Raw genomic sequence first — 72089 nt, forward strand, 5'->3', positions numbered from 1 at the left:
AAAAAGATCTTTAGCTGATCTAGCCGAAAAGAAATGTATAACAGTCCACTAATTTGATTAAGGAAAAAACTCTGTCAACATCATTAACCATAGCTATCCAGATGAATTGCCCAAATATAAAAAATATATATATATAGACTCGATAACACTATAATCTCCCCACCCACCCACCACAATAATATAATAATATGTAATAAAATAATAATATAATGCAGAGGCTCACAATCTAATGTACATTCCATATGAGAATAACCCTGTGAATACTGAATACTAGATAATAATAAAAATTAGACAAGAATTAATACATTACTAAAGTCAATATAATAAATCAGAAAAATATATAATAATTCTCTGTATAAAAAATTAAATTAAAATATAAAGTTTATAACCTCAAATTTCCCAAATCTATGTGAATATATATATATATATATATATATATATATATATATATAATAGCAGTCTAGTATTAGAAATTAATAACCTATATAATAATCCTCAAAAACAAATATGGTGACAATTGATAAAAAATACTAATGTAATAAGAATTGATACGGCAAAAAATGTAAGGTGAATACATATGTTATTTTTTAATCAGACTATTGGACTTGTTCGGCAGAGGGAGGGTAATATCGGACAATCTTATTGATCTTTCCAAAAGGAATTTTCATGTTCCTTTGTATATAGTTCCTACTATATTACACTAGAAGGCGCCCTTCTCTTTTGTGTATTCCCACAGATCTGTATCACCATTATATCGGTTTGGGAAGGAGCAGCCGTCACTGGAGGACAAGAAAGAACTGGTTGCAGGTCCAAGAAAGGACAGCATTAACAGCGACTGATCATCCATATGACTAATTGAATACACTGCGTTCCTCTGGATCTCACTAATATACTACCTTCTTAACTTACTCAATTAAAACGTTATCCCCTCAAAAAACGTTCAAATCACTAAAATTGGAAAAGAGCATTTATAGAGTAGCGCCCCAACTATACTCAGGGCTGAAGGTTAAATAAAAGCACATTTAAGTAAAACATATATAAATTCAGTTATAATTTATTTTATCTAAAATAAAAAAGACCGAAATTCCCAAATGATAAATTCTTATTTCAAACCTCTGTATATACAAAATATTTATTGAAGCATGATATGTATCACCTAAAAAATTTAAAAATCAATCCTAAACAAATAATCCTAAACAAACAATTTATCTAATAACAACAGTTGTGGCCACAACTTTATATTTATATGATAAAATCGAGTGATTTTGTTTCCAAACTCTGATCCTTTATAGGCAGTAAGAGGACTCTTATAAATGTCCTGATTAGCTCACAGTGTGCAATTCTCCTTTTGGAATTTATAAAGATACTATGTTCTCAATATTAGTATTAGTGTTGTTAAATAGTTTCAGTTGAGTATATACACACCGGGTAGCGTCACTCTAGCCGTTAGGTTTTCACAGTCAGTTTTAGATCACAGAACCAATCAGCTATTGGTATTTAGAGAACTCCCTTATTTGAATTTCCAATGCCGGTTAGTAACTTTGCAAAGTTATGACAATTGTAACAATAATTCTCAGTGTTTGTGCAAGAAATTAAGTGTTCTCCTTTGTATCCAAACAGTCTCTTTTTACCATTCACTTTCTAACCGCTTTAACTTGTAGAAGAGAAAACGCTCTTACCTCGTCTGTGTCTCCTATTTTTCTTAGGCGGCTTCTTAATTCAAGCCTTACCTGGACACTTTTGAGCGATTCTCTGCAGTTATTGGGTATCGTGGAAAGCTGTATAAGTAAATTGTAGTCCTGACAGCTGCAGCTTGTCTTTGCGATATGCTCCTAGTTCAATTTCTTCCGATGTTGTAATAGTCAATTCAAAGAGCAGAGTTGTAATCCTTCCTTCACTTCTACGCGTTTCAGCATCCCATAGATGCCTTTATCAAGATGAAAGGAAGTTGGCTCTGATCCGTCTTTTATTTCCGCTCATTAAAGGGATAGGTTTCCTAGTTCTTAAAGGGATAATCATTTCTAAAACAATTGCATTCGTTGTTTTTAGAATGCATATATTCTCTTACTGCCATATTTTATTTTAAGAGTATGATACACTCCAAGTTATTATAAAAAACTTAATAGTCTAAGTATTCATTATTAAAAAATGTAGAATAAAATAGGTGTTACAATTAATAAAAATAATAATCCAAAAGTTTCATACAATCAATAAAAAATTTTTTTCATACAATCAATAAGAAAGAACTCATTGGTATCTGAGCTAGATAGTGAATTATAATTATATTAACTTAACGAATATTATAAGGTAAATTCTATGTCATATTTACATTATAGAGGAATCATAGGGCGGAATATTTTTAAAATTGTATTTAAAATTAATTCATTCTTATTATTTATAAATTATCTAAAAATACTTCATCACACTGGATTTCAACACTATTACACTAATTTATCAAATATTTTAACAAATACTATACATAAAATTCTATATCATATTTTCATTATAGAGGAATCATAGGGTGGTTTATTTTTAACTGTATTTAAAAATAATTCATGCATATTATTTGTAAGTTATCTAAAAATGCTTCATCAAAATTGATTTCAACGTTGTTATAAAAATCACTTATTCAAACTATAAAATTATTGTAATGTCTAAAATATCTAAAACATTTTATTATCTCTGTTAGTTAAAATATCTAAAATATCTAAAATGTCCAGGTAATCTATAAATATATCTATCTAAAATAATGGTTATATTCATCAAATAAATGGGTTTAAATCCAATTCAGCATTTAGGCCATTTGGAGTTAGGGTATTAAAATTAAAGATCAATTCAGCTTCAGTAAGGAGGAGGGTATTTGTTATATCACCCCCTCTATGTAGATTTACTTTTTTTAGGCCCCAATATTTTAACCCTTTAGTACTCTGATTATGACAGTCCTTAAAGTGTTTGGATAGCAAGTGATCCTCAAAACCCCATTCAATATTAAGTAGGTGTTGTCTTATCCTGTCCCTTAATGGGCGACTAGTTTGACCTATATATTGTTTTTCGCATGGACATTGGATTATGTACACCATATTGTTGTCAGTGCATCTTAGAATCTCTTTAATATTAAATTTAAAATTGGAGTGGCTAGCTTGTACACTCTTAGTTTTCTTGCTAAACTTGCAGGCCTTACAGCTCAAGCAAGGGAAAAAACCTTCTAGTTTTTGACCTGTTAGAGTGATATCCCTCTTATTCCCTTTCTTTTGGCAAAATTCACTTGGGGACAGTAAGTTTTTTAAAGATTTCACTTTTTTATATATTATTTGTGGTTTTTCGCTAATTTGGTCACAGAGTAAACGATCTTTCTTAACTAGGTACCAATGCTTATTTAAAATTTTCTTAATTAACTTATGGTCAGAGCTAAAACTAGTGATAAAAGCTGTGTCTTTGATGGAGATTTCTTGACCCTTATTCCTATTAGACTTAGTTTTGGGTTTTAAGAGTTGTTTCCTATCTTTTTGTTCTACCTCTAACATTGCTGTTTATATATTTATTTCGTCATATCCCCGTTCAATAAATTTTTCTTTCAGAACTTTAGCTTGTTCTTTATATATTGCTATATCTGTGCAGTTTTTTCTTAGTCGCAAGAATTGGCCCTTAGGGATATTCATTTTCCATAAATCCAGATGACAACTTTGGAAGTGGATATAGTTATTAGCATCCACTTCCTTGAAAAAAGTTTTTGTTAAGATTTGGTTTTGTTCTATATAAATATGGATGTCTAAAAAGTTAATTTTGTTATTACTTAATTCATGTGTGAAAGTTAAACCCCATGTGTTTTTATTTAAATCTTGTATAAATAAATCGAGAAGTTCTTCGCCTCCTTTCCATATAATAAAAATGTCATCTATGTATCTTTTAAACATGATTAGATTATTGTTCCAATGCGATTGCAAGATATTCTCCAGTTCAAAAAGGCCCATAAAAATATTCGCATAACTTGGTGCGAATTTAGTACCCATTGCTGTGCCTTTTGTTTGGATAAAAAATTCCCCATTAAAATTAAAATAATTATTATTCAAGATAAAATCAATACATTGTAATATAAAATCCGCCTGTACTGTTGGAATATCCTCATCATTATGTAAAAAATGTTTAACTGCTCCTAAACTATGGATTATGTTTGTGTACAAGGAGTTTACGTCGCAAGTTGCGAGGATATATTCCTCCTTCCACACTATTTCACCTAATAAATTTAGGAAATGTGTCGAGTCTTTAATATGAGAGGGTAATGTAACTACATATTTTTGCAGGAAACTATCTACATATGCTGACATATTAGAGGTTAGTGAGTTAATACCCGATACTATCGGCCTACCTGGTGGATCTGAAAGTGACTTGTGAATTTTTGGCAAATAATAAAAGATTGGAGTTTTTGGATATAAATTATTTAAAAAACTAAATTCCTTATCATTGAGTATTTTTTCTTTTTTTGCAAATTGTAATATTTCTAATTTTCTCATTTGATTATTCACAGGGTTAGATTTCAATCTTTTATAAGTGCTTGTATCATTAAGTAGTCTGTAGGCCTCTTTCACATAGTCTTCTGTATTTAAAATTACTAACCCTCCACCCTTATCTGCTGGCTTCAATATAATATCTGGGTTGTTTTTCAAATCTCTTATTATTATCCTTACTGAAGCTGAATTGATCTTTAATTTTAATACCCTAACTCCAAATGGCCTAAATGCTGAATTGGATTTAAACCCATTTATTTGATGAATATAACCATTATTTTAGATAGATATATTTATAGATTACCTGGACGTTTTAGATATTTTAGATATTTTAACTAACGGAGATAATAAAATGTTTTAGATATTTTAGACATTACAATAATTTTATAGTTTGAATAAGTGATTTTTATAACAACGTTGAAATCAATTTTGATGAAGCATTTTTAGATAACTTACAAATAATATGCATGAATTATTTTTAAATACATTTAAAAATAAACCACCCTATGATTCCTCTATAATGAAAATATGATATAGAATTTTATGTATAGTATTTGTTAAAATATTTGATAAATTAGTGTAATAGTGTTGAAATCCAGTGTGATGAAGTATTTTTAGATAATTTATCAATAATAAGAATGAATTAATTTTAAATACAATTTTAAAAATATTCCGCCCTATGATTCCTCTATAATGTAAATATGACATAGAATTTACCTTATAATATTCGTTAAGTTAATATAATTATAATTCACTATCTAGCTCAGATACCAATGAGTTCTTTCTTATTGATTGTATGAAAAAAATTTTTTATTGATTGTATGAAACTTTTGGATTATTATTTTTATTAATTGTAACACCTATTTTATTCTACATTTTTTAATAATGAATACTTAGACTATTAAGTTTTTTATAATAACTTGGAGTGTATCATACTCTTAAAATAAAATATGGCAGTAAGAGAATATATGCATTCTAAAAACAACGAATGCAATTGTTTTAGAAATGATTATCCCTTTAAGAACTAGGAAACCTATCCCTTTAATGAGCGGAAATAAAAGACGGATCAGAGCCAACTTCCTTTCATCTTGATAAAGGCATCTATGGGATGCTGAAACGCGTAGAAGTGAAGGAAGGATTACAACTCTGCTCTTTGAATTGACTATTACAACATCGGAAGAAATTGAACTAGGAGCATATCGCAAAGACAAGCTGCAGCTGTCAGGACTACAATTTACTTATACAGCTTTCCACGATACCCAATAACTGCAGAGAATCGCTCAAAAGTGTCCAGGTAAGGCTTGAATTAAGAAGCCGCCTAAGAAAAATAGGAGACACAGACGAGGTAAGAGCGTTTTCTCTTCTACAAGTTAAAGCGGTTAGAAAGTGAATGGTAAAAAGAGACTGTTTGGATACAAAGGAGAACACTTAATTTCTTGCACAAACACTGAGAATTATTGTTACAATTGTCATAACTTTGCAAAGTTACTAACCGGCATTGGAAATTCAAATAAGGGAGTTGTCCAAATACCAATAGCTGATTGGTTCTGTGATCTAAAACTGACTGTGAAAACCTAACGGCTAGAGTGACGCTATCCGGTGTGTATATACTCAACTGAAACTATTTAACAACACTAATACTAATATTGAGAACATAGTATCTTTATAAATTCCAAAAGGAGAATTGCACACTGTGAGCTAATCAGGACATTTATAAGAGTCCTCTTACTGCCTATAAAGGATCAGAGTTTGGAAACAAAATCACTCGATTTTATCATATAAATATAAAGTTGTGGCCACAACTGTTGTTATTAGATAAATTGTTTGTTTAGGATTATTTGTTTAGGATTGATTTTTAGATCATCCATATGACTGATAAGTTAAAGAGTCTTGTTTGTGTCATAACAATTGTCCTCCCACATTTGGTATATTCCAAGCCTTACTATTTTTATTTTCTATTGTTCATTCGTATTTTATATCTTATATTTAGTTTGGCTAATTTTGTTTTATTGTGCCCCCTTGAGTGGTGACGAGTATTTGTCACCAGGTTATTTTTTTTTATTTTTTTTTTATCTTTCTAAAAGGCTGCCAAATCAATATTCATATTGAGACCCAAGGGAGAAAGGATTTTCAATTTGTGTATCCAATATGTCTCCCTCTGTCGGAGTCTCATAAACCTTTTATATAGATAAGATGGAGGTATGTGTTCAACAGGAGTAATGGCATAGCAATCAGGATTCCCATTGTGTTTATTATGGCAATGTTTGATGACACTATGTGATTTTTTGTTTTTGAATATACTGCGCGAGTGTTCAGACCAATGTATTTAACCCCACAAATGCAGGTTAACATATAAATCACATAGTGTGACACACATGTCAAGACACCCCTAATGGGGTAACTTTTACCAGTCACAAAAGACTTAAAGTTATTCTGTTTATGGCCTATATAATGGCACATTTTACAGTTTTTAATATTACATTTAAAAGCTCCCCTTTTGGGCTTATTGCCGGGTATCACTCGAGGAATACTAGAGACCAGAATCTGGTTTTGTTTCTGGGCCTTATTATTTCCGATTGGATTTGTATTCTTGACTTCTTTAACAATTCTACTTGGTGCTAGAATGTTTTTTAGGTTAGGTGCTCTTTTAAACATTTTGGTAGCCTTCTCCCCTATTCGTTCGTTTAGAATGTGGTTCCTTTTGAGTATCCTCCAATGTTTGTCAAGAATTTGGCGAATTAATAAATGGTTATAATTATATTGGGTAATCTTAATGTTGGTTTATTAGGGAGTACATCTTCTTTCTTTTTTGGTTTTGAAGTATTCGTCTCTATTCTCTGCCCTTGCTCGTAAGTAGCCCCTCTCAATAATGTTTTTCCTCAAATCTTTGTTTTAAGATAAGACTTTGTTTGTCAAATTGATTTAAAGAACTGCAGTTACGTCTTATTCTTTTAAACTGACCGTATGGAACATTTTGTTTCCAGGGGAGATAGTGGTTGCTTGAATATTCCAAATAACTATTGCAATCAACTGCCTTGAAGTGCGTAGCACTATCAATACCCCCCTGGTCATTAAAGCTTAGATGTAAATCCAAAAAAAAACATTTCTTGTTCATGGATTGAACTAGTAAAGGTGATACCCCTATCGTTCTTATTTAAATGGTCAATAAATTCACAAGCCAGTTCTCTAGAGCCGTCCCAAATAAAAATAAGGTTGTCAATGAACCTACCATAGAATACCAGGTTTGCCCCAAATCTAGATTGATATATGTAATCGAGGCGCCACATAGAGCAGTAAAATCTTAAACAGAGGTGGCAAAGGGAGACCCAAAGTCTCTAATGAATAGCCTCTCACCAGATGTTGCGACACAACCGGAGTGCCAGACCAGACGGCACGGGACCTTCACAGTCGCCCGTAGGACAGAGTGGCAACGTCAAGGCACGTCTTCCATCCCCTCTGTGTATCTGATGTATGTAATGTTGTTCAAAGTGTCCCATAAAGAGATTCGCGAAAGTAGGGGCGAACCTAGTACCCATGGCAGTTCCCTTGACTTGTAATTTTTTTTTATCTTGAAATAAAAAGTAGTTATGTTTTAAAATAAATGAAATTAATTGTAAAATAAACTGCTTTTGAAGGGGGGAATATACCAAAATCTGGGATACAGCGTCTATCCCCAGATGATGGAGGATATTGGAATACAAGGATTTAACATCACAGGTAATCCACAATGGACTACCTGTAATTACCATGTTATCCAATTTCTTAAGAAGATTCGAGGAATCTCTAATGTAAGACTCTAATCCTACCATATATTTTTGTAGGTAAAAGTCAATATGAGCAGAAATATTGTCTGTCAAACTGCCTATGTCCGCTATTATCGGCCTACCAGGTGGATTCAACAAGTCCTTATGGATCTTGGGTAGGTGATAATAGAAGGCACATTCAGGATCCCTTGGAATTAAAAGTTCTCTCTCCTGTTTAGATACTATTCCTTCATGAAATGCAAAATTTATAAGTCCTGTTAGGGTTTTAAGATATTCGGCAGTGGGATCACCCCCCAGGAGTACATAATAAGATTGATCACTCAAGATCTTTGTAGCTTCTTTAAGGTAATCACCATAATCATGTAGGACGATTCCACCCCCTTTATCCGCCTGGCGTATAACCAGTTGAGCGTCTTATTTCATTGGGGAATAGATTTCTGTGTTTATTATTTTTAGGGATAGATTCAAATTCTTCAATCACCAGTTCTTTAAAAATCTCAATATATGTATTATTAGAGATAATGGGATTGAAGTTTGATCTATTTCTAAATTTACTTTGCACGAAACCATTACTTAGATGTTCAATCAGACCATCTGTTTCATAACTAATTAGATTAGGGTTAAAATAGCGCAATAAGAAGTTTCCTTTAATTTCTTTTCAGCAAAATATTTTTGCATGGTAAGTTTTTGCGTGAAACGGTTAATATCAACAAACAGATTAAAAAGATTGTGTGAATTTGATGGACTAAAAGATAGACCCTTCCCTAATACTCTTACCTCATCGTCTGCCAAATAATGTGACGATAAGTTATAGATTCCTTGGTTTAATCTTTGGAGTCTTGCCTCTTTGGAGGCGGTACCCCTCCCTCTGCTCCGCCGTCGACGTATGGTCTTTTCTCTTTTGATGACTGGTTTGGTATAGTGAGTGGTTCTAAATAACTTGCTATTTTGCGTTGTGTCCAGGACTGTTGCCTGGGTCTTTGTTCTAAAAAAAGATTATCATCATGGGTATTTTGCTGATTAGGGTAACTAAAGGTAGAATGGTCAGCTAACACATTTGGGCTATGGGAACAATAATTATAATTGCCCAAAATTTCATAATGATTGGTTAATTTCACATCCTCATTAATAGATCGATCTGGGTAGTGAGCCATCAGTGACTGGCGGTGATCACGATCCCCAAAGTGGTGATTAGTGTTCGTGTTTATTTTAGGGGCCCAAGCAGGTCTATTGAAAGTAGGTCTGAAAATGAAGCAAATTAGATAATAGAAGTAAATTGGAAAGTTGTTTAAAATTGTATTCTCTAACTGAATCATGAAATATTTTTGGGGGGGTTTAATGTCCCTTTAAGCATTCTCCTCCCATCAGCGTGGCCATTACCCCTTGTTCTTCCTTTCCATATGCCCAAAGCCGTGACCTCCCGCCGCAAGGGGGTAAACTTGTCTCTCCACCCAAGAAGCTTCATAACCACCAAGCCGTTCAAACCAGCTATTCATGAAAGCAGGTTATAAACTTAAAGCCATGGACTTAGAAAGATCAACTAACCCTATCTCCGCTATGAGAGGCAGAACACTCAAGCCACCTTCCAACAATCCAGGGAGACAGGGTTTGCAAACTATACAGCTTCACCATTGAAGAGGCCTTATAATTTCAATATTGTTGCATCATCTAGCTTCTCCATTTTCTCCTATATCAATCCCTCCCAGCCTTAACCCTTAGGATGCTAAAGGCCCATTAAGGGCTTTTTTTTACTATCACAAGGGATTAAAGGCTTATTGACGTCACTACCAGTTGAAGAGATACCTCAGTTAACGTATACCCTCCATTTTAATAACTCACACATAGCCATATTTGGGATAAATAAGACCATCGGTGGTCGCCTTTATTTATAAAACAATAATTTAACTATAAACCGTCAAGTAAACTAGAATGGTGGTAATTGAGATGCTAACTTCCCAGAACCACAAGAGGTAATCGGTGCCACCAGATCTGCAGCAGAGTTTAACTCTGCTCACGGAGAGGATACTAATTGTTTCAAAGCTGTTCTGGCCTACCTTCATTGGGGAGGGACATTTCAGGCACCACCTAAAGCTTTCTGATGCACCCTTGAGCCTGGCCAGCACTGTCTCTGTTCCTCCTCTCCATACACCTAAGGCTGCCACCTAATGCCCCAAAAGTGAATGACACTCTTTTATATAATGTTAGGTCTTGCATCAACTTCCTCTGATCCCCTTTGTGTGGAATATTCAATATTTCTTGCTGCATTGGGTATATAGCTATTGGATTTTTCTTTAATCTGTTTTCTGAATTGGTTCTCTCTTCCAGCTACTTGTAATTATGAGCTGTTTAATTGTTCAGCCACCTTCTGCCTACAATTTTTTTTTTAAGTGAGCTCGACCCATGCATTCATCCATTCCACACCCGCGACTCACAACCTTCTTGAGCGATCCAACCCCTTCTTTTATGTTTACCCCCTATCTCCCCAACATAAACAGACAAACACCTTGGTTGTTGGTTGTATGAATAAGAAATATATAAAAAGTTAACCTCAAATTTAACTTTTAAATATTTCTCTTACCTGACACACCTAGATTTCTTACCATAGCCCCTAATACATTATTTATATTCTTTCTGCTGGCATTTAACCTAGATTCTTACTAAGTTTTGCACCACTACAACTGTGTGGTGATACAAGACCACACACTTTTTAATTTTTGGGAACAAATACACAATCTTGGCCAAATGCATGCCAACTCCTTCTGGGGTATAAAACAAAGGTTATTTCCCCTTATGTGTACCAATAAATTGGAAAAAGGAATCTCCCAGCATAAACTAAAGCTATTAAGAATACCTCTTCCCAAAGAAGGCACCTGACTCCAAACCATCTCCACTACACTTCTTTGAGATCAAAATAGAAGAAAAATAGATATACAAACCTATAATAAGGGGGAATAATATAAAATACCATTCAATATATGTGCAGATATAAATTATAGCATAAAAAATATAAAAAGCAATTGAATAATAATAAATGTAAAAACAGTATTAAAAAATAGTGGCAAAGTCCAACAGTGCACAATGAGTCTCTGGATGCATCAAAGTGATTCTCTGATCTTGTGGTTGTTTCCAAGAATAGGCTTAGCAACTTCCAAATTCTAAAAAACAACAGCTAACTGAATTCTGGTCACAGTGGCATTTATTCTGAACAATGGAAGTACACAAAAGGATAAAAAAAACAGCATGAATTCACACAGGAGCTCAGTGTACAAAATTATTTAAAAGCAATGTTTCTCGTCTTGAACAAATGTAGTTTGACTCACACACTTGGCACTCTTCACTCATACCAATAAATAACACAACTACAATGAAGTGGGGTGAAAAGGCCGCAGCCCACATTTATTAACTTAAACAGGTAGTTAACAAACATCAAATTACTTAACCATTGCGGTTATAACCCAGGGTGCCGCCTACTAACTAGCCACACGTGCCTTCCACTGGCTACTGCCAGGCACGCCCCCAATATTTAAACTCTCCCTCATCTTCTGATGAGGTACCACTTCTTCTCCAACTTGCCTCATAAGGCCAGCACCCGCCACCGCCTGACCTGCCGTCGGGCACCGCCCACCCGGGCTAAGGCCTTTTGTACCCCCTCCTTCAAATTAAAATTAAACAGGTGAAGCCAACATTTATTTAAATGTACATCATCCTTAAGGAAAAAACACCTCCCTGACTCCCCTTCGAACTCCACATGGCGAATGCCAAAACCCCCCAACTGTGCTACAAAACTTGAAATCGTCCTATTAACTTTTTTTCTAGAGGCATCAAGCCTCCTGACATCCAAGCAGAACAGTATTAACAAATAGTTGCAAAGTCCACTAGTGCACAATGAGTCTCTGAATGCATCAAAGTGATTCTCTGATCTTGTGGTTGTTCCCAAGAATAGGCTTAGCAACTTCCAAACTCTAAAAAACAACAGCTAACTGAATTCTGGTCACAGTCGCATTTATTCTGAACAATGGAAGTACACAAAAGGAACCAAAAAACAGCATGAATTCACACAGGAGCTCAGTGTACAAATTTATTTAAAAGCAACGTTTCTAGTCTTGAACAAATGCAGTTTTATCAGGCTTAAATAACAATAAAATCACCTGCTCCTGTTAAATATCCTCCCAGATAGAAAAGCAATAATAATCATTCAATAACAGAAAACTTTTGAAGAAGACTGCACCCTTTCTGGTGAACACTGCTTGTGCAATGCCGCCCCCTGCAGATTTGCGGTCAATCGGCCACTAGCAGGAGGTGTCAATCAACCCGATCGTATAGGATCGGGTGGATTGATGTCCGCAGCATCAGAGGCAGCGAACCAGTTAAGGATCCAGCGGTCTTAAGACCGCTGCTTTATAACTGCTGGTTGCAGCGAGCCTGAAGGTTCGCGAGGAAACAGGGGCATCAGGGGCCCCTATGTATGTGATAAACATATAGGAGGCATATGTGATCTAAAAGGATTTTCAGGTGGAGAGATAGGGGCCAGCAGTCTCTTTAGAGGCTAGTTCTTTAGAATATATACACGCATAATACTGGAGGTAGTAGAAAAATTCAACATTAAACTAAAATACTTTATAACACAATGATGAAGCACTGGATTTAAAAAAAAAAAATAGATGAACAAAAGTGTGTAGATTGTGAGGTTTTTCAAAAGCATTTCTTTCTTGAGCTTCTATGACCATTGTCCCTTCTCTTTCTTTTAGATGAGGCTGTTGCTTCCCTTGTCTCAGTCTCTTCTGCCACTTGAGATTAACCTTGCACTGTTTCATATTCTGAGGCCTTAGATTCAGAGGGTGGAAGGGGCGTAGGAGCCACTGCCAAATTGCAGTGTTGACACTGTGAACAGCGGTGACTGCCCCTGAATTAGTTGTGAGCGAGCAGTGGTAATGACTTGCCCATTGACTGTGTGTCCTGTCTGATTTCCCGTATAATTTTTTTTCAAGGACTCCATCTTTTCATGGTTAAGGTCATCGTGCTATATGCGTTTAAAGCAGAACTCAGATACATCCTCGTAGTACTTATGGTCCCCCATAAGGATGTGGCTGGCAGTCCTTATCCCCTGGTTTTTCGGGTCTTCCTTCCTCAGGTTCCGCCTCAACCTCCTCCAAATCAGAAACGGTGTCCTCAGCCTGAACCTGAGGAGCCTGGAACAACAAAGGGGAAGAGGACACACCACCAGATGGAGATGGGACAGGCAGATCATCAAATGGATCCGCTGGTGCAGCCTCTGGAGCAGCTACACTCTCAGTACCAGAGGTGGTCTGAGATACCGAGGGGACTTCACCCACATCCAATGACACTGTACAAAGAAACAAAACAAAAACAAAAAATAATTAGTACATATAACTCAATGACATGTTCACATATTTAATATTTGTGCTAAAGGGATATTAAATGTATTTAAAGCTAACTGCCAACTTCTATAGTAGTTTGTCTCTTTACATCATCTGTGAGATATAGGTAAATAGAATGCTAGCTAACATTTCTTCATACATTTAAACAATCATTTTTATTATTTTCACCAATAGATGCACATATATGAACATCAGTTATAATTCTAAGACCATGTTTTCTTTCTGCATCATGCAAGTTTTTTTTTTACTTTCCTACCTCTTTAAAAACTAACCATGAATTTAGAGTAAACAAAAAAAAATGCATACTGGTTGAAATGTTTTGGTTAGTAACAGTGATAATGCTGTTCTGCAAACAAAATATTACATTACTAGAAACAATAATGCACATGTCATAGTAACTAAAATGTTTAAATCCAACATATAATAAAAACATGCCTTAAATTTAATACGGAATAGGCCATAGGAGTCGATGACCACCCACCCCCGGTTTTCCGACGGTCAACCACCTCTCGAGCCATCTTTGCCTTGACCTTGATCTTCAGGTACGAGTAGCACTTCTTACAGAGGGTCGCTGAGCGGCAACTCACACCCACAGAAGATACAGACTCTGCTTTTCTCTCCAAGCGGTCACTTTAAGCTTGGGGTGAGGTTCTAGCTGTCATAGAGCTGGTCGTAGCACTGCTCTATCTTATTCGCAAGGTCAGTGTGCTCCTCCACTGAGAATGGAACATCCCTTCCACCCTCTCCCTCATCAGTGCCAGGTCTGACAGAACATTCAGCCTATAACATATTAAAATTAAAATAAACTTTATCACAATTTAATGTCAGGCCATTTTAAAAACTCAGGTAAATTAGACCTATAATGTGTTTAATAGTTACTGTTTTTCAGGAGCACACACACATGCTATGAGGGCCGTGCACCAGTATTCAAACACCATGCATGCATAACAAGTTACCTTTAAGGTTAATCACATAATCCAAAGAAATGCAATTCAAAATAGAGGGTCAAAACAACTCAGACAGATACAATATTAATCCAAATACTCAGAGTAATATAGAAAGGAAAACCCAGTCAAGTCAAGAGTGAAAATACAAACCAAATTATCAGTGTAGGGGAATATTTCTAGGAAAACAAGAGATAGAAATGCAAAATACAAATTATCAGGGTCGGGAAATATCTTAAGTAAACATACTCAATCCAAGAGACATACAAATATAAATTGTTAAATGGAAAATGTCTGAGTACCTAGAATATTAAAGCATAAAAATTCCAAAAAGCCTCAAAACACAGCACAGAACAAAGACTCAGAAAATATAATGCATACTCCAGTATACAAACAGAACACACAAGAACAGAATACACCCCAACTGCATATTAAGGATATATATACTGTATAGTGATTACTGCAGTTCAGGCAGATAGACAGGCATCCTTAAAGGCATATTACACCTAATCCAGCAGACACAGCACAATACAAGAAGCACAGTACACACTATTAGTAAATTTACAATTGAAAAATACACTGTGTCCGATTTATCATTGTTTGTCTGACATGATACACTGTAGCGTATCATGTTCGACAGACATCGCTAAATGCCGACAGCATATGCTGTTGCCATTTAACATTGCAAAAACAGTTCTGGTGAACTGCTTATGCAATGCTGCCTCTGCAGATTTGCGGCCAATCGGCTGCTAGCAGGGGATGTTAATCAACCGGATAGGATTGGGCGGATTGCAGACCTCAGCCCTTTCTTAAAGGGATTGTCTTGTCCAAAATAGACTTGCATGATTCAGATAGCGAATGTCATTTTAAAAATGTTCCAATTTACTTTTATCACTGATTTTGCTTTGTACATTTGATATTCTTATTTGAAAGCTAAACCTAGGAGGTTCATATGCTAATTTCTAAGCCCTTGAAGGCATCTTCTCTCAGGGCATTTTGACAATTTTTCACCACTAGAGGGTGTTAGTTCATGTGTGTCATATAGATAACACTGTGTTCATGCATGTGGAGTTCCAGTGAGCCAGCTCTGATTGGCTAAATTGGATGCCTGTCAAAAGAACTGAAATAAAGGGGCAGTTTGCAGAGGCTTAGATACAAGGTAATCACAGAGGTAAAACATGTATTTATATAACTGTGTTGGTTGTGCAAAACTAGGGAATGGGTAATAAAGGGATTATCTATCTTATTAAACAATGACAATTCTGGTGTAGACTGTCCCTTTAAGACCGCTGCTTCATAACTGCTGTTTCCGGTGAGCCTGAAGTCTCGCACGGAAACAGGGGCATCAGGGGCCATTCGGCCCTTGATAAATCGTCTCCTATGTATCCAATCATAACAGTGCTTATATGTCCTCCACAACGTCCATATTTGTGAAAATTGTTGAGTAGCCCTGTAATTCCATGGACAGCAAAATGAATGGGATGAAGACACACACACATCATCAGTTTTTAAATCTTCTCTTGGCTTTTTCTAGTAATTAGGAATCCCTTGATGCTAGTGTCAACTAGACAATTTTGTTATTTGCATTGATGTTGACCTTTTGCATGGCTTGCATTTCTCATGCGTGGATAGCCTGCCATAGATTCCTATGGAACAAGTTATTCTCCTTCAGCTTTGCTTGAATAGATTTTGGAGAGGTACTTGAAAAACAGAGGGCTTTTTGCTTCAAAAGTAAAAGATGATAATAATTGCCTTTCATTGCAAGCAGCTTTATTTTTATTTGTCTCCTGTTTCAATTGTAATAAAATCATTCATCTGAAGGAAATCAAAATTTTCTTCCAGATTTTCCTTCTTGTCTACTTATCCTTAGTTTTTTCAAAGAATACCCCTCCTTTGACTGATATAGTCTTTTCCCTACAGAAATCTATGTTGCCATAATATGGTAGCATGTCCTGGAACTGTTCCAAGAAAGTGTTTCTTTTGGAAATAATTTCACCACATATTCCTTTTCACGTAAAACTCTAATGAGCAAACAGCCAGACTATGCTTTTAATAGTATTCGATTTTGCTTTACTATTAGATCTACTAGACCTTCCATAGTCTTTGATATAAGGTCTTTTCCTTGATGTTTTGGCACATGGTATGTGTTTATCTTTCCCTGCTTTAGGAAATGCACAATGTCATCTACAGGAAGACAGTGTACTGAAAACTGTGTAGTATCAGGATTTAATTTTCTGGTGTTTTGTTCTGCTAACAGGTGGTAATTTCTAATGCCACACAATCCCCATAAACTTTATTTTAGGTAATATGTTTGAAGGAAATAAAAAGCCAAAACCATTTCATCCATGCTCGTTTTCTTATCACTACATAGTCTCATGAGAACAGCAATCATACTTTGGCACATTTTATTTCTCAGCTTCTGTTAAAAATAATTGAGGAAGCCATCACTCGTTTATCTTTTTAATTTCTGCAGCAATTTCAGGAACTCTTCTTTCACAATCCAGAAGCTGTAGAATATTATTTATGTATACTTGCCAATCATCTTTCCCTCCTCTATGTGCTAAGACCCAGAATTCTACATCTTTTATAATATGGTTCCAGCAAAGCACATGTGTGCAGACAGGAATAGCTTGTGCAGTGGCTGCTTCTCTGTCTAAGACTATCACTGTGAAATCGTTTTCTTATATTTAAAAAAAAAACAAAAAAAAACTCATGCACCTTTGCTATACTCTTATCTTGGATCAATCAGTATGGCCAAATTAATTGCTGAGTTCTATTTAACGAAAGCATATTGGAAAATTAAAGGTGCCACATAGAAGTCTCCAAGCTGAAAAGTTGTGTTATAAGACAGAAGTGAATTTGGCTTCAGAATTGTAACCTCCTCACATATACTAACAATTTCAGACTTACAGTAGCATCAAGGACTAGAGTGTATTGACAGAAATACCCTTCTAATGCATAGTGAGGCTCATACACAGCATATAAATAATAACGGTTGATTCTATTTTTCATACTTATTTTTTGTTTATTGTGTATCTTTAGGCAGCATTAGTTTTATGGTTGAAGCTACTGTTGTTACTATTTTATGCTGGTAAACGTTGCATGGACCAAAGGCTTTTTGCTCCAGAGATTCTGACAACACAGATGGCATTGTATTTACATGAGATCTCATGGGATATTTGTTCACAGTTCCATGAGGCACTGATGATTCTCTTGGCCTGTCCAAGGTAATGGACAACTATTCTGCTTACACGTCTATCAAGCATTTCATAAGGATATCTGTGAAACACTTACTCATCAATTATTAATAAAAAATATATATCTTGTACAAGAGGACCCCGAAAAAGAAAGGGTATGTGAGAGCTCTCTTTAAGTAATCAGACTTTAGCTCAAATCCCAAAAAACACACTGCTCCCCACATGTGAAGTGAATCAATATAGTATAGAATGCGGGAATAAGCACTCAAGATAGACCTGTCTGATGAGTGCACAGATAAATAGATATACTAAGGTATAAATGGTATTTATTAATGGACAATTTTTCCTAAAAACTGTATGATAGTATAAAACAAATGCAGGATGCCGGCATCTAAATACATAAAGTATGGTTCATACAGGGAGTGCAGAATTATTAGGCAAATGAGTATTTTGACCACATCATCCTCTTTATGCATGTTGTCTTACTCCAAGCTGTATAGGCTCGAAAGCCTACTACCAATTAAGCATATTAGGTGATGTGCATCTCTGTAATGAGAAGGGGTGTGGTCTAATGACATCAACACCCTATATCAGGTGTGCATAATTATTAGGCAACTTCCTTTCCTTTGGCAAAATGGGTCAAAAGAAGGACTTGACAGGCTCAGAAAAGTCAAAAATAGTGAGATATCTTGCAGAGGGATGCAGCACTCTTAAAATTGCAAAGCTTCTGAAGCGTGATCATCGAACAATCAAGCGTTTCATTCAAAATAGTCAACAGGGTCGCAAGAAGCAAGGCGCAAAATAACTGCCCATGAACTGAGAAAAGTCAAGCGTGCAGCTGCCAAGATGCCACTTGCCACCAGTTTGGCCATATTTCAGAGCTGCAACATCACTGGAGTGCCCAAAAGCACAAGGTGTGCAATACTCAGAGACATGGCCAAGGTAAGAAAGGCTGAAAGACGACCACCACTGAACAAGACACACAAGCTGAAACATCAAGACTGGGCCAAGAAATATCTCAAGACTGATTTTTCTAAGGTTTTATGGACTGAAGATATGAGAGTGAGTCTTGATGGGCCCGTGGCTGGATTGGTAAAGGGCAGAGAGCTCCAGTCCGACTCAGACGCCAGCAAGGTGGAGGTGGAGTACTGGTTTGGGCTGGTATCATCAAAGATGAGCTTGTGGGGCCTTTTCGGGTTGAGGATGGAGTCAAGCTCAACTCCCAGTCCTACTGCCAGTTTCTGGAAGACACCTTCTTCAAGCAGTGGTACAGGAAGAAGTCTGCATCCTTCAAGAAAAACATGATTTTCATGCAGGACAATGCTCCATCACACGCGTCCAAGTACTCCACAGCGTGGCTGGCAAGAAAGGGTATAAAAGAAGAAAATCTAATGACATGGCCTCCTTGTTCACCTGATCTGAACCCCATTGAGAACCTGTGGTCCATCATCAAATGTGAGATTTACAAGGAGGGAAAACAGTACACCTCTCTGAACAGTGTCTGGGAGGCTGTGGTTGCTGCTGCACGCAATGTTGATGGTGAACAGATCAAAACACTGACAGAATCCATGGATGGCAGGCTTTTGAGTGTCCTTGCAAAGAAAGGTGGCTATATTGGTCACTGATTTGTTTTTGTTTTGTTTTTGAATGTCAGAAATGTATATTTGTGAATGTTGAGATGTTATATTGGTTTCACTGGTAAAAATAAATAATTGAAATGGGTATATATTTGTTTTTTGTTAAGTTGCCTAATAATTATGCACAGTAATAGTCACCTGCACACACAGATATCCCCCTAAAATAGCTAAAACTAAAAACAAACTAAAAACTACTTCCAAAAATATTCAGCTTTGATATTAATGAGTTTTTTGGGTTCATTGACAACATGGTTGTTGTTCAATAATAAAATTAATCCTCAAAAATACAACTTGCCTAATAATTCTGCACTCCCTGTACAATAAGGTAAAAATGTAGTTCATGATAAATACAGAAGTGAAATATCCATTATAAAAGTTCTTACTAGGGAACGATATGCTGATATGTTCCTAATATGTGTGAGTATAAAAGTATCGGTAGAAAAAAGCCTGTGTATGGCTAGTATAGAGGTGCTTTATCCAGCCGCAATTGTGTTGGCTAGCTGTGGAAGAATTCTCAGGTGAATAACCTCCTTTAGATTTTTCTTTGGTCATATGACCTATGCACTCCAATGGGGACACCTCAAGTCCAGAGCATTCCGCTTATTAGTGATTTAAAAAAGCCGAAGTGGCCGGTAGTACTCCAGTGGAGACAAATTAAAGCAATCAATGCTGGAAATTAAATTCCTCAATGGATGAAATAGTTGCAACTGTGAATGTTACAACTGCGAATGTTAGGCAATATTTAATACTTTGTGAGCGCCTCAGCGTTTACATGTATTAGACTACTCGTTATATAACACAAAGTGGTCTGTACATCCGTTCTGCCCATTGTATCATTAGCATTTGATGTGATCAAACAGGGTCACCAGCCTTTATCAAGATGATTACTGTTTCCAAAGGCTCTCTATAAATAGCCTGTTTGTGATTGACGTGTTTAAGCCAATGTCTGTTTAAGCTCCTTGCACCTTTGATGAAGCTTTTTTCTTATAGGTGTGTTGTCTTAATTGATGATTTCTCCTTAACCCCTTGTGATGATTCCCTTGTCATTTTTATATACAGAAAAAAATGCAGAAAAAATACAGAAAAAAATTGGCAGAAACAAGAAAAATATATAGAAAAAAGGTACAGAAAAAATATATGTACAGTACAAACGGTTCAACATAAGCAGTACATATTATTTGAATTGATCCAAAATGAATTCAGAGTTTTAAAATGTGTGATTAAGTAATGCTAATTAAAGGAAAAACAACTGGCAAATGTTTATATGTGATTCTATAAGATCATTCTCGTATCTATATGATTTTTTCACTCTTATATAAACATTAACAAGCCAATGTTTGTTTACTTTGTGTCCTTAAAAATGTTTATATCAGTTTATCCATGATTCAATTAGAGTATTCACAAAGTTTAAAAATAATTTAAACAAATGTTTTTATTGAACAGTTTATAATCTTTACATGAAAAATAATTATACTGAGTATAATATTTTGCAGAAGAATGCAATTTAATTTATTTAGAAAATAGAATTCAATATTTAGGCCATGGGGATGTAGGGTATTGAAATTGTATATAATTTCTGCTTCTCTCCTCAATAGACATTTTTCAATATTTCCCCCTCTTTTGTTCATATTGATTTTTTGTATTCCCCAATATTTGAAATTGTTCATATGTTGATAAAGAACAGTATTTGTTTTTTGGTTTTCTATGTGCCATATATGTTATCTTATCCTCTCCTTTAACCTATGTAAATTAGGTCACATGAACACTGTATCATATATATTACATTATGATCTGTACATCTTACTATTATGTTTAGCTTAAAACTTTTCTTTTTATCTGTTGAGAATACGACCTTCGTTTTACTACTATATTTGCATGATTTACATCTATTGCAGGGAAAAAAGCCTTTGATTTTCTCACCATTAAGGTCCCCTTCAACTTTGTGTTTATTTCTGAATTCGCTGGGGGCTAAGTAGTTTTTCAAATGTTTTGCTTTTTTGAAAATATCTGGTGTATTTTTAACTCTTTCTCCTAGAAGTGGGTCTTTTTATTGTAGTGCCAATGTTTTCTAATGATTTTTTTTATTTTGTGTACTATATCCTGTGATGAAATCTGTTATTCTTTTTATTGGTATAAATAATCTCTATTATTGTCCTTAACCATATTTTTTGTTTTAAGAACAATATTCATGTTATACCCTTTATCCCTAAAAATTCAATTAAAGTTTCTGATTGTTCTTCATATGTTGTTAAATCTGAGCAATTCTTTCTAATACTTAGAAACTGACTTTTTGGAATGTTTGATTTCCATCTATTGAGATGGCAGCTGTTAAAGTGTAATTGTTGGAGTCTCTTATTTTGAAGAAAGTTTTTCTTGTAATATTTTGTTCTTTTATTTCCAATTGAATAAGTTGATTACTATACTCATGGGTGAATGATAGACCTAAATCATTATTAAGATCCTCTAAAAAAATCTCTAACAGTTTGTTTCCCTTCCAAATCATAAACACGTCATCTATATAACAATTGTATAGCACAAGGTTCACCCCCAAGTGCAAACACAGAGAGACCCCACAATAGTGCAATATGTCAAACACGATAAAGTTTATTAAATACACTGATCTACTCACAAAGGTTAGACAAAATCAAGCCCGTAATACTCCACACAAAAGCTGCAGTGAAGAGTCCACTCTAAGGCAGTCTGTCAGCTGTTTGCTGTTACAAGCCAGCGTGTGACATCACCACCCAGTAAAACAAAGCTCAACAAACAGCCCTCTTCTGTCACTGCTGAGGATTCCACACACACTCCTGACAACGCGTTTCTCGGCCGCTACTGGACGCTTTCTCAAGGGGATGTGTGTGTACAAGTGCATGCTACCATTTAAACATCTCAACTGCCATCTATTGGTTCAAATCTGTAACTACACCCCGTCATCCCTAATAGGTTATCTTGAATAGCAGCGTATATAAAACATTTTAACATTAACATAATGTTACCAATAATTTACATATAATTCATACATCATGGGAAAAATATTAAAATATTTAAACACAGATAATAAATCGACAGCATGGTAATTAATCATGAAAAAATAAATAAGCTCTATGCATAATAAAATATAAAAATAAATATAAATTCACTTCCTTATATTCTACATAAAAAACATACAATATAAATTGACAATATAATATTCCATCCTCACTACACATAATACATTTAGTTACTATTTTCAATTAATAGGATCCTAAATATTCCTTTAAAATAGATAAACCAGAGTTTAAAAAAAAAATAAAAAAATATTTATATTATTTAAAAAAAACTTATGTAAACGACATCCCTCATACAAAAACAGCTATATCAATATCCACATTTAAGCCATTTGGTTCAAATGTCGCCAATCTATGGATCCTAAATGTCTCACGCTTTCTCAATGCTAGCAATCTATCACCATCTCTTGTGTTTAAAGATACCATCTCAATACCTTTTTATTGTGAGTGTTTTTGGATCACAGTTGTGTTTAGTGCAAAAATGTCTGGATACACTATGTTTCTGAAAAGAGCTCTTAATATTCGCAACATGTTCAGTATATGCTTGGTACGGCCCACATATTGCAGGCCACACCCACTCTGTTGTAATAGACCACATAGGTACTTTTACATGTAATTGTCTAATTTGAAAAAATCTCACCTGTGGTTTTAGATGTGAAAAAGGTTCTATTTGGATCTACATAATTGTACATTGGGCATCTACTTTTATGACATTTATAGGTTCCTTGTAGTTTTAAAAAATTGCCATTCTTTTGTTCTGTGTCACCTTTCTCAAATTATCACTTTTTCCTAAACACAATGTTCGGATAATCCATCCAAAAGGGTATCACCTCTAAGTATAGGCCAATACTTCTTTAAAACATTTCTAATTTTAGACACTTCTACTCCATACTGTGTTATAAACTTCACTGATGTATTATCTTTATTCATATTCCCTTCTATTTTCTGTTCTCTAACCTTCTTATTAACTAGAAGGTTATTTCAATCAAGGGCACTGACTTCACACAGTTATTTATCTATTTCACTCTCATATTTTCTGCTAATAAGTTTATCCTTGAATACAACTGTTTTGCTTTCAGAATCACTGTGTTTAGAACAATTTCTCCTAAGCCTCATGAATTGGCTTTTCCGAATATTTTGAATCCACTTTCTATAAGGATTACTTTCTGCATGCACCAGCCCATTACTATCCACATTTTTCTAAAATTGCTAGTGAGGATTTTGCCATTTTCAATAAATATTTTAAGATCTAAAAATTAAATTAAATAAGACAACACAGCCTACAAATTTAACATTAAAATCATTATTATTCAAATAGCAAATAACATTATTTGCTTCTTCTACTGAGTTATCCCAAATAATAAACACATTGTCGATAAAACGCCTATAACATTTTAAATAAGGGGTAAAAGGATTATCAGCCCATATAAATAATTCCTCATAAAATCCCATAAATAAATTTGCATACAATGGGGCAAACTTAGTCCCTATCGCAGTTCCACAAGTCCTTTTTAAATGTGAAAAAATTGTGTTCTAAAACAAACTTAATGCATGATTTCAAGAATTCAATTTGTTTCTCATGAGAAACTCCCATATAGCACAAGAATCAATCCCTGATTTGTGTGGAGTGATAGTATACAAGGACGTAACGTTACATGTAATAAAACACATACCATCTTTCCACTCAAATTTATCTAACTCCTGTATAAGATGAATACTATCTCTCAAATAGGCTTTTAATTCAGTCGCTAGGAGATTTAAAAAATGATCAATAAAACTAGGCAAGTTAGCTGTCAGGGAATCTATCCCTGACACAATCAGTCTACCGGGCGGGTTATCTAAATTCTTGTGAATTTTTGGCAGATGGTACATAATTGCCAATTTTGGATGTTTATTGTACAAAAACCTATATTCATCCAAACTGATGATTTTGTCTGATAGACCATCCTTCAATAATATCCCCAGTTCAGATAGAAACTTTTTTGTAGGATTGGTTTTAAATTTAATATAAGTTTGATCATCACTTAGAAGTCCCAATGCCTCTGCCACATAGACCTCCCTTTTACTGCAGAACTATACCTCCACCCTTATCTGCAGGACGGATGGAGATATTACTGTTCTGCATAAGTTGGTTAAGTGCAGTTATTTCTACCCTTGTTAGATTATCTTTAAATTTATTGTCTATACACAACTCATTGAATTCTTTCTCCACCATATGTGTACATGTTTTGATGTATTCACCATGAGAATTAACAGGGTTGAAAGTTGATTTTTTTTTACTGTATATACAAAGATATTCTTGTGGAGGGGTCTTACCTACATCAGTTAAACTATTCATTATTTCCAGTGTGCTTATATCATCATGTGTTAAGACACTTTTGTATTTTGTTTTACTCTGATTTACCTGCCCTAAAAAAAATCTCTTAAGTGTTACACTTCTAATAAATATTTGGAAGTCGATGAATAATTGAAATTTGTTAATTTCTTTCTTTGGTGCAAATGATAATCCCTTACTAAGTAATGACGCGCTACCCGCATCCAAAGTATGTGAGGATAAATTATAAATACCAGCGTAATTGCCCTTTTCTAATTCCATCTTGCATTTTTGTAATTGTTTTCTCCTACCAGCTCTACATCCTCGTTTTGACTTAATCTTCTTTTTCTGTTTTGTCTGTCTAATGTCCCCCACTCCATCTTTCTGTTCTGGTTCCCATTCCATCTCATGTTGTGGTCCCTGTGATCTCTCTGATTGTAATGTGGTTTCCACCTGGTCATTGGTTTTGGTGATTGGATAAAAAAACCCTGAGAGGTTAATTTGTGGGAGTTTTAGCTATTAGAGGGGTTATATGTTTTTTGTTGGTTACTATAATTTTTAGGTTTTGCACCTTCTCTCACCCTATATCGATCATCCATATGTCTCAATACCTCAAATTGATTGGCGTGTTAGTATTAGAATTTTTATTATTGCTCTCTGAATGATTTTTATCAGTCTGTCTCATATCTTTCTTTAGGGTATCATTTAATTTCTCACTCTGACCATAATTTTTATAATTACTGTTTTTTTTTTAGGTGGTTCATTTCTCTTTAAATTCTTAACATAATTATTAGATTTCCAATTAAACTTTTGCTCATTTTTATAATCAAATTGATCATGTTTTAATTTGTGTGCTTTCACTGTTATCAATTCCTTAGTAAGATTTTCTACATTCTTAATAATATCATCATATAATTTTTTGTGGTCTCCATCCAAAGTGATATCCTTAATTTTGTTTTCAATCTCATTAATTTCACCCTGAATTTTTTCTAATCTATTTTCCCTATATTTAATAAGTAATGTAATAAGATTCATGGAACATGTATTACATAAGATATCATCTTGCCAATCTTTAGCGTCCTGTATAAGCAATTTTTCTTATTGTTTTAGCAGATCTGTAGGATCATCATTAATATCAGTTAAAACATCTATATATTTTTAAAGATCCACAGACAGTCTCCTATTTGCTCTAAAAGACAAGTTACTCATATTGAAAAAAAGAAAAAAAAACGCAATCACACACTTCCAAAGCAAACAGAGCGCTTAGCTCCAACGTCCAATATAATACAGCTTTAAAAGTTACGTACATTGCATATGAAGATTAAAAAAGCTTTTATACAAACTAACCGGAATATTGAGAACTATAGTGTAGGCTTGCTTGATCAGAAGAATGGAGAGTAGACAGAGTAGGACGAAAAGACATGAAGGATAAACAAATTTGAGAGTAAGTGCTGGGTGAAGAAGTTTTTGAGGCATGCAGAGGTTCTGCAATTGGGGACTCTTGTAGAAAAGGTGTATCAAATGAATTAGAAATATCTGTTAAAACATGAGTGGTAGGTTGATTGTAAGGGGAAGAACATGGAGTTGAGACACTCAAGTTTGCTGGTGAAGAGATGGCTGGAGCCTCAGAGAAAATGTCTGTTGAAGGAGAAGATGGCAGTGGGAAGAAAAGAGAAGATCCAGAAACAGGTTCATGAATGTACTCTAGTTGAGGGAAAGGTGGTAGTGTAGAAAGTGATGAATGCCCTGTTTCACTGCTAGGTCTTTCTGCTTCTTCTGTGTTAACCCCTTCATCTCCGGCCTCTTCTCCAGCGAGGTAAAAACTAGTTCTCCTTAGCCTTTATTCACTGTTGTCTGGCTCAGTATCTAGGTCTGAGGTTTTCTCAGATCTTTTGAGGTTCTTCCTTCCCAAAGCATAGGAAGCTAAAACACAAACAAACTAAAACATATTAAAAAATAGTGAAGGCGGACTGACTTTAAAATAAAAGTATTCGTGAGTGTGAATAAATTGAATATCAGTAGCGTTACACAATTTACAATACAAGTGCATAATGTGCACTTTGCAGCTTGTCCACTTCTATGTTTTGTTCTGTGGACTTACAGCATCCTTGATTAGGCGCTCCCTCGTTTGGTCGGTTTTGGACTCTGGGTAGTAACATGTAGATGAATCACCCCCCAGCCATGAAAGTGGGATAATATCTGGAGCATCATCTTCCTCTGTAAATTTGACTATGGCAAATTTCTTTGCTTCAGTCATTTTCACCTGTAACAAAAATAAATCTTAACAGATCTTATCTTTATTTGTAAAAATACAATTTTTAAATCCAAGAAATGGAGAAAATTACATCCACTTAAAAGAAATTATTAAAACATGAATACTTTATTAATAACAACTAACCTTGATCGTGTTCCCTATCCCCTAAATTTTGCAACAGACAAAAGGTTCTTCCCTTCCTGCAGAATAAATTTAAATAGCTGGTTTCTGTTCAGCGTATATTTTCTTTAGCAGTTAGCTGAATTTTGGGCTACCTCTTGTAACTCATGCTGTAAATATTAATAGAATAACAAAAGTACAAAAAAATAGTAATAGCTTCTAGTCTTACTATCTGTCAAAAAAGCTTGCACTTTAAATATAATATGCTGTGAACTTCAACCTATTACAATGTATTTTTTTATTTTAAAATTCAATTAAATCTAAATGAGAGGAAAATATCAACTGCTTATATAATGCTGATAAATTAAGTACACTTGAACTGAAGCTTTAATACAATTAAATAAGGAGAAAAAATAAATAAAACCCAAACAAATATACTGTACATATATTTTTATTTATTAAATACTAATTATTTATATGCAGTGAGAAGGTGGCACAGAAAACTCATCAATAAAATATTCCCAATTAACATAGACGTTATAAAATTATTTTTAAAGTTTTTACATAGTAACATAGTGTTCTACCTATACAAATCTAAAATACTTACAGAAAAGCTCCAGTTGAGCTTAAATTAATCCCATTAAAAAGTGACCCATTTAACACCAGCGATCATATCCATGAATTCTGTTTCTTGCCAGAAATGTATCCAAACAATTTTTAAATGTATCTAAGGTATTCACATTTACTACCTCCTTTGGTAATGAGTTCCACAATTTTAATGCATTGTTAGTTTATATAACTAGAAGACTACTCCTAAATGTAAGAGAGGGAAGACAACAGAGTCCCCATCTAGGTGTAGTAGCACCAACTTTTAACTTATGTCTACAACCTTTCTTAAAATAATTTCAGGAACTAACTCACTAACTACAAATTTCTAATCCAGTACTGTTGCAAAGAGCCTGTGTATAGAAATGTTCATGCTTTTTTAATTTGTGTCCAACAATGCACATTCCATGAGTTAATGAACGGACTATGTTTTTAACAATAAAAACTGATCCATCAATTAATCTGCAGCAATGTTTAGGTTGTGAAGTTATTTTCACACCACTTACTTTCAAACATTGATATTGTTCACCAATATCTGAACCATTCAATAATGGAACTTATATGTGCAGTGAGGAATTAATGGCTTTTAAAAATGTACTGTGACTATTTGGAAGATATAATTTTGAGTTTTACATTTCAGAAAGCCTCTTTATGATTTCTTGAAGTGGCCTATCACCTTTTTTGAACAAGTTATTTAAGAACAGCCAGAACATTTTTTAATTGAAATGTGCTGCATCTGGGCCAAATGATAGAACGTCATCTGGGATGTGGAGGAGTCCATGGAAGTTGTGAGTAAGGAATTCCTGTCCATATATGCACTAGTCAGATTGAAGAAAATGAAACAAGAGATTTGTTGCATAATCACAGTGGCGTGTTGTTAAAGAAACATGTAATTTAGGTAGATATTCTTAAAGTGTGGTAAAAGAATGTTTCTGAGTGCAAGAGGGCCAGTGTATAACAAAAAAATTTGAATTCTGTTGCTTTCTAGCAATTAACTTCCATTAAATATCCTTATTTTATTATATATATATATATATATATATATATATATATATCCTTCAGACTTTATATGGAGGTAATGGAGCTCACTGATAACGGAGCTAGTATGGCTCACAATAAACCGCTGCCACTTTTTTCATTGCAAGATCCACAGCGTTTTGATGTACACACAATTGACTTTACCAATATCTTCACTACAGATGATTCCAATCTGAGTTTAACTGACATTTTCCTGATAATAGAATAACTCATGCTTAAGGCCAATAAAATCAAATTGGAAAAGGAACCTTAAAATGATCCCAAGAGGACTCAGAATACACAACATTTGAAGTTGAAGACCTTAAGTTTAAAGATGAATGGAATACTGTTCTGGATGAATGTTCATTTAGACTTGTGCACATGATTATTATGTACAAAGAGCAGTTACTGTTCTACAACAACACATCAATATACTATATCTGGTTTCTCTTCAAGGAAATCACTTATCAAAGGATCTTTTTTAAGTATATGCCAATGTTTGCCTATAATTAACTCTTGGAGTGAACATAATTATTTGCGTCCACTTTTTAAAATATGTTTTCCTTTTTATTTCTTCAACTCTAATATCTATTTCAATATCCAGAAATGCTATTTGTGTTTTGCTAGTCTCATATGTAAAGGACAAAACTTCCTTATTGATATTTAGATCTTCAAAGAACATTTCTAATAAATCCACATTTCCTTTCCAAATAATAAACATATCATCAATGCATCTTTTATAAAGCACCAGATTTGCCCCCCATGGTCACAAATACCAGTATGGGATATAAAAGGCTGCAGCATATTTATTAAATTAACACAAACATATAAACTTTGTAAACCAAACCCATAAGAGCTTGCCCTGTAAACCACCTTCTGCTGTGCCTGATCCATAAGGCACACCTCCCCATGATAACCACCTCTCCATTCAACCCCAACAAGAGGTACCAAAAGCCCCACACAATGGCCTAAGCCAAAACACCCAGGGCAAGCACCCCGCCTACCGACGAGCACCACCCACCTAAGCCACAGCCTCTTCAATCCCTTCTTTGATTGTAAAATTAAACAGGTGTAACCCAACCTCATTCAGATGGACCTTATTCTTCAGGAAAAAACACTTTCTCGATTCACCTTCAAACTCAACATGTCTCAACGCCAGCCCCCCCCCCCCACAGTTTCCTAACATGACTACTAACCATCCTATTTATCTTCCGCCTAGAATTCTCCAATTTTGTCCCATCCCACGTGGACCTCCATGACAGTCTGCATTTAATATCCGACCACACAACCACCAGCCCTGGAAACAAGACCCTCAACCTGTTCAGGTCCCATTTTATCTTGTCTACCAAACACTTTTGCGACATAAAGCCTAAATCATTTCCACTAAGTGTCAAGGATTGATTTCTAGCTAAGTGTCAAGAAAATCCTGATTATGATATGGCAAAAAACCTTTATGCACTTATGTCACAGTGATTAAATATAGGTTGTGTGGCAGTCTAGATAACAGCTACAGATTGCAGCACCAGTTATCAGACTGTCATATTTTAGCTAGAGGCAGCTTAGAGCACAGACTGAAACAGTGACTGAAACACTTACTCTGGCAGAATAGTACAAGTCAAATCAGTGTAAGTGCGACTAGATATGAAAATATATCAGCTGTGTTGCATGAACAATATAAGGGAACCGGATTACTCCTAAAACAGTAGGAACCAATAGCAACAGTTCATCACAAGACGGCATACGACCTGTACAGCACAATTGTGTCACAGAGGGAGTCCGTTGTGCTGTTTGCAGAGGAATCTGAAATGATCTCAGGATGTAAGCGTTTCTCACACACAAGCTACGGCCAGAGCGGAAGGAGCAGCTGCGGCTGTAAGCACAATCGGAAAGAGGCCAGGGAACAGGCTACAACTGACTGCAGGACTTCTGGAGGTTAAACCAGCAATGTGTGCTGGAAGGAGGAGATTGATATACCCAGAAGGGGAGTGGCTAAATTTAAAGAACCAGAGAGGGGGAAACCTGACACTAAGTGAACCAACAGAATCTGAGGAGGGGGAAAAAGCCGGGCGTAGTTCACAACCATCCCCACCAGCTGGTCCCACCTCATCCCCCTGACCCCAAACCATCTTAAAGACACCTCCTCCCGTGAAAACCCCAACTGGACCCCATTCTCATTTACCACAGCTGCCTTTCTTGCACAATACAACGCTCCAAAAAGTGCAAGGACAAACGCTGCCCTGAACAAAACCTCTTCATATTTTGACCAACATACTTTCGATAATCAACCAACAACCCTTTTTAACAGCGAAAAAAACACTGGTCGCCTCCCATCCTTCTTGACCTTTCCCTTACACAAACTCCTAACAGTCATCCTAACCACAAAATGCTTTGACATGTCGGGTAAACCCACCAGTTGAAACAAAAAGGCCATAGCAGCCATCCTCCCCCATACTTCAGCCAAAGACAATCTAACCACACCCCATAACCTTATCCATCCAAAAAGAATTTCCAAGCAGATCTCACTGGATTTCAACCATTCACGGCCACCAGCTACTGAGTCTCACAAATGCCACACACGGGCGTACGCCCTCCAAGTAGATTGAGCTAAGGCCGCTTTTACCAGACCCAAAACTACTGAAAACCCAGCAGCCACAAATCCTTCTGGCAAGCCACACCCTCCTCTCCGCTTCCGGAGCCTCCAGCCGGAAACGCTCCCACTGAAAATGGGACAAAGCATCAGCAATCTTACTTTTGCCCGGTACATGTACAGCCCGAAAAACCACATTGAGCCTTAGACATTCCAACACAAACACCCGTAGCAGTCGTACTACAGGAGGCGAATTGGCTGTCAGGTTGTTGATTCCTTAAACCAGGCCCATGTTATCCGAATGGAAACACACTCGCTTATTACTCGTTCCAAGAAAGTCAGGTTGTTCGTCAAACCATCAGCTTCCCAACTGCTTGGCTAAGCCTCTGCACACCACTTCCCATTGAGGTAAGCTCCAAAGCCATGAGCCCCCGCCGCATCCGTAAAAAGACACAATTTTTCATTCGACCAACTGACCTCTTGCACCAACAACCGAACGTTAAAATCCCTTAAGAACACTGCCCAGACCTTCAGGTCCTCCTTCAACTCTTTAGTCAGCTGAATGTGATGATGGGGGGCCGTAACCCCACCGTATCCAAAGACAGCCTCCCACAGGGATAATACGGCATGCAAAATTCAGCTTCCCAATTAACGATTGAAGTTGCCTAAGCTTAATCTTTTCAGACCCCAACGCAATCTGAATGAATTCCCTCAGATCCTCTACCTTATCCGATGGGAGCCAACACTCCATCAACTCAGAGTCCACCTCAATTCCCAGAAATATGAGGGAAGTCACCGGTCCCCAGCCACTGGGACTCCAAAATCTGCAGCCACCAACCCAAACATTTCCACCAAACGCTGACAAACCAAGGACCCCGCTGGTCCCACAAACAGGAAGTCGTTGAGATAATAAACCACTGACGACAGACCCGACCGCTTCTTCATGACCCATTCAATAAACGTGCTAAACTTTTCAAAGTAAGAACACAATATCAATCACCCCAAAGGTAAACAAAGATCCACAAAAAACTCGCCTACAAATTGACAACCAATTCAATGGTGACAACGCGGTCGAACGGGAAGCAACCGAAAAGCCGCCTCTACATCCACCTTGGCCAACAAAGCCAAACAAAATATAAGATAAGATGTTGTAATGTTTTACTGAAATTGTTATCAGTAATATTTATGTCTATCGTTTATATTTATTATTCAGCTATGTAGATAAAGTAGTGGAGCTCTGGTTTAACAGTTTAGATTTTTAGAAAAATCACCTAATACTCCCTCACAAAAAAGTTTATAAAACTCTCTAAAAAATCAACAATAGTTCAAATATATTACAAAGAAGGCGAGGTGCGCCCCAGACTAGGTGCTAAAGGTTGTTAAAATATTTCGAAATAACAACTAATATAAAATGAAGTGTAATATAATTTATTACAATTTTATATATTCCCACATTATAATGAATAAACAGTATTTACCGAAGCGCTTCAGTAATTTAAAATCAGTAAAAATAAAATTCAATATCATAGGTAATACTAACGTGAAACGTTTGCTACAAATCCTTCTCTTGAGGATAAAAAAAATTATAAAAGGTACCTTAATACATCATTTGTAGGTCCTAACGATTGTTTAGCAAATTATTATTGTAATAGTGTTTATAAAAAGATCAGTCCCGTGTCAGACTTCAAGGTGTTTTGATATCTAACGCTCCTTTGATCACACCTGGCGTTTCGGGACACGTGATCCACAGCGTAACTGACTATACAAATCTTCTTAGAGGTTTTATCTCCGTCTGTATTTTCTCCACCGCCTCTTCATTGACTCGTTTGTAAGTCGGTCCAGTGAAACATAAACGTTATTATTGTTACTTTGTATAGCAGTTTGATTCAATTTGAAACGATGCAGTTCCACTTGAAACTAGCTGATACTTCCACAGAAGAGTGTCAATCCTGTGTTGTCCGCATTTCCGTCTCGTAGAAGATTTTGTCACAGAACAATTTTCTTCTGATTCTTTGTACCTCCTAGTTTCCCACTAAATGTTCACAGTAAATATTCCATCACTGCTACATCTACTTTGATCAAAACGGTATTATATAATTCCAATGCCACAGTTATTTGTCCCCCACAGGACAACAAGAATGTGTTCCTTCTGTCTACACGTTGTGACTGAACTGCAGCTTTTATCAAGATAGATTATACACTTATCTTGTCTCCTTAAATATATTCATTCTATGATGTCATTTCCTTTATTGAAACGGAGGTTCTAACATTAACTGTGATAATTTGGTTTACCTTTAGATAATTTATTACTATAAACTGAACACATTCATAATACCAGTATTCTAATCGATTTACCACATTACTAGAACACTAATTACTATTTAGAAAATATGATTCAACTCTATTCCAGCAATTAAACCATTGGGATTCAGAGTCCTAAAATAAAATATCAACTGTGATTCCTTATGTAATAATTTTCTTTCTTTAATTCCTCCTCCGTCATCTTTTATGAATTTATGTATTGCCCAAAATGTTAATACCCTAGGGTTCTCAGCATGTATTTCTTTAAAATGCCTTGATAGCAAATGATTCTCATTACATGTATAATATTATATCAATGTTACCTTATTCTATCTCTAAAAGGTTGGGTCGTTTATGGCATAAACACTGAATTAGATAGATCACATTTCTATCAGTGCATCCTATTTTGATAATTTATGCTATAACTGTATTGGTTACTCTTATATCATCTGTTTTTGAGCTAAACTTGCACTTGCCTTTTATTTTACCTACTGGTTTAAAATAACTTGGTGCTAATAAATGTTTAAAATGACATGCTTTTTCGATATATTATATATGGGTTCTCTTTAAAGAAATCACTTATCAAATGATCTTTTTTAAAGATATGCCAATATTTGCCTATAATTACAGATTGTTCTTCCAAGGAGTGGATATCTGGACAGTTCCTCCTCACTCTTAAAAATAGACCTTAACGGATATCTCTTTTCCATATTCCTAAATGGCAACTCTTGGAATAAACATAATTATTTGCATCCACTTTTTTAAATTATCTTTTTGTTTTTTATTTCTTCATCTCTAATATCTATTTTAATATCCAGAAATGCTATTTGTGTTTTGCTAGTCTCATATGTTAGGGACAAACCTTCCTTATTGATATTTAGATCTTCAAAGAACATTGCTAAAAACTCCACATCGTGGTTCCAAATAATAAACATATCATCAATGAATCTTTTATAAAGCACCAGATTTGCCCCCCATGGTCCATTATAGATCATTTCTTCTTCACATTTTCCCATAAAAAGATTGGAATAGCTGGGGCAAATCTTACACCCATAGCTGTACCTTTCATTTGTAAGAAGGGTTTGCCATTAAATGTAAAATGGTTGAGTAAATTGTGTTTTGCAGTAAGCAGGAATCTTTATCAGAAAGGGAGTACACATTAGTTTAGTTTCGTCTGTCCATGACACATATAGCACAAAGTATTAGGCCTATGAGTTTAGCCTGGAGTTCCAGGTATTTAGCAGGTCATTACTTAAGGGCAGCATAGCAAATAGGCAGTGCTCAAAGGTAACCCCAATAGCAAGCTAAACAGCTGTGCTCTCCACCCACTGACACAGTATTTCCAAATTATATAGTAGAACCTTGATGCCCCCCATACAGTTATATGGAGCCCCCCCAATAAAACCTGAGGATAAGGAATGATCTCTACAGTCTGACAGAATGTAGCTATACTGTTTGCACATCCAGGGAGAGGGAATCAAGGCAGGACAGTGAGTCTGAATGCTGCAGCTACTTCCTGGTCTGTAGCGATACAGCAGGCCCCACCCCCACTGACTTGCCGAGGTTCCTCCAGCTACTGGTAACACTGGTATAGGGAAGCAGAGGCATAGCATGCAGCTCACACAGACTCTGAGAAGCATGTGAGTGACTTTATACAATCCCATTCAGAGCCTCTGGCCCATGATCCATTCCATGATATGTACTAAGCTGCATCCTCTGAGCCTTCACCGGCCCTCATTCTAATATTAGTAGTAGCCCAGGGGGCATTTGCCCCCCGGCCCAGTCTGCCCCTGCTGCAGGCTCCCTTAAAGGATGGGCCCGGTAGCAGTGGTGTCCCTGTAGTTAAGCCCCTGCTCAGGTTGCATACTTTAAAGAAATCTCTGCATAGACAATTTAACCAGTATTGGTGTGCTTTGATTTAATGTTCGCATTTTCACTACTGGCACAATATACTTCCTAGGGGAGTGAATTTGCAAACACAAGGCATAATACAAAATCTTGTATGCAGTTTATTTTAGTTGTGCGTATATACCCAGTTGTATCTAAATGCAGAGAAGAGTGTCCCAAAGACTGGAGATCCTTCAGTATATGAAGTTCTACATCAGAGTATACATGAACCACAAAAGGACTCACACAAATATATTGAATAAATGTGTGTCTGCTCAGAAAAGAATTATGTTCTTTTGTGTTCAGTCTTTGCTGTATATCTAGACAGTCCAAAAGTTCGCAAGGTTATTTTCACTGGAGTTTTTTTGCAAAACATCTGTTACAATATTGAGATTGCCAGCTATGAGTTGCTCAGGGTCTGCTTTTGACAAGGACTTAATACGCAAGTGAGTGGGACTTACCTGTCCTAGTTGTAACTTTAGGTTATCCTCTCTCTTCTCTTCTTGTATTCCTTGTGAATGATCGTTGTGCTGAATGTCTTACTGAGCCAGTGACAGGCACTTTAAGGTTTACCTCATTGTCTTTGTAACCAGGTTTTTTTTCTTTTCTAGGATAAAAGTATATTTTATGCATTCACTAAGTTAATATTCCCTTTGCCACACCAGAAGACAGTATTTTTCTTGTATGATGCACAACACTTCACTCTGTTGTATTTGAAAGCAACAACAAAATATTTATTTATCTCATTGGCCTTCTTGATTTTTATGTCAGACCAGCTACTCTTCAGTACACAATATCCTTTCCTGGGCTCTGATTTTATCTTTTTTCCATTCCTCTCTACTTAACGTTAATATAAACTGTGAAGGAAAATCCTTCTCAAAATGGCTCCTGTTTACACCTTTATCTGTAATCATCATTTTTTGAAGAGTTATCTCTTTAAACATTTGAAAAGGAGGCACCTCTGTGTTATCATGTGTTACTTGATGGTCAATGGAGTCTGTTTCTTTTTCTAATTCATTGTCGTCTGTTCTAGCTGTTAAAATATCTGATATCACAATCCAACCTGTTTGCAAGTGACTCATCTGATAGATTAGTTTGATGAATAATAGGAAGCAACTCTTTAGAAGTTACTGATAGAAACAGTGTTTTTTTAATTTCACTTTTACCTGTTAATTTTGTGTTTTCTGCCTCCTTTTGCTTTAAGCTGCAGTTTGGGCAAAACCATGGAGAAATTGGTTTGATATCCTGAATGCTTTTATATCTATCATATTTGTTAGAAGTTAGGATATGTGTGTTGGCAAATGGCGCATGCGCAGGGGTGGGCAGCATTGTGTTTATGACCCAGGCAGCAAAATGTATATAACTTGGTATAAATAAATCTCATAACAAAACACATCAGCAATAAATTATTACATAACATTACAAACACACAAAACTACAAAGGATAATTCTCCACAATAAATGCAGAAAAAAAAATCCTGTCAGCGTCTATACTGCAGCAAAACTGAAATTCATATGCATATATATTCCTCCAGCTAATTGCTCAACATTTTCATATGCTGCCCACCCATGAGAATTTATATCAGTTCCTGGAAGTATGCGTTGTGTAAAAGGGCTTCTAAAGTTCAATTATCCCGGTCTGGAATTTCAACCAAAAAACACCTGCCTGACTTTCTTTCGATACCTGCAAACACCAGTGTCCCTCAAGCCAGGTGCCTTTATGGTATTTACTGTGGAATTATTTAGATTCATTAGTCTCTACAACAGTGGGATCTCCATTTACATCTACCAATTGCTGCAGCATTACGCCGAAGACAAATACCAGTTTCTTGACAGCAAAAGTTAAATTGATTGTCTATTTACGCTCCTGGGATAAATCTATGCATAGAGGATGTCCCACTGAAGACTGTCGCTATTTTTTTTTGTTTTTTTGTTTAATATGTCTAAAAATCTGATTTAATTTAGAAATTACATTTCCGCTGCTTCCTCCGCCCCCTTAGAGTTTACAGGATTTGGACACTGTGACGTAGAAAGCGGTCCCACACACACTCTACGTAGTCATCTGGGCGCTCTCACGAGAGGGAAAAACTTTGCGCACGTTCAAACCTCAGTTCTTGTCTCTCTGATACAAAGTAAACAATGAATCATGAGATTGTTTATTGTTGGAGAGGATTTCAATTCTAACTTGCGAGCGATCCTGATACTCCATAGACAATAATGAGCAATTTTTAAATTGTATGTATGAGCTAATAAAGTACATGTATTGATATATGGGCAACTTTATAATACTTTTATATTGAATTAGCCCATTGAATGAGATAATTACTTGTTGAATTCAGTGATGTAAGGCTGGGTTTCCTTTAAATTCAGACTGATATTGCATGACAACATGAATAAGCATCGAGTCGGAGATTAGTCTGAAATTAACCCACATGTGCAAAGTAAAGCAGGGCCGTGAAAGTTAACTTGCAGGACACCGAAGGGTTCACGATCCTACTGGCTAGAGCCTGCATTGTCAGAGAAGAGAAAAATAGAGGATCTGTGATGGGAGGAGGAACGGTGCAATTGCTAAAAGCAGAAACGTAATAAATTATATAATGAAGTGGTTTAAAGAAATTTGACGAATGAAAGTGGCTATTATTTAATTTAGGATTATACATTTTGTTGAGCACATTGCTGAAGATGACAATCACTTTAAACCAGTCTACAATAGTGTTGTTCTGACTTATTCCAGTCTCATGTTTTGTTATATATTGTGGCATGTCCATGCTGAAGAAATAAATTAATAACCCAATCTGTTACGATGAAAGATGGCTCCTGTTGAAAAGAGATCCTTCATAAATGCCTTTTTGTGCACGGATCCATCTCTTACCATCATGTCCCTGGTTGCATTTCTGAAGGTTGCATTGCCGGTAAAGTTAAAACACTGCATACTGTTTTTTAGAAAGCGCCGGGATGCTACCATTGTATTGCAGACTCTGGATCATGAACCTGTGCTGTCAAAGTAGCGAAACACCATTTCTCTTTTTGCAGTGTCACAAAATCAACCATGTCTGCTTCATTCACAATATTTGCTCTTAGCATTATGGAATGCACAACCATTTTCTAATGTAATTTTGAGGTCTCCATGCAACATAGTTTAACAGAAAAAAATGAAAACTGGATACACTGTGTATACCCACTCCCCAAGTAAGTATAGGAACAGTCAAATCTTTTATTCTCATAATAAAATTTGAGGACAGGTCATACTCGGGTTAAATGGTCATTACACATTGGAGTATACCCCACTTTAAAAAAAAAAAAGATATACTGTATATATATATAGACAGCAGGCAGGCCAGCACTCACAGTTAACATTTCATCCACCCAGGGTGCTTCCATGGTATTGATAGTAGTAAAGAATGGGGATGCACTCGCAAGGATTTCCAAAGTTACCTTTAATGTAACGTTTCTGGGTGTTACCCCCTTAGTCAGACAATACAAAATAACAATGGAAAAGAGAGAGAGAGACTGACTGACTCTTTGAAAGTTTTAGCATTTTCTGATTTTCCAAAAGTGTATGGGACATGTAATTTAGAAGAGTTCATCCAAGACTATGAACTAGTTGACACCTGTCAGAAAATCCTAGCCTTACCGTTATTTTCATTGGGAATACTGAGCATAGGCCATAAGAGGCTACACAGGAGAAATATGATATGCAATTTGTTGTAAGGAAAGCGTTAACATAGTGAATTTACTTATAGGGTTGGGTAAGGGAGAATCAGAGGTTCATATAGTTGCAGGGAGACTAATAATGGCATTGCAGGGGTTAATAGCAAAAGGAATTTAGTTCAGTATGTCAATAAGTGCCCTAACAGCAGTTCAGTTTCACTTCTACAAGCTAAACTAGTTTAGTTGGCTCTGTTCCTAACAACTATAGCTGTTAGTTGTTGTCTGAGGATAAAGTCAGATGGGGGGGGGGGTAGGATAAATACTCACTCTTTAATGTAGAAAAACCTTAGTTACTACAAAAAGCAGTGCCAAGTACTGACAAAGTATTAAGAATAAAAAGAAGGAGAAAGAAGTACTTGATGGCACACTTATTATGTGTAGTTGAGGATTATACCGCACTATATGAATAGGGAAATGGGTGAGGAAAGTGGGAGAACTTAAAATACAATTTAACTGTTAATATTAAATTAAAAAGGAAAAACTGAGACACACATTAAAATCATTTAAAAGACAAACAAAAAACATATGCCTGCCCTCTGTTGAGTGAGTAACAGTACTCGGTCCATATATATTAATATCACACTTAAATCCATTAAAATGTGATGTATTCGCTAACACAGCCCCTGAGCAAATATCAGGTCAGGCTAAGGAAAGGGATAATCCCTTGGGATATCTCACTTAGGCAAAGTAGAAAACACTCTGATGTTGTTACATATACACAGAGCCGTAATAGCTGTACTCCCAGAGATCCCCTATCTAACTCTTTGCCACCAGGGCTTACACTGACTCGAACATTGACTGAACCAACTATAAGTTAAAGCTAGGTTAGTGTTAGAATAGGGTTCATCCAATTGTTCAGTGGCTCCTTATTTCCACAATTAAATTAACAAAGTGTGCATAAAACTTGTGCATATGCACCAGCATTAAATTAAACGCCTAACGCACGTTTCGCCACTGCTATTTCAAAGGCAAAGAACGCCCCAATTCTCTCCCCAAAAGTAGAACTCTTATCCAATCAAAATTCGATATTGAGAACGTCATGTGGTCTGTAGCAGCCATTCACTGGTCGTTACAGTGTAAACACAACACATGCTGTCTTAGAAGTGGGAATGTGTGTCATAGTCCAATCATAGTGCTTTCATTGTCTGTCACACCCACTACACAGTGCTGATTGTTGTCCGCTCGTGAATATGTATTAGCGATATTCGGATCATGTTTGGTTCATCCCTGAATTTTTCAACATTATCATGTCCGTTACCCAACTACATAGGGTGTCTTGAAAGCAGACTATTAACACTGTTGTGGGGGCAGTATAGATTCTGCTTAAGCTATCAGAGTAAATATGTTGCTTCTGCTATATAATTCTTTCAACAATATCCCAATGATTACGGATCATACAAAGGATACAAGATTATGTTTTAAAATAGGAGGTGTCAGGTATAATATTATTATTTGTAGGACACATTATAGGGTTATATTGAAAGCTCTCATTAGCTTAATCCCTTACATTCATAATTTGTAATGTGTACGTAACCAGAAGATATATGTACTTAGTTTTATGATGTTTATCTAATTATTGATACTGTAATTTCCAAATAGGCAAATAGGTTCTTATGGCAAGTCAGGTTTCTAATATTGTTACACCATGATCATATGGTGCATTAGATAAGTCATGATATTTGTGTGTTCTTAGCCTATTCTACTTGAACTTATGTCTGTATATACGTACTGCATATTCGTACCCACAAAAAGAGACTAAGATTGGGAGGTTGTCTAAACGTTATTCATATATAGCACTCTGAATTAACAGGATTATCTATTTTGTCTATAAAGAAGGTTCTTTGAAATTTTAGACAGGTTAAAGATTATGCTAGGTGTATCAGACTAGTAAATTTTAGATTCTCATAAGAAGGCACTGTAGAAAATTTGTTCATTCCCTGAGGGAACATGGTTTACAGTCTGAAAATCCACTTGCTTTCAGTTCTCAAAAGGGCAGTTTCCATATCACCACCCCGTATACCCAGTCTCACTTTTTGTAAGAACCATGCTGTCAATTCAGGCCTGCCTTTATGATGTTTTATTAAGTGTCTTAGTTTTTTGCCTTTCTCTTGATCTGTTTTGGCATTTTTAATGTTGCTCAGTTGTTCCTCTAGTCTTACTACTTTTGTACCCTGATCCTTTTCCAGCCCTCATTCTAATGTTAATAATGGCCCAGGGGGCATTTGCCACCCGGCCCAGTCTCCCCCTGCTGCAGGCCCTCTAAAAAAATGGGCCCCGTTAGTAGTGCTGATCCTGTAGTTAAGCCCCTGCTCTGGTTGGATAACTGAAAGAAATCTCTGCATAGACAGTTTAACCAGTGTACAATTATTGGTGTGCTTTGATCTGATGTTCGTATTTTCACTACTGGCACAATATATCTCCTAGGGGAGTAAATTTGCAAACACAAGGCATAATACAAAATCTTGTGCGCAGTTTCTTCTAGTTTTGCAACCACATACCCAGTTGCATCTAAATGCAGAGAAGAGTGTCACAAAGACTGGGGATCCTTCAGTATATGTAGTAAATTAGAGTATACATGAACCACAAAAGGACTCAAACAAATAAATAAATGTGTCTGCTCGGTAAAGAATTATGTTCTTTCATGTCCTGTTTTTGCTGTATTTCTATACAGTCCAAAAACATGGGCTGCTTTAACAGTTCTGAGATTGCCAGCTATGAGTTGCTCAGCGTCTGCTTTTGACAGGGATTTAATACTCAAGTGAGTAGAATTTAAGGTATTAAATGCCCTAGCTTTCAATCTGCTGCTGTTAACCAAACTAATATAACAATAAACACAACAATAATAAACACGCAACACACCAGAGTTGGGTAAAGATCGCTAGGTCAACTTTATTAACAATATCTTGTTCTTAGTTAAAGAACAAATAAACAATCAGTGGCGATCAATCGTAACCATATGATACCCTTGTTAAGCTGGTCTGGTCCCGGGCCCGAAAAGAAAGAGGGGGCGGAGCCTAGGTACAACGCCTGGAGATTCACAGGTAATACCACAGATTTTCTGCCACTTGAGGTGGAGAAGTTTCACTAAACCTGTTGTTGCCAGGGGCCAGACCAACTGCCCAAGATATCCCTGGCTGCCATGTAAAATGGGGGGGTTTCTTGGCGCTAACACTTAGCTTGCCTTATAATGCCAATAAAAAGATCAAGTGCCTGGTCCTCCAAATGGACACTATCCCTGCGGTTGAAACTTTTATTTCCCGTGGTAATGTTTCCATGGTTAATGACAAAACCGTCAAGTTCCTGAAACTCTCTATTCACCTTTTTGTGCACGAAAAAGGCAGCTTTATGTGAGTCCATATACCTCCAGTACAAGAGTGGGATAACGTTATATCATCCAATCCTAGCCCCAGATAGCAACACTTTCATCCATCTCACATCCGAGCACATTATATTGATCAGGCCTTAAGTTGCTAGGGCCCCCAGATAATTTCCTCCTGCGTGAATAACTAAAACATGTATCCGGCCCCATCTAAACAGGGCGTCTTGCAGCAATCCTGGGAGGTCTGGCCAGCAGAGGCCCCTACGCCCTAGCCAACAAATGACTGCTTGTGACGGGTGGAATCCCAGCTGTTCTCCTCCACGGCTAGCCTTTGCTCTATGCTGTGCCCAATGTACGTATAGCCCACTATCCAGATCTATAAAACAAATCTATAAAACAGTTAGTCCTGGAACTGGACCAGATAAAGCAAAGCAAACCGCAACAACTCCCCACTCTGTGACTCACTTCCCCACACAATTCTCTCTTCAAACTTACTGATCAGACACAGGTCTCACATACAGCCTGTATCTAGCGGACTGCCACCTGCCCAGCGCCTTTATTCTCTCATCTGACCAGCCTAACTCTGCTGAACACGTGGCAGCCCCAATCCTGAATGAATGCAGGGCCAAATTCATCTCACTCACTGCAGCAACCACCCAGCCAAACACCCTCCGAAACTGGAACTGCGTCAGCGGACTCCCATTCTCATGACTCAAAAATTGTGCCGCAGCACCCTTTTTTCCTCACCAAGCTCTCTTGCAGTCGCACCACCGGACAGATATCTCCATCACTTGCTGCTGACAATGTCAGCTAAGCGCCCCTAGCATCCCTGGTCCATATTTGAGCAAGGGATGTACAAAAGCACTACATCGTCTAGCACCCTAGCGTGTCCAATAATACTCCCCCCGTCTTATTCTGAGGCGTAAGGCTCCATGGAAAGCTAGCATAAACGCTGCACGAAACAACGTTGCCTCATAATCAGATGCATATACCTGTGGAAGCGTTACCAGCAAAGCTTTCAACCATGAAACCGTCACAGGTTCATGCCTCTTGGGCTCCTGAACCTCTGTGCGCAACCATCATTTCAATATCCTCCTAACCAGGAAACTGCTCCCGAAGTTGGGCAGCCTGTATAACTTATTAAAAAAGGACAGCGCCCCTTTTTTCACCCCACAAGCTCTAAGCTTTGCCAGCCAGTTCATCAAAGTTACCTGGATCCTATCGCTATCTGGCACACCGGCCTAACAGCTAAACTGCCAAAGATAAGAAGGGCATGGAATACCTTTAGCATCTGCATTCGGGGCTAACTGTATAAACAAGACCCACTTGAACCTTGACAGAGTGTCAGCTATCGTATTACTAACCCCTGGGATGTGCACTGCCTTAAACTCCACGCAGCACCAAATGCCTCAGCAACCTAATGACTGCCGGTGACATTGCTGACAACGGGTTAAATCATCCAGGTAGTGAGCTAGCACCTGCAGCACACTGAATTACCCAATGAAGGAACGTGCTGAATGCCTCAAAATAGGCGCACAAAATGGAGCAGCCCATGGGAAGACACCTGTCCATATAGTACCTGCCTTTAAAAAAACAGCCCATCAGCCAAAAAGATGATGGGTGAATAGGAAGCAACCGGAAGGCCGATTCTACATCCAGTTTTGCCATCAGCGCCCCCTTTCCTTACTTCTTGACAAGCTCTCCCGCGTCATCAAAAGGCTGGTAGTGAACTGAGCTCATCTCGCGGGGGATTGGCATCATTCACTGATGCCCCTTTTGAATACGATAGGTGCTGAATAAGCCAAAACGTACCCGGTTCCTTCTTAGGATCCACTCCCAATGGAGATACCACCATATCCTTGGATGGAGGAGAATAGTAAGGGCCCGCAATGCGACCAAGGGAAATTTCTTTGGTCAGTTTTTCATGAACTGCATGCGGAAATACGTAAGCCAACTATAGGTTACGATGCCTAGACACCCCCAAAACCACACCCTCGACCTGCGTACCTGTTCGGGTATCTGTTAAGCCACGGCTCAATGATTACCCACCTCAGAGGTGTTGCCGCCCTTTCCTGCAGGAGTCTTAAGTGCACTCCGGTCTCCAGGGACATCCCGCTTTCTGGTGAACTCAGCCCTTGGATGGGGAGCGCCACAGTACCTACAGACATGACAAAAGGAACAAGCCGTTCCCTTATCACACTGCTTGTCCTGATAACACCAGCATTCTCTGCCTCTCCTCCATAGCCACGAGCCTGATCTGACAGCCCCAGTGGACCCACCAGGAACTGGAGACGGTGATCGCTCCGGCCATGGGTGCATCTCCAGGGTCCCGAAGTTTAGAAGCGAGTTACCTTCCATCTTCTTCCTGAATCGCATTTCATAGTCCTATCATGCGCCATCACGGTACCTCTTATGGATTCTCTCCATTGTATCTAGGTATTTCATTACCGATTTCACCTGTCCAGGCCACCGCTCTATATAACAAGATCCCAGGACATAAAAGCAACGCACATGTCAGGGCGTTTCACCTTCTTAGGCCCAGTGCCTTCTTCCACCATTTCCTTCGCCTGGTAAGCCTCCACCGACAAGTCAAATACATTGACGTATCACACCTCCTGGATCTTCCTGAAGATGGCAGCAGAACAGGAAGAAGAGGCCCAAGCCTACGTGACCTGCTTACTTATACCCCAGGTAAGCCACCCCCTTCAAACTGCAACAATGTTGCACTAATCATCCCACTCTCGCAGGGCCTTAACCCTTAATTGCATTCCGAGCTATTCTTCCCTGCATTACTGTCCTACTTATAATTTCAGGTTATCCCTCTCTTCACTTCTTGTTTTCCTTGTGAATGATCGCTGTGCTGAATGTCTTACTGAGCCAGTGACATGCACTTTAATGTTAAAAGTATATTATGTGCATTCACTAAATTAACATTTCCTTTGCCACACCAGAAGACTTAGAGAGTATTTTTCTTGCCTGATGCACGACACCTCACTCAGTTGTATTTGAAAGCAACAACACAATATTTATTTTTATCTCATTGGCCTTCTTGCTTTTATGTCAGACCAGCTACTCTTCAGTACACAATAACCTTTCCTGGACTCTGGTTTTATCTTTTTTTTCTCATTTCTCTCTGCTTAACGTTAATATAAACTGTGAAGGAATATCCTTCTCAAAATGGCTCCTGTTTAAACCTTTATCTGTAATCATAATTTTTTGAAGAGTTTTTAAACATTTGTAAAGGAGGTGCCTCAGTGTTATCATGGGTTACTTGATGGTTAATGGAGTCTGTTTCTTTTCTAATTTATTGTCTTCTGTTCTAGCTGTTACAATATCTGATATATCACAATCCAACCTGATTGCAAGTGACTCATCTGATTAGTTTGAGTGGATGGGAAGCATTATGTATATAACTTGGTCTCAAAAAAATAACTATCTAATAACTAAGCACATCAAGAATAAATTATTACATAACATTACAAATGCACAAAACTACAAAGGATAATTCACCACAATAAATGCAGAAAAAGAATTCCTGTCTGCGTCTATACTGCAGCAGAACTGAATTTCCTCCAGCTAATTGCTCAACATTTTCATATGCTACCCATCCATCAGAAATTATATGAGTTCCTGGAAGTATGTGTTGTGCAATAAGGGCTTCTAAAGTTCAAGCAGCCCGGTCTGGAATTTCAACCAAAAACACCTGCCTGACCCTCAAGCCAGGTGCCTTAATGGTATTTCCTGTGGAAATATTTAGATCCATTAGTCTCCACAACAATGGGATCTCCATTTACATAAAATGCACCAATTGCTGCAGCATGACCCCAAGATAAATACCAGTTTCTTAAAGACAAAAGTTAAAGTGATTGACTATATTTCATTTCCAGGATACATCTATGCATAAAGGATGTCCCACTGAAGACAGCCACTAAGTTTTTTTTTTGCTCAATATGACTAAAAATCTAAACAATTTAATTTAGAAATATGTACCTTTCCGTTGCTTCTTCCGCCCCCTTAGAGTTTACAGGATTTGGACACTGTTATGCGTAGAGAACAGTCCCACACGCACTCTACGTAGTCAGCCAGGCACGCTCACAAGAGGGGAAAACTTTGTGCTTGTTCAAAACTCCACACTTGGCTCTCTGATACAAAGTAAACAATTAATCACGAGATTCATTGTTTATTTTTGGAGCATGGAGCCAATTGCGGTTCTAACTTGCAAGCGATCCTGATACCCCATAGACAATATTGAGCAATTTTTAAATTGTAAATATGAGCTAATAATAGTACATTTATTTATATATGGGCAACATTATAATAGTTTTATATTGAATTAGCCCGGTGAATGAGATAATTACTTGTTGAATTCAGTGATGTAAGGCTGGGTTTCCTTTAAATTCAGACTGAGAATGCATGATAACTTGAACGCAAATGGAGTCGGAGATTCGGTTAAAATAACCCACATGCGCAAAGTAAAACAAGGGCGTGGAAGTAAACTTGCAGGACACCAAAGGGGACATGGTCCTATTGGCTAGAGTCTGCATTGTCAGAGAAGAGAAAAATAGAGGATCTGTGATGAGCGGAGGAACAGCGCAATAGCTAAAAGCAGAAAAGGGTAATAAATTATAAAATGAAGCAGATTTAGATGAATGAAAGTGGCCTTTTTTTTTAAAAAATATTGTTGAGCACATTGCTGAAGATGAGTCCCTTTAAACCAGTCTACAATAGTGTTGTTCTGACTTATTCCAGTCTCATGTTTTGTTATATATTGTGGCTTGTCCATGCTGAAGAAATAAATTAATAACACAATCTGTTCCAATAAAAGATGGCTCCTGTTGAAAAAAAGATCCATCACAAATGCTTTTTCAAAAGCCACAATGCACACAGATCCATCTCTTACCATCAAGTATCTGGCTGTATTTCTGAAAGGGATATTAAACCCAAATTTTGTCTTTCATGGTTCAGATAGAGCATGCAATTTTAAGCAATTTTCTAATTTACTCCTATTATAAATTTTTCTTTGTTCTTTGCTATCTTTATTTGAAAAAGACGGAATGTAAGCAAAAGAGCTGGTTCATTTTTGGTTCAGAACCCTGGGTAGCGATTGCTGATTGGTGGCTACATTTAGGAGTGAAAACTGTATACACGGTTGTATTTAGAAAGTTATAACCACTCCCCAAGTAAGAATAGGAAGGGTCAACCCTTTGATTATCATAATAAAGTTTGAGAACAGGTCATACTCAGGTTAAAGAGCCATTACAATTTAAGCATCCAGGGAGCGCTCAATCACTGTGTGTGGCCATATGCGTTATTGCGTGCTTCACGTAGGCAACACCCCCCCTCACTGACATCACGATGACGCGCCTCTCAAGAAACAGCTGTGCCGGTGCAAAGTATGAAGCGATCCACCACCGCTTCAAAAAGTAAAAGTCCTGCAACGTCCCATGCACCCGGCAACTGTAATCAGGCGTATTAGTAAAAGAAAACACCACACTCAGACTTACTTGAGTTTGCACTTGTATATTGTCGTAGAATCACAGGAAAGATACAGGTATCAGACAGGCATAAGACAGCAGGTCAAACGCGTTTCATATACACCCTATATTACTTCTTCAGTGACCATGCCTGAACTCCCATAATGCTCTGCTATTTAAGAAGCACCTGAAACACACCCCTTATTTTTCACCAATTACATTCTTTAGCTTCATTATGGGCAGGTATAGGGGGACATGTGTTAGACTAAAAAGTGAAAACTTTTCTAATACATGTAATTTTACATTTGAAATTAAAAATATAATAAAACAAAACAAATAATACCTAATGTTTCAATTGATTTGCCTAAAAAAGGCGCTGTTCCTATATGTCAAAAAATATAGTAATAATCTACAAACAATTTGACATCCCATTCAGAATTTAAACCTGCTGGCAAACTGGTATCCAGCTGAAATATCCAGAATATTTCTCTTTTACTTAGGGTTATACCTCTATTACCACCTCTGGGGTGTCTGGAAATCAGCTGGATACCCTGGAATGTCAGCAGTGAACTATCTGAATTGTGTTCCTTTTTGAAGTGTAAGGAGACAGGCATTGTTGATTCAGGGTCCTCTACTGAACGTAGGTGCTCCAAAAACCTATCTTTTAAGGCCCTTGTCGTCTGACCAACATATTGCCTGTAACGCCCCCTGCAGGTCAAAAGGTATATTACATAACATGAGTTGCACGTTATATGTTCCTGTATTGTGAATTCTTTGTTATTATAGGAAGACACAAAATCAGTGCCAAATGTGGCATAGGAGCATGATTTGCATTTCCTACTGCCACATTTGAAAAAAAATGGTTTTATGGACAACCAATTAGTTGTTTTAACCCTTGGTAACATTGATGGTGACAAAATGTTACCTAAAGTCTTTGCCTTGCGTGAAACAAAATGAATCCCTTCCTTTAATACAGGTTGTAGAGCTTCATCAGTTTCCAGAATTGGAAGAGCTTTGCGAACAATGTTACAAATACTACCATATTCCTCACGGTAGGTAGTTATAAATCTTGGCTGATTAAATCTTTTACTGTCTTTTGCTTTCCTTGTATAAAACAAGGTAGACCTTTCAACACTGTCAACCTCTTGTTTAGTTTTCATTAGTGCAGTAACCTTTATCAATTAATCTATTGGTTAGTTCTTCAGAGTGCTTTTTGTAAACCTGGGTATTGGTGCAATTCCTTTTGACTCTAATGTACTGGCATTTCGGTATAGATTTGATTATGTGTTTTGGGTGACATGATTGAGCATTTAATATGGTGTTACCCGCTATCTCCTTGCGGAATAATTCCACATCAATGCACGAGTCAGCCTCATTAGACAAAAGTCTAATGTCCAAAAAGGACATTGAAGTTTTGCTCTTTTCCATGGTGAATTTCAAATTCATTGTGTTATCATGAAGGTACTCCAAAAACAGTTCAGTTAAATCTTCTGGACCTTTCCAAATTAGTAGCATATCGTCAATGAAACGACCAAAAAATAAAATATATTCCCTGAAGGGGTTTCCATCTCCATAGACGCGGGACAGCTCCCACCAACCCATATACAGGTTGGCATAGGAGGGGGCAAATTTAGCCCCCATGGCTGTCCCGCGTCTCTGGAGATAGAAACCTCCCTCAAAAAGAAAAAAACTGTTTCAGGGACTCATCATATTGAGAATATGTGTTAAGAAAAAAACTCAATGGCCCTGATACCCTGATCGTGTGGGGTGCAAGTATATAAAGAAACCACATCTATGGTCACAAATGTGTATTCTTCTTTCCATGCAATATGTTCCATTCGTGTGACAACATCAGTGGTATCCTTAATATAGCTCATCAGACTTAAGACTAATGGTTGTAAATAGCCATCAATCATTTCTGATAGTGGCTCATTCAAAGAACCTATTCCAGCCACAATGGGTCTGCCAGGTGGGTTATACCTGTCCTTATGGACCTTAGGTAAATAATGAAAAATGGCTGTTGTTGGATGTTCAGTGAATAAAAAATCAAAATTCGCCTCTGTTATCAGACCTTGATGTAGTGCCCAATTTAAAATATTCTTTAACTCTGATTGATAAAAATATACCGGGTTAAATTTCATCTTTTCATACACTGTTTCATCCATGAGTTGTCTAAATGCTTATTTTACATAATCCTTGCGATTTAAAACAACCACCTTTCCACCTTTATCAGAATTACGAATTATTAGATCATTATTGCTAGCTAATTCTTTGATTGACAAATATTGTTCTTTAGACAGATTATCTCTTTTATGGTCTTTTAATAGTTTGTCTACACTGAGTTTTTTTAAGGCATTCTCAACTGTCTTTTGAAATACCTCAATTGCACTAGATCTGGCATTAACAGGATAAAATTTAGATTTTTTTCTTTAATCTAGTAATATTTTGTGTTTCCTTACCAGAACATAAATATAAATCTTCATTCTCTTTATCCAATGCAAAAAGATCTAAAACAGCACAATCATCTGCAAAATCAAAACCTAATTTCTTAGGTCCTGTTCTCTCCCTACTTGACACCTCCTGACTCGCTGAGGTAACTCCCAGAAAATGCTTCTTAAGGACAAGTGATCTCACAAACTTGTTGAGATCAATCACAGTTTCAAATAAATTGAAGTGTGAAGTGGGAGAGAAACCCAGAACTAAAGACAGTACCTCTAACTGAGTTGGTGTTAGATCATAAGATGATAAATTTATAACATTATTAACATTAGTAGCTTTTAGGCATATTTCTGGAACGGAATCGCCCTCCTCTGTGGATAACGTTTGGGCTTCGGTGTTAAAGTCTCTTGATGTTGATGTGCCCTTCCTGATCTTCCACGTCCCCCTCTACGTACTTTTTTCTTCTGACCCCTGACTTCTGTGGGCCTCTCTCGTTTTTTGACTGTGAGGAGGAAGTGGTAGCAACAACGTCATCTTGTATAGTTAGAGCAAATGAGGGTGCCCCCCAGATGCCACATTCTCATTACTAGCTTCCAAATCAGAATCGTATTCTGTATCAGTCTCTGCAAACCTCACTCTTCTATCTTGTTTGGACTTCTTATATCTCCTCCTGGTATCTGATACAGTCCACTTATATACCTTATTCATTTCATAATCTTGTTTATCTCGCAAGATTTTCTGTTTCTTAAAGTGCCATAAGTTACTTTTAAATTCAGTTATAACTTTTTGCAACTTCTGGTCATATTTATTGAATACAGGATCATTACATAATGGACGCATAAATGATTGCAACTTTGTTTTTTCACAATTCTGATACCTGTATCTTTCCTGTGATTCTACGACAATATACAAGTGCAAACTCAAGTAAGCCTGAGTGTGGTGTTTTCTTTTACTAATACGCCTGATTACAGCTGCCGGGTGCATGGGATGTTGCAGGACTAAAGAGCTATTACACACTGGAGTATACCCCACTTTTAAAAGAACATATAGAGAGAGAGAGAGTCTACTTTTTTAAGTTTTAGCATTTTCTGGTTTTCCAAAGGTTTATGGGAAATGTAGTTTAGAAGAGTTCATCCAAGACTATGAACTATTTATGAACTAGTTGACACCTGTCAGACAATCCTAGCCTAACCATTACTGAACATAGGTCATAAGAGACTACACAGGAGAAATATGATATGTAATTTGTTGCATGGAAATGGTTAATATAGTGAATGTACTTACAGATAGGTTAATATAGTTGCTGGGAGACTAATATTGGCATTGCAGGGGTTAATAGCTATTGGGATTCCCTTTAGTATGTCAATAAGTACCCTAACAGCAGCTCAGTTTACCTCAGCTGGGTTAGCTCCCCCTACCCCCTTCGACATTTTTAAATAAACTCAATTTATTTGGTTAGATCTTTGTTGGATCAGTTTCTATCAATTGTTTTTGTTAGATCTAGCATACAAGAAGCGGTATTAACAATTATTTGGTGTGGGGGGCTAAACCGTCATCAGCCCCCCTTAATAAAAAAATTGGATGAAAAGCTATTAATTTTGAAAGATATTTGTTAAATCAGGTATGATCAGTCAGTTGTTTTGTTAGACCTAACATAATTACAGAGATATTAGGCATTGCATGGGGGGGGGGGCAGCTCCCCATCCACACTTCAAATTTCAGACCAAAAATCATTCAGGGTAATAGATCTTTGTTACAAAACAAGCAAAAAGCACATATTTATAGCCTCAATATTTACTCAATATAGGGTACCAGCTCCCCATAACAAAAAAATGTACAAAAAGGTTATGTAATTTGATAGATATTTGTTAGAATATGTATTATCAGTCAGTTGCTTTGTTAGATCTAACATAATTACAGAGATTTTTGGTATTAAATTAGCCTCAACACAAACATTTCAGACAAAAAAAATGTTTAGGCTTAAAGACCTTTTTAAGATCAGGTCAAACCAAGGGTTTATTATGTTAGATCTAGCATAAAAGAAGCAGTATTGACAATTATTTTGGTGGAAGGGCTAGCCCCCCCACAACAAATAATTAGAAAGATATTATTTGGTATTTAGTTAGAGTCGCTAATCTCTAGAAGGTATGAAAACTACTTCCTGATATAGTAGGAAGTCCCTGTGAAGGATTTTTCCCTCCATTCAGAACAGGAGTTACATCAATACTTTCTTCTTATACTCTGACTCTGACCAAAGTGTTAAGGTGTGAAATCTGCTTACTTTGAATGTCTAAGTGAAGAAAGAAGGTATTTTAACTTTCTATTTTTAAAATTGTTTAACCCCTTAACGACCACAATGTAACCTGTACGTTGCTGGTCGTTAAGGGATTGTCTGGTTATACTAGTGCGGGTCTTGCCGCAAATGGCAAGACTGCGCTATTAGACCCTCCCTCCCTTCTGCAGGCTTGCTAAAATAGACATTGCCGCTGGCGCGAGGCCGCTCTTGCAAAAGTAACCCCCATAGAAAGGCCAGTGACGTACAGTCGTTAAGGAGTTAAAATTGATATTTTAAATTTTAATGTGTTTGACTGGGAAAAGCTCAAAAGTATATATATATATATATATATATATATATATGAAACACGGAAGGGAACAGCTTTCTCAGGCCGGACTGGGTACACATCCCATGACCCTGTAACATGCACAGCTCTGGGTGCAAAACAGCACTCTCAGGAAGCTGGCTCACAATCAATCAAACTGGGAAAAAATGAAGGGTGCACAGGCTTATGTAATCTCCCCAGACATATACAAAACACGGAAGTAAATATATATGAGTAAATATGTGTGTACACATACATATGTAATCAGAAAAAACAGGAAAGCATGCCAGGCACCAAAAAATTAAATAAAAATCGCACTTTATTTGTATTCCATATTAAAAATTATTACAAAAAGAGAATGTGGGGGAACCCCCAAACAAAGCAGACTAACGCGTTTCGGCTAGGAGAGCCGTACTCATAGTCCATAAAACCGCTAAAAGTACACCGGTTTAAATACCCAGTGTTCTGTTTCTATTGGATGGCCATCTAATTGAAATTTAAAAGTACAACGCCTTAAACATTTAGAGCACCATTGTACTTGGCTTTGCATGATTTATATCAAAATGACCTTTACAATTTCATTGAATGACCAAATGGGGGTGAGATATGTTAAATAGCATAAATACAATTACAAAAATGATATTGTCACAGAATAGATACCACTCTAAACACTCATGAGAAATACGTATTGCAATTCATTAATACACAGTACAAAATTATAGCCAATTGGATTAAATTGTCTAAAATGAAATGCTGGTATATAATTTCTTCAATCCCATTATACACAATTATAGGTGAATAGAGATATATAGATATATTCAACCAAAGATAACGTAAAAACCATAATGAGCCTATGACAAGAGGCACTTATTTTATACACATAACCCTAAATTAGTGTATGAGCGATAACAACCACTTGGATAGATAATAATTATATTCGGGTCTCTCAAAGTAATATTATACCCTTAGAAGGATAATAACACTAATTGGGCCTGTTGATAAATGTGAATGAGCCTATGACTAGAGGAAAATATACCAAACTAGATTTATTTAAATAAATACAAATAGATTAACCTCTAGAGGACCTGAAACCTGCACACATATTCCCCAAAGTAAAATAAAATAAAGTTTGTCTTCAATACTTATAGATGAGCCTATGACTAGAGGGCAGTGTAAAAACTAGATTTATTTAATTTAATGCACAGTCTAGTGAAACTAAGACCTACATACTTGGTCCTTACAAACTAGTATATTATATAATTGCAGGATATAATGGAAATATATGTTTATTATTATTAGCTGTAAATGAGCCTAAGACCCACGGGCAATGTGTTGTACTAGACTAGTCCCTCACGACCAATAATTAATGAAATCGTATTCTGAATTTAGGCCCCAAGGTCTCTTGGTTTGGAGCCTAAATATCCAATACATCTCTTGTCTTGACAGGACCTCAAAACGGTCCCCTCCTCTCTTTTGGTGCTGAACCTTTTCAATTATCATCCATTTGAGGGAATGACAATCTTTGTCATGCTGTTGTACAAAGTGGGTTACCAATGTAGTACTACTTTTGCCTACTCGAATCGTGGACACATGTTCACGTATTCTAGAGCGGACATCCCTAGTGGTCAATCCTACATATTGCAAATTACATACCGTACACCACAGAAGGTAAATGCAATATGTAGATCTGCAATTGACACAAGAGGAGATGTCAAAGGTTTCCCCAGTAACTGTTGAAGTGAAAGAGGTACCCACCTGCACGTACTCACATGCCTTGCATTGTGAATATCCGCACCTGTATGTACCTCTATGATTAGCCAGGAGGAAACAGCTCCCGTCTCAAGTCTGGGTCTTTTCAGTTGAGAAGGGGACACAATATTACCTATAGTTTTATTCCTCCTATAGGAGAACCTGCAACCCCTTTTGACCGTTTCCGTGAGAGCATCATCAGCCACCAGTAGTTGAAAATGATTGCGGATTATACCACAAATCTGTGTATACTGGGCTGAATAATCTGTCACAAAGGTCAATGTGTTATCTGTGCTCTTTGTTGAAGTAAGTTTGTCCTTTAAGAGGGTTTCCCGTGGCATATTATTTACTTCATTTCTGGCTCTCTTAATGACTTTTCTGCTATATCCCCTTTGTTGCAGGCGTCCTTCCAGATCATCTGCATGAGTGACATAGCTTTGGGGTAAAGTACAGTTGCGTTTAATGCGCACAAATTGGCCCTTGGCCACTGAGTAAGGCATATGTTTGGGATGGCAACTCTTTGCATGTAAGAGGCTATTCCCTGAGATAGGCTTCCTATATACTTGTGAGGAAACCTTACCCGAAGAACAGCCTCTTAACTCAAGGTACAGATAGTGTACCTGAACCTTGTTGTACTCAGATGTAAATTTTAGATTCACTTCATTTTGTCCCAGGTAGTCTACAAACTCACGTGCCTGTTCCATGTCTCCCCTCCATATAAATAGAAGATCATCTATATAGCGGATATACAATCTAATTTTCGGTCTGAAGGGGTTACCAGCCGCATAGACGTGGGACCGCTCCCACCAACCCATGAATAGGTAGGCGTAAGTGGGAGCGAACTTCGCTCCCATAGCGGTCCCACGTCTCTGCAGGTAGAACTCCCCCTCAAACCGAAAATAGTTGTGGGTCAACAGGAAATGGGTGACATCTACTACAAAAGTAATGAACGAGTCACTGTGGGTTGTTCTCTCATTCAAAAAATATGTCACTGCTTTTATGCCCCACTCATGGGGTATTGTGGAGTATAAAGAAACAACATCCACAGAGAGCCATCCAAAATCTTGTTCCCAAGGTACATTCTCAACCAAATTCAATACATGTTTAGAATCCCTAGCATAACTGGGGAGGGACTTGACCAGAGGCTGGAGGACTCCATCAAGCCACTCCGAAAGGTGTTCCAGCATAGACCCTATGCCATTCACTATGGGTCTACCCTGGACATTTTCTAGTGACTTATGCACCTTCGGAAGATGATGGAACAGGAGGATGACCGGATGTTCCACAAAGAGATATTTAAAGGTTTTCTCATCCAAAAGTCCATCCTCCACTGCTCCATCCAGAAGGTGCATAAGTTCCCTCTGGAATCCATTGGTAGGGTCCTGACTCAAATGTGCATAATTGTCCACATCTTCTAACTGTCTTAGGGCTTCTTTGATGTAATCTGATCTGTTAAGGAGGACCACTGAGCCCCCCTTGTCCGCCTGTTTAATAACCACTTCCACATTTTCTTCCAAAGATATAAGGGCTTTCCTTTCCTTTAGTGACATGTTCCTCATGGGGTTTGTCTGGGACAAAGATAAATGTCTTAAATCTGATTCTACCCTCTTATAGAAGGTATCGATTATGTTGCCCCTACTCTGGATAGGGTAGAAGGTAGAGGGGTTTCTATATCTTTTAACCCTATCAAGGCTTATCTTCTCAGATCTTGGTAACCCCTCTCTCTCCAACTCTCCCAGAGTAATGAGATCACATGCCTCAAGAAAATCAAGTTCCTGATGGGCACCTCTTTGAATTGTAACCTCAGTATTTGCTATTTCCTGGTCCGTGTTTGCACCTGAAAAATGCTTACGTAAAGTTAAATTCCGAATAAATCTATTCAAATCCAACATTGTTTTAAACAAGTTGAAATTTACTGTTGGTACAAAACCCAGACCAAGAGACAGCACCCTCTCCTCATAGTTAGTTAGAATGTGGTTTGATAGATTTATGACGGTATGTACTTGGACGGGGCTCTCGTCTGGCGTGATGGGTACCTCCCCTGTTGGGGTCCCTGTATGGTAGTACCTCCCCCTTCCCTGGGATGATGGCCCACCTGAAAAACCTGCTCCAGTTGTACTAGCTCATCATCCCTATTCTGTGCCATATTATTGGTAGTTTGAGCAGGAGTGTAGTGATAATCAGATGTAGGCTGATATCTTCTTTGCTGACTTGATTGACCCCTAGATCGTGAGGAGTTGTATATTACTCTACCTCTCCCAGAGCCTGCCCTATTACCAATCCTATTCTGCTGGTACATATGACCCCCATTTCTGTTGAATTCTGTGTTAATATCAACTATTTCCTGGGAAAAATTACCATCCTCATTTTCTGACTGTGTGCTGTCCCCACCTGAGTCAGCCTCACTTTTAGAAAATGTGACTGTTCTTCTGCCTCTAGATCTTCTACCCCTATTGCGTCTTCCCCCTCTAGAAAAATTCTGGGACCTCCTAAATTGGGACCTTTGGCTCTTATTCCAAATATATATTTTGTTACTGTCATAGTCTGCCTTATCTCTAATGAATTTAGTGTGTTTGATGTTAACTATCTCACTTTTCACCTCTGATATGGTACGTTGCAAAACCTTATCAAAATTGGGATAATCCACTGTGCTAGAATAGGTATTCAAAAGTAACTGCACCTCCACAATCTCAGATCGTGTAGATGATAACGTATTAGACTTATAAGTAATTAACAATTTCATCAGTCTGTAAGAACAATCATTAAGCACAGTGTTCCACAGTTCTATGAATTCTGTATCCTCCGTTTCAAAGGTAGGGAACTTATTGACCCTGAGTCCTCTCGGTATCATATTTAAAGCCAAATATTTCTCCAGAGTCCATATATCCCATTTTAGTTTTTTCTCTTTAATTAGCAAGCGTTCCATATCATCAAATAACATAGGCAAGTCATAGTTGTTTCTATCCTGTGAAAAAATCAGGTCAATCTCTCTATTGTCCACATCTCTTTCATCCGCTTTCTTTAGGGAGTAGAATACTACTACTGCTTCATCTTGAATTTGCTGCATGATAAACAGGCTAGTTGGCACAAGTGGCTTACCACCTGCCACCTTAAATTTATAACACTGAAAGGAGAGTCCCAACTAGTCCTTAGAAAAATTTGCCCCACTGTGGTTTTAACCGGACAATGTACTTTTTTAAGTTACCCTCTGGAGTATAGCAAGATATTCAAGGGGCCTCAGTATTTATATAGAGAGAATCGTATCCAAATATTATATTGAAATATGTATACTGATATTGAATTCCCCCAAAATAAACCAATGCCTGGCCAGTGTATTCAGCGTATCACAAACAGTCTGTCGATCACAGAAGTACAGTCTATAAACATACATGTATAGCCTCTTCTTATACCATCACTTGTTTAGTCACACACTTAGAAAGTTAATCATACAAAGATTCCCAGTTATACTCGATTACATAGATTGCACAGATAACATTCCTCACCAGCTATGGATATCATGCTCTCCCAGGCTGCAGCCTGTCCATCAACGCGGAACGAGCGCTCCACTAGCCGGGCTTCTCCTTCGACAGTGATTCCTGTCACTCACGCCACTCAGCCAATGATGACCCGACTGAATGAGGTATCCTGCCTGTCATCTGTTGGTATGCAATGAGGGCGTATTGAGGATATCCAATGACCATCCAGGGGTCGACCTCAACTTACGATGTCCCGTTGGTAGGTAAACATAGAACAATATAAACACTTGCCGTAGTGAGACAAATGTAAATAGTGAGGATTCACAGTACACGCACAGGCAGAGGTTGAAAGCGGCCCCTATGTGAAAATCTGAAGAGGGCAATCTTTGCTTCCTCCTCACTGAGGGTAACTCCGGTGGGCTTAGCAGACGGTGCTGGCTTGTGGTAAAAATTCACAATCAGAAAAAACAGGAAAGCATGCCAGGCACCAAAAAATTAAATAAAAATCACACTTTATTTGTATTCCATATTAAAAATTATTACAAAAAGAGAATGTGGGGGAACCCCCAAACAAAGCATACTAACGCGTTTCGGCTAGGAGAGCCGTACTCATAGTCCATAAAACCGCTAAAAGTACACCGGTTTAAATACCCAGTGTTCTGTTTCTATTGGATGGCCATCTAATTGAAATTTAAAGGTACAACGCCTTAAACATTTAGAGCACCATTGTACTTGGCTTTGCATGATTTATATCAAAATGACCTTTACAATTTCATTGAATGACCAAATGGGGGTGAGAAATGTTAAATAGCATAAATACAATTACAAAAATGATATTGTCACAGAATAGATACCACTCTAAACACTCATGAGAAATACGTATTGCAATTCATTAATACACAGTACAAAATTATAGCCAGTTGGATTAAATTGTCTTAAATGAAATGCTGGTATATAATTTCTTCAATCCCATTATACACAATTATAGGTGGAGAGATATATAGATATATTCAACCAAAGATAACGTATAAACCATAATGAGCCTATGACAAGAGGCACTTATTTTATACACATAACCCTAAATTAGTGTATGAGCGATAACAACCACTTGGATAGATAATAATTCTATTTGGGTCTCTCAAAGTAATATTATACCCTTAGAAGGATAATAACACTAATTGGGCCTGTTGATAAATGTGAATGAGCCTATGACTAGAGGAAAATATACCAAACTAGATTTATTTAAATAAATACAAATAGATTAACCTCTAGAGGACCTGAAACCTGCACACATATTCCCCAAAGTAAAATAAAATAAAGTTTGTCTTCAATACTTATAGATGAGCCTATGACTAGAGGGCAGTGTAAAAACTAGATTTATTTAATTTAATGCACAGTCTAGTGAAACTAAGACCTAGAAACTTGGTCCTTACAAACTAGTATATTATATAATTGCAGGATATAATGGAAATATATTTTTATTATTATTAGTTGTAAATGAGCCTAAGACCCACGGGCAATGTGTTGTACTAGACTAGTCCCTCACGACCAATAATTAATGAAATCGTATTCTGAATTTAGGCTCGAAGGTCTCTTGGTTTGGAGCCTAAATATCCAATACATCTCTTGTCTTGACAGGACCTCAAAACGGTCCCCTCCTCTCTTTTGGTGCTGAACCTTTTCAATTATCATCCATTTGAGGGAATGACAATCTTTGTCATGCTGTTATACAAAGTGGGTTACCAATGTAGTACTACTTTTGCCTACTCGAATCGTGGGGCAGTGGGGCAAATTTTTCTAAGGACTAGTTGGGACTCTCCTTTCTGTGTTACACATACATATGTACACATGTATACAGATATATACAAATATAAACACTTCTGACCCCTTTCCAGTCAAACCCCTTGACATATACTATATCCCGTTTAAACCCTTTGTAAATTTTTATTTCAATAATAAACATATATTTTAAATTGAATATATATATATATTTCGAGAAATAGACAGAGGGGAAGCAAATGCTGTAGAGCTATATTGTAGTAAACTTAATTCAAAACAAATGAATGTCTACAAAAAGGCTATTTGGTGCAGACCCTTAACAATAAATGTCATGGAGCAAATAAGAAAGAGTAAACAAGAACGGAATCTTATTAAAGACACGGAAATCAGCACTCTTTTAAGGAAATAAGAAAGCTCAAAAGTATATTTCAATAGCAAATTTTAATTGTGAATCAGTGACATCTCGCCCTGTGGGCACACCATCAGTCTTTCAAAATATAAGATTCAAAAGAACACATAAGATGTGTAGGCACACAAGGACATGTATTTAAAATATATATATAGATGAAATTACATGTGCAAAATGCATCATTAAAAAACCTGACCGGTCAGGAATGAACACAGGCGCAAGATAATATCTGGTTGTTAAGAAGGAGAGTTTGCTTAACCAACTACACCCTACTGCTCACAGAACCCCCAAGCAAATACAGCAAGGAGGTGTGAACTGGGCAGATGCAAAGTGGGATCTAAGAGGTTAACAACAAAACTCTTGCTTATATGCAGTTATCATTGCAAGTATAAATATCAACATATAGTCAGCTTTGCGGAGCTATTAATGCAAAATACAGTAGCAAGCACAGAGATATAGGAGGAGAATTATCTAGACTGACTACACCCTACTGCACACAGCACCCCTAATTTCAGAGGTATATACTGGGCAGGTGAAAATTGGGATATAAGTAGTCTAGTAATCAGCCCACTTAAATATGTACATTTGTCATGAGATAGAAACATGCAAAATTCAAGCATAGAAGGATTAGTAGGCAGATTAGTGACAGTAATACTGTGGTGTCGATTGGATGCCTTTACAGTTATGCACTTATAAGCAGATAGTTCAACTGGAAATGCTGCATGGATCAGTAGGTAGTTTATTCAAATCACAGTTCCATATTTGTATGCAGCAAACCCTCGACAGGGATAATTATGCCTTTCTTTTGTGAGAAAAGTCAAAGTTTACTCCTACTTTTAGAGCCCATCTGTTGCCTTCTATTAAAAAGTACATACAACCTTATTGTCAGCTGGGAAGGAGACAGAAGCCTTGCGTATCCTTCTTGGAATTGCTTTTCTTGTGTAATCCGTGCTTTTCAAGCAAACAGCTCCGAGAAATGCAAAGGTTTTCAAAGCGGGACTCTGCAATCCTGTGCGTACATCACATGTACCGGACGGCTAGCCAATGCCGATGCGCGTTTCACCCCCTCATCTGGTTGTGAGACAGGGCTTCGTCAGGGCGTATAGAATGAGGACGTAAACGTCCCTTTTTATTTGAATATTTTGTTGTGCCCCTACTGGTGGGTGAAAGTAACTTTGTCATTATTGTCTTAAGTCTGTATAAATATACATAGCATTTGTTAATGGTTACATTTGTAGCATCACAGTTTCTTACATTACAGATGTCTTGTGTGCCTACTAAAAACACTCAAGAAGAACATTGTTATTTTTTTAAAACAATTATTTATAAATAGTAATTTATGTGAGAGAACTTATATTTATAGGAAGCAGGCCATATCTAGCTTGTCATTTAGGCCAATAGGAAGTTGGGTCCCTAGAATCAAGATCCATCTACACTCCTTTCTTAGGAGGACTTTGTCATTGTCTTCTCCTCTGCCGTTGTTAATACCTCTGTCTATGCCAATAAATTTTAGAGAGTCAGGATTGAACTCATGGAAATTTTCAAAATGTCTTGCAACATTACTCTTTTGATTCTTATTCTTCACATCATCACGATGTTCTGTAATGCAATCTTTTATAGCCCTTTTAGTTTTGCCCACGTAAAAACATGTGCAATCACAGGAGAGTAAGTATATTACTCCCTCTGTATTACAGTTTACAAAGTATTTTAGTTTATACACTTTTCCAGTGTGTGACCTGAACTCCTTGGTTTTAACCATATATTTACATGCCACACATTTCCACATGGGTGGTTGCCAGTTGATCTATGCCTGGTTAGCCAATCTTTTTGTTTTGATTTAGACACATAATAGCTCCTAACCAATTTGTCCTGCAGGTTGGGTGCCCTTCTTGCCGTGATATTGGGGTATTCCCCTACGCTATCATCGCTCAAAAGTAAGTGCCAATTTTTTGCAAGTACTTGTTTAAGACCATTCCAATGGCAATTATAGTCAACAATTAGTCTAATATTTGAAGTTTTGTCTTTTACCCTAGGTATGAGCAGGCTGTCTCTATTAGCATGACCAGCCTGATTCATTGCCCCTCTAACTGTTCTTTTGTAGTAGCCCCTCTCAAGGAATCTTTTTTTCCATTTCTATTGCATGTTTATAATACTTTTCTTTCGATGAACAGTTTCTACGGAGTCTGAGAAACTGTCCCTTCGGGATACCTTTTTTGAGGTGATGAAGATGGTGGCTAGATGCTAGGAGGAGTCTATTGGTAGCCATATCTTTACGGTAGTTTTTTGTCACTAGTATATCTTTTTCTATCCTCACTTTAACATCTAGAAACGCAATTTCTTGTTTGCTATACTGCAAGATGAGGGAGATGTTATTTGCATTCATATTTAAGGTATTGACAAAGTCTTTCAGACTGCTTTCTGACCCTTCCCATATCAGGAAGATATCTTAGCCATATGTGGATTTTTCCCTCAAACAGGTGGTTCTGATATACTTTGTTCATTTCCCAGATGCCGAGGTGGAGGCAGGCGTATGTAGGGGCACATGTAGCGCCCATAGCCGTGCCTCTCAACTGTTTATAGACCTTGTCGTCAAACATAAATATGTTGTTCGTGAGTACAAATGTCAAAAGCTTGATGACAAAGTCTGTATGTTTTTGAACAGTAGCCCCTCTTGTCATAAGGAAATGTTTACAGGCTTTTATGCCGATTTTATGTGGAATGGATGAATACAAGAGACACAAGCAAGGCTCCCTGCGGAACAGATAAACCATCTATTTTACGCAGGAAGTCTGCTGTGTCAAGAACAAATGAGAGCATTGTATTCAAAAAGGGCCTAACATAAGTACCAAGATTTTCAGTAAGGCTGCCGATTCCAGCTATGATTGGCCGGCCTGGTGGATTATTTGGATTTTTATGTACCTTAGGGATACAATAAAAAATTGACATTATTGGATGTTCTGGATAGAGATACTTCAGTTCAGAAGAATTTATTATGCCATCATGTTTTGCATCCTTTAGGATTTCAAACAGTATGACTTGTAGTGAAGAGATAGGACTGTATGTGAGGCTCTGATATTGTTTTTTTGTCTAGAAGCTGTCTTCTAACCTCAAGGACGTATTTATTTTCATCCCAGAGGACAAGGTTTCCACACTTGTCTGCCGGTTTAATAATCAACCCTTTTGCATTCATAAATTCATTCATAGCTTTTCTTTCTGCCCGACTAAGATTATCATCTACAAGCCCTGTAAATGTTAGTTTAGCTATATCTCTTTCTACCTGTTTGACAAAAATGTTGACAGCAGGTATCATAGATAATTGGGGCATATATTTAGATTTTGCTTTAAAGTGTGAAGATACTGTAGTTGATAGAGCTTCCTCTTCCAATTGCGAGGGGTCATATTGACTACCCTCTATGTCAGCAAGTAATCCCTGTAGGTCTACAATAGCTGACCTGTCCTCCTTCGTTAGGGACATGTCTTCAATTAGATGTTTACTTTTGCCTTTCATGATCTGTGATAGAACAATTCTTCTGGCAAAGAGGTGGAGGTCTTTTAGGAAATAAAATTTGTCGAAGGTATATGTGGGGCAAAACAAAAGTCCCCTTTTAAGGACCTGAATATGTGCCAAATTGAGTTTGAAGGAAGACAGGTTAACTATCTGCAAATCCTGGTCAGTGGGAGTCAGAAGCCCCTGCGCCCCCGAAATCTCTGGGGACTGCTCTGGTGGTAACTTTCCTGATTCTGATTGTAGTTCTTAACAACCAGATATTATCTTGCGCCTGTGGTCATTCATGACAGGTCAAGTTTTTTAATGATGCATGTAATTTCATCTATATATATATATATATTTCTTTCATGTAATTAGCAAGAGTCCATGAGCTAGTGACGTATGGGATATACATTCCTACCAGGAGGGGCAAAGTTTCCCAAACCTCAAAATGCCTATAAATACACCCCTCACCACACCCACATCAGTTTTACAAACTTTGCCTCCCATGGAGGTGGTGAAGTAAGTTTGTGCTAGATTCTACGTTGATATGCACTTCGCAGCAGGCTGGAGCCCGGTTTTCCTCTCAGTGTGCAGTGAATGTCAGAGGGATGTGAAGAGAGTATTGCCTGTTTGAATTCAATGATCTCCTTCTACGGGGTCTATTTCATAAGTTCTCTGTTATCGGTCGTAGAGATTCATCTCTTACCTCCCTTTTCAGATCGACGATATACTCTTATATATACCATTACCTCTACTGATTCTCGTTTCAGTACTGGTTTGGCTTTCTACTACATGTAGAAGAGTGTCCGGGGGTAAGTAAGTAATTTCCGGCGTCATACGTGTCGCCGGAAGTTGCGTCATTTTTTTGACGTTTTTTGCGCCAAAAATGTCGGCGTTACCGGATGTGGCGTCATTTTTGGCGCCAAAAGCATTTAGGCGCCAAATAATGTGGGCGTCTTTTTTGGCGCTAAAAAAATTTGAGCGTCATTGTTGTCTCCACAATATTTAAGTCTTATTGCGTATTGCTTCTGGTTTGCTAGAGGCTTATTCATTGGCATTTTTTCCCTTTCCTGAAACTGTCATTTAAGGAATTTGACCAATTTTGCTTTATATGTTGTTTTTTCTATTACATATTGCAAGATGTCTCAGGTTGACTCTGAATCAGAAGCCACTTCTGGAAAATCACTGCCTGATGCTGGATCTACCAAAGTTAAGTGTATTTGTTGTAAGCTTGTGGTAACTGTTTCTCCGGCTGTTGTTTGTGATGAATGTCATGACAAACTTGTTAATGCAGAAAATATTTCCTTTAGTAATGTTCCATTACCTGTTGCTGTTCCATCAACATCTAATATTCAGGGTGTTCCTGTTAACATAAGAGATTTTGTTTCTAAATCTATTAAGAAGGCTATGTCTGTTATTCCTCCTTCCAGTAATCGTAAAAGGTCTTTTAAAGCTTCTCATGTTTCAGATGACTTTTTAAACGAACATCATCATTCTGATTCTGTTTCTGATACTGATTTTTCTGGTTCAGAGGATTCTGTTTCAGAGATTGATACTGATAAATCTTCTTATTTATTTAAAATGGAATTTATTCGTTCTTTACTTAAATAAGTCTTAATTGCATTAGAAATAGAGGATTTTGGTCCTCTTGTTACTAAATCTAAACGTTTGAATACGGTTTTTAAATTTCCTGCGGTTATTCCGGGGGTTTTTCCCGTCCCTGATGCTATTTCTGAAGTAATCTCCAGGGAATGGAATAATATGGGTAATTCATTTACTCCTTCTAAACGGTTTAAACAATTATATCCTGTGCCATCTGACAGATTAGAGTTTTGGGACAAAATCCCTAAAGTTGATGGGGCTATCTCTACTCTTGCTAAACGTACTACTATTCCTACGGCAGATAGTACTTCCTTTAAGGATCCTTTAGATAGGAAAATTGAATCCTTTCTAAGAAAAGCTTACTTATGTTCAGGTAATCTTCTTAGACCTGCTATATCTTTGGCAGATGTTGCTGCAGCTTCAACTTTCTGGTTAGAAGCTTTAGCACAACAAGTAACAGATCATAATACTCATAGCATTGTTAATATTCTTCAACATGCTAATAATTTTATTTGTGATGCCATCTTTGATATCATTAGGGTTGATGTCAGGTATATGTCTTTAGCTATTTTAGCTAGAAGAGCTTTATGGCTTAAAACTTGGAATGCTGATATGTCTTCTAAGTCAACTTTGCTTTCCCTTTCTTTCCAAGGTAATAAATTGTTTGGTTCACAGTTGGATTCTATTATTTCAACTGTTACTGGGGGGAAAGGAACTTTTTTACCACAGGATAAAAAATCTAAAGGTAAATTTAGGTCTGCTAATCGTTTTCGTTCCTTTCGTCACAATAAGGAACAAAAGCCGGATCCTTCCCCTACAGGAACGGTTTCAGTTTGGAAACCATCTCCAGTCTGGAATAAATCCAAGCCCTTTAGAAAGCCAAAGCCAGCTCCCAAGTCCACATGAAGGTGCGGCCCTCATTCCAGCCCAGCTGGTAGGGGGCAGATTACGTTTTTTCAAAGAAATTTGGATCAATTCGATTCGCAATCTTTGGATTCAGAACATTGTTTCACAAGGATACAGAATAGGCTTCAAGATAAGGCCTCCTGCAAGAAGATTTTTTATTTCCCGTGTCCCAATAAATCCAGTGAAGGCTCAAGCATTTCTGAAATGTGTTTCAGATCTAGAGTTGGCTGGAGTAATTGTGCCAGTTCCAGTTCTGGAACAGGGGCTGGGATTTTATTCAAATCTCTTCATTGTACCAAAGAAGGAGAATTCCTTCAGACCAGTTCTGGATTTAAAAATATTGAATCGTTATGTAAGGATACCAACATTCAAAATGGTAACTATAAGGACTATTCTGCCTTTTGTTCAGCAAGGGCATTATATGTCCACAATAGATTTACAAGATGCATATCTGCATATTCCGATTCATCCAGATCACTATCAGTTTCTGAGATTCTCTTTCCTAGACAAGCATTACCAGTTTGTGGCTCTGCCGTTTGGCCTAGCAACAGCTCCAAGGATTTTTACAAAGGTTCTCGGTGCCCTTCTATCTGTAATCAGAGAACAGGGTATTGTGGTATTTCCTTATTTGGACGATATCTTGGTACTTGCTCAGTCTTCACTTTTAGCAGAATCTCATACGAATCAACTTGTATCGTTTCTTTGAGAACATGGTTGGAGGATCAATTTACCAAAGAGTTTGTTGACTCCTCAGACAAGGGTAACCTTTTTAGGATTCCAGATAGATTCAGTGTCCATGACTCTGTCGCTAACAGACAAAAGGCGTCTGAAATTGGTTTCAGCTTGTCGAAACCTTCAGTCTCAATCATTCCCTTCGGTAGCCTTATGCATGGAAATTCTAGGTCTTATGACTGCTGCATCGGACGCAATCCTCTTTGCTCGTTTTCACATGCGACCTCTTCAGCTCTGTATGCTGAACCAGTGGTGCAGGGATTATACAAAGATATCGCAATTAATATCTTTAAAACCGATTGTACGACACTCTCTGACGTGGTGGACAGACCACCATCGTTTAGTTCAGGGGGCTTCTTTTGTTCTTCCGACCTGGACTGTAATCTCAACAGATGCAAGTCTGACAGGTTGGGGAGCTGTATGGGGGTCTCTGACAGCTCAAGGTGTTTGGGAATCTCAGGAGGCGAGATTACCAATCAACATTTTGGAACTCCGTGCAATTTTCAGAGCTCTTCAGTCATGGCCTCTGAAAACAAATGAATGACTCTCTCTTTAGAAGACGGACAATGTCACAACCGTGGCATATGTCAATCATCAAGGAGGGACTCACAGTCCTCTGGCTATGAAAGAAGTATCTTGAATACTTGTTTGGGCAGAATCCAGCTCCTGTCTAATTTCTGCGGTTCATATCCCAGGTATAGACAATTGGGAAGCGGATTATCTCAGTCGCCAGACATTACATCCGGGCGAGTGGTCTCTTCATCCAGAAGTATTTCTTCAGATTGTTCAAATGTGGGGACTTCCAGAAATAGATCTGATGGCTTCTCATCTAAACAAGAAACTTCCCAGGTATCTGTCCAGATCCAGTGATCCTCAGGCGGAAGCAGTGGATGCATTGTCACTTCCTTGGAAGTATCATCCTGCCTATATCTTTCCGCCTCTAGTTCTTCTTCCAAGAGTGATTTCCAAGATTCTAAAGGAGCGTTTGTCTGTTCTGCTGGTGACTCCAGCATGGCCTCACAGGTTTTGGTATGCGGATCTTGTCTGGATGGCTACTTGCCACCCGTGGACTCTTCCGTTAAGACCAGACCTTCTATCGCAAGGTCCTTTTTTCCATCAGGATCTCAAATCCTTAAATTTGAAGGTATGGAGATTGAACGCTTGATTCTCAGTCATAGAGGTTTCTCTGACTCTGTAATTAATACTATGTTACAGGCTCGTAAATCTGTATCTAGGAAGATATATTATCGAGTTTGGAAGACTTACATTTCTTGGTGTTCTTCTCATCATTTTTCCTGGCATTCTTTTAGAATTCCTAGAATTTTACAGTTTCTTCAGGATGGTTTGGATAAAGGTTTGTCTGCAAGTTCCTTGAAAGGACAAATCTCTGCTCTTTCTGTTCTTTTTCACAGAAAGATTGCTAATCTTCCTGATATTCATTGTTTTGTACAGGCTTTGGTTCGTATAAAACCTGTCATTAAGTCAATCTCTCCTCCTTGGAGTTTGAATTTGGTTCTGGGGGCTCTTCAAGCTCCTCCGTTTGAACCCATGCATTCGCTGGATATTAAACTACTTTCTTGGAAAGTTTTGTTTCTTTTGGCCATCTCTTCTGCTAGAAGAGTTTCTGAATTATCTGCTCTTTCTTGTGAGTCTCCTTTTCTGATTTTTCATCAGGATAAGGTGGTTTTGCGAACTTCATTTAAATTTTTACCTAAGGTTGTGAATTCTAACAACATTAGTAGAGAGATTGTAGTTCCTTCATTGTGTCCTAATCCTAAGAATTCTAAGGAAAGATCGTTGCATTCTTTGGATGTGGTTAGAGCTTTGAAATATTATGTTGAAGCTACTAAAGATTTCCGAAAGACTTCTAGTCTATTTGTTATCTTTTCTGGTTCTAGGAAAGGTCAGAAGGCTTCTGCCATTTCTTTGGCATCGTGGTTAAAGTCTTTGATTCATCATGCTTATGTTGAGTCGGGTAGAACTCCGCCTCAAAGGATTACAGCTCATTCAACTAGGTCAGTCTCTACTTCCTGGGCATTTAGGAATGAAGCTTCGGTTGATCAGATTTGCAAAGCAGCAACTTGGTCTTCTTTGCATACTTTTACTAAATTCTATCATTTTGATGTGTTTTCTTCCTCAGAAGCAGTCTTTGGTAGAAAAGTACTTCAGGCAGCTGTTTCAGTTTGATTCTTCTGCTTATATTTTCAGTTTTTTTCATTATAAGATTTAAACTTTGTTTTGGGTGTGGATTATTTTTCAGCGGAATTGGCTGTCTTTATTTTATCCCTCCCTCTCTAGTGACTCTTGCGTGGAAGATCCACATCTTGGGTATTCATTATCCCATACGTCACTAGCTCATGGACTCTTGCTAATTACATGAAAGAAAACATAATTTATGTAAGAACTTACCTAATAAATTCATTTCTTTCATATTAGCAAGAGTCAATGAGGCCCACCCTTTTTTGTGGTGGTTATGATTTTTTTGTATAAAGCACAATTATTCCAATTCCTTATTTTTTATGCTTTCGCACTTTTTTCTTATCACCCCACTTCTTGGCTATTCGTTAAACTGATTTGTGGGTGTGGTGAGGGGTGTATTTATAGGCATTTTGAGGTTTGGGAAACTTTGCCCCTCCTGGTAGGAATGTATATCCCATACGTCACTAGCTCATGGACTCTTGCTAATATGAAAGAAATGAATTTATCAGGTAAGTTCTTACATAAATTATGTTATTTTAAATACATGTCCTTTTGTGCCTACACATCTTATGTGTTCTTTTGAATCTTATATTTTGAAAGACTGATGGTGTGCCCACAGGGCGAGATGTCACTGATTCACAATTAAAATTTGCTATTGAAATATACTTTTGAGCTTTCTTATTTCCTTAAAAGAGTGCTGATTTCCCTGTCTTTAATAACAAGATTCCGTTCTTGTTTACTCTTTCTTATTTGCTCCATGACATATATATATATATATATATATATATATATATATATATATATATATATATATATATATATATATAAATACAGATGGCCCTCGGTTTACAACGGTTCAATTTGCACCGTTTCAAAATAACAACCTTTTTTTTTTTCAGTCATGTGACTGCTATTGAAAAGCATTGAGAAGCAGTGCATTGATTAAAAAAGCCAGTAGGTGGAGCTGTCCGCTTGTGTTGCAGCAAAGATATGCAAGCCAAGCAAGCTGAAATTAATCAGTTTAACCAGACCTGAGCTATCGAGCAGCTTGCAAAGGAACAAGATCTTCCTGTCTATAAATCAGTCCAGACTGGAATGCAGAAAAAGAACTGTTTGCAGAAAAATGCAAGTAAAGTCTGTGTTGTGTGATTATTTTATTAGGTTTATAATGCTGTTTAGCAAATGTTTTAGTTAATTAAACTTAGTTTAATTATATATTCTGTGTTGTGTGTAATTTTAAACAACTTTCCAATTTACTTCCATTAAAAAAAATGTGCACAGTCTTTTATATTTACACTTTTTGAGTCACCAGCTTCTACTGAGCATGTGCAAGAATTCACTGACTATACTATATGCATTTGTGATTGGCTGATTACTATCACATAAAATTTGTTAGAAAAAAATCTACTACTCATTTGAAATTCTGAGTAAATGCTATTGTATTGTCTTGTTATCTTGCATTTGTTGATTATGCAAATCTACTGTGTTTACTGGTCTTTTAAGCCTGATTTTCATGTCTGGCTTTAAAAAAGTAATATAAGGTAAATATTGTTTTATTTTTTTTAATCAACACATAGGGCTAGATTACAAGTGGAGTGCAAAATTATCACGCGCCCACACATGCCTGTTTGTAGGCGAGTGATAAATAACCAGCCATTACAAGTAGCTTGTTATTCCTACCGTGAGCTTGCAGTAGCAATTAGCACTCATAAAAATTAACCAGTGATAAAAAGTTAATAAAAAACAACTGCACTAGGCAGTTTTTGAGTTCTAAAGTTCGTGGGAGAGGGGTGTTAGAAAGAAAAAAAAATGTCACGGAAAACTGCCTTTACATTGCGGTCTATGGGAGCTGTGTGTTCCCTGTAAATATACATGTATATTGTTACAGTTCGGGCAATTGCTTATGTTTTAGTTCCATTTATATGTATATATTGAATGTATGTATGAACATATTTATGTATGGGTATATAATATTCTGGTCATATTAACTAGCCATGAAAAATATAGTAGCCTTCTATTTACTGCGCCCTGTTCTCAGGAAATGGAAAATACAAGGGATTCCATGAATTATTTATTCCCCAGGCTTCCTCCTATTCAATAGAGTCACCAAAGGTGTACATGTAAATAGGAGTCTTTCATGTGGCTGTTGGAGTGTGGATGTGGTAAATACCAGGTTATCATGAACAAAAGAACATCTGACCTTACAATCAGAACAGTTGCCCAAGCCCTGTGATTTATAGATATCTACCCCCTACAATAGCCCCTATTTACATGTAAACAAAGCTAAGACCAATGACGTTTGTTTTTCCAAATATGGTTAGAGAGGGAAAATTGAGCCAATTAGATCCAAGTTAATATTGTCAGATGGGACATTGTTTTAAATATATAGAAGATATACAGTATAGTCAGGTAGAAAGAGAAGAAGAAGAAGAAGGCGAGTGATAAATAACCAGGCATTACAAGTAGCTGGTTATTGCTACTGTGAGCTTGCAGTAGCAATTAGGGCTCAGCAAATTAACCAGAGATCAGATCTCTAGACAATTTTCTAAAAGTGCCTCAAATGCCCTCAAAATAGAGGGCATTATAGGTTTTTTTTATTTAAAAAAAAAAGTAGCATTTTTTTTT

Source organism: Bombina bombina, chromosome 3 (assembly GCF_027579735.1).
Source record: "Bombina bombina isolate aBomBom1 chromosome 3, aBomBom1.pri, whole genome shotgun sequence".
In the NCBI taxonomy this organism is placed as follows: domain Eukaryota; kingdom Metazoa; phylum Chordata; class Amphibia; order Anura; family Bombinatoridae; genus Bombina; species Bombina bombina.